The following is a 61,657-nucleotide window of genomic DNA, read 5'->3' on the forward strand; positions in this document are numbered from 1 at the left end:
TGGATAGAGTTCGGATACACGTTGTGATGTACGTCCCTGAGGACTGCTGAATATTTGATGGCAGGTCAAACTTCGCAATGGATCCCAACTCCAGTCCACAGGCAGCAATAGCAGTGCAGCTTTTTGCTTTAATCCAAATGTTTTCTTCCAGTGCAGCACTGATCCCAAGATAATAACTTGTGATTATAACATTTAAAAAAAAAAAGTATTTCAAATGTAGTATTTAATATATAAAATATGGAAACCCAAGACTAGAAGTGTGTGTGTGTGTGTGTGTGTGTGTGTGTGTGTGTGTGTGTGTGTGTGTGTGTGTGTGTGTGTGTGTGTGTGTGTGTGCATGTGTGTGTCAGCATCAGGTTATGAATGGAGGGGTCTGTTTTTGGAACCTGGCCATGCAATAGTTACATTAAAAGCTTGTGTTCAGTATAATGGCAGCACATCCTAACCATACAGAATTAAAATGCACTTCGTCTTTTTGGATCACGGCCGGTTTCTGAAAGTTTTCCAGCACGCTAAAGGTCAGATTATCATTATTTTAAAGCTAATTCCATTGGGCTTGCCTGGTAATTGCTCACCTTCACACTCCTGTCTTGCCCAAGGTCACCGTTTGTACAGCAGAAACATGAATCGTGACCATCTGGTCATTCTACCAGCCTGTCACAACAGTGCGAGCTTGCCAGGAACCAGCCTGGAGCTCACAAGTGCCCAGATTTATGATGCTACTGCTATCACGCCTCCATTAATGCACTTTCTCTCAGCCCAATAGCTGACTCCTTTAGTGGCTTGTATAAATCAATTTCATGGAGAGAATTTGCTGATAAGAAAGTAAGAGCACAATTAATGGCAGCTGAATTTCAGAACTGAAATAATAAAGTATTGTAAAACAATTAGCTACTGTTAAGAAGGAAGAGCTACTGGAGCCCTATACTCTAATGATAGGGGAATACCTCCCCATTACAGCATCTATATAAACTATATGGGGACTGACCTTTATAGGGCCACAGTCTTTAGCTTCATAACCAAAGGACACATATCAAATGGTAAATAAGAAACGCTTTGTACAACAACCCATACTGGACAAGCAAAATGAAATGCACACATAACTCTCTCTCTCTCTCTCTCTCTCTCTCTCTCTCTCTCTCTCTCTCTCTCTCTCTCTCTCTCTCTCTCTCTTTCCATATAAGCACACTAGCGCTCTCTTCTCAGCTGATTGTAAAACACTTTATGTTTTTTAATAAATGACTTTATTGTTCATTGACACATGTAGCATTCCTACTGCATAGCAGTATTACCCATTCCAGATTTTACCATAAGCTTGATAAGCCACAGTGTTTAGGAAACTTGCTCAGGTGTTTCTTATTATAGCTATCGTAAAACCAGGAATGGCTCAAACTGCTATGTAACGATAGTCTTCTATCCCTGGAAATAATCTGCTTTTGCTTACTGGAACAAACAGGTCTGTCTCACTGCAAGTAGATTTCCTGGAGGGGGTTGGGTTTATGTACCCTTGTCGAATGTAAACTGAGTGTATAGCCAACAAAGTCTGCCTTCCAATAATTCAATGCACAGAATGCAAGTGGCTTTCCATTTCCATGCATTTCTGATCGAGCTTCATTACTGAAGCTCTCCACGCCTTTAACAATTGTCTTTTCATGTGATGGAGTAATGACCTTGACGGCAATAAAAAACAACATCTTTATATTCCACTGCCACTAGTATTTTAAACCCAGAGCAATCAGATTTTTTTTTCTTGTGAGAAAAACATGCAACTTTACCAACATTATGGTAGGAATACATTTTAATTCTACACACACACACACACATATGCAACACAACGTACAATTCATCCCATGTATTATTAATTCTGTACATTTACTACAAGAAAGGATTTCCTGCTAATTAAACAAACCTTTTCACCTACAAAATTACTCAAAATAACTCCATATGTAAAGCCCTATTTATTTGCCATTGCGAGGCAATTAAATGTTTTGTAGTTAAAGCATACTGTTTACCCATGCAGAAACACAGGGAGTTACCCTCAGGTTACAGAAAGCACACTGACCAATCTAACCATTTGAGAGGTAGAGCCATCTGACTCCTGGGCAGACCTGCTATAGAGTAGTGATGCTGATACACAGATCACAGTAGTATGGTTTATATCTGTTTCACTGATGGTCCTAAACCACAAGCATGATTTATTTGCCCTCCCCACCAGCACGTGTTAGTTCCCTGTTCCCTGGCAGTGATGATGGGTCAGTTCCATTGTCCCATTACTGGTTCCCAGTCCCATTTAGTGGTATCAGACCAAAGCAATTTTTTACAAATTGTTTTCTCCATTCTCAGTTTGGTTGAATTGGTTATTTTGATCAATGCAATTATTATTAATCTAACTTTACTTAATTCAGCTCTAGGCTTCCAACTACAACTCGACTATGAAAAACGGTCTGCACTGGTACAATTTTCAATAACACATGCAATCCCAGTAATGAGTACTAGACAGAGGCTGATTCAAAATTTTATCACTTAAAACACTCAGTCAAGACTGTAATGACGTTGATTAAGGCTTTAGCCGAAATGCTGTCAACTTGACTTCTGTTTCAAAGACGTAGGACTGGGTTGCACAGTTAAGGATAAACTCCCACCATATACAAAAAAATGTAGCTACAAGCTACTTGAAAGTGTGTTTAGAAACCGTTACTCCATTTGATCTGCAATTGTCCCTCTCTGGCTCAATTAAAATGACATTCTGGGCATTTTCTGTCACAGCCCTGACTGCAGTTTATGGATTTTGGCAGATTTATGATCCCTACTTTTCAAGTGAGCGTGACATTGCTGAAAACGACTTTTTAAATGTCCCTGAACCATCTGCAACTTCATTCTGCCATTTTACACAAACACCTTCGACATTTCAATTAGAATTCATTAACAAGAGTGTGCCAGCAATCACTGCTTATGTACAGGTTTCTAGGAAGGAATACATGTTACAGTTAGCCTTAAAAAAAAAAAAAAAATAAATAATAATAATATTAAACTATAACTAATGATAATAATATTAAACTATAAAAAAGCAGATTCTTTAAAAGAGTCTGGGATATTCTGAAGACCCTCGACGCTTCGCATTTACTGTCTTTGCTGTGGGTCTCATTCTCTGATCTGACATCACCCGTCTCAGCCACCCAGCCACACACTTTTAATATGGAGTGCTTTTAGAATTCAAATCAGTCCACCAACACAGAATCCCATTAACTAGAGCTGGCAGTCATGCTGGTGTTTAAAAGCTTTAGCTAGAGTTAAGGTTATGGATCAGAAAAAAATGTAATACAAGACATGACATGCAAGCTTAAAAACTGCAAGAAGAAACAGCAGACTAGATAACAAAGGCGATATCTTCTACAGGATCCCATTACTGCACTTTCAGTGACAAATGAGGTCTTTATTGTTTTTGGCATCTCCTTCTTTCAAAGCTCTGGGACTGGGGCCTGAGAACTGCTGATCTTTTATGTTAGAAAACAAACAGTATAGGCAAAACTATTATTTACTTATTGCCTTATTAAGGCATTGCAGAACTCAGATGGACCTGACTGCAGTCCCAGTTGGAATGAGATTTACAGACTGGTTTCAAGGTGCAGATGGGTATTTGGCATCTGTCTTCTGATCATCAAAGTACCAGCACACAGCTTAGTACTCAGACTCTGCCCAGGACTGTGAACATCTAAACTCAGACAGCTCAGAATCCTCGCAGACTTTGTTAAAACTCTTGCCTTCTCCACTGATTGTTCATGGCAGCCCTTCCATGCTTCACGCAGCAAGAGTTGTATGTTTACAACTTAGCTGCTAAATATACAGTGACACACAATGAAGCCTGGAATCCCTTGATCTTCTGAAGGAGGTGATAAATGGTCTCTTTAGTTATTATTAACAAGAAACATCTTCCAAGTGCCTTTCAAGAAATCTTGTGCCATGAGTGTGTGCAAAATATCTCTTGAAAGGGCATGTTTTGACAGTATTTAAATAGCTGTTGTTTTTCTTTGTCAGCAAGTAAAAACAATGTATGTTTCATATTGTAATTTTACGACCATTCTCCTTTCACTGAAGTAGAAATATTACTTCTTAATATATTCTCCAGGCTAATTAAGCCGTTGCTATTTGAATCAAGAGGCTTGTGCGATTACAGGTTTTATATGAGTGCTCTGGGTCATCACTGCCTTCTGTTAGATCCGGACTTGCCTGATATAAAACAGTAGGGGATGAGCACTTACACAACTAAGCTCTGCTACTGTCATACAGCAGGGTCCTTCCGTCTATCATAGCTCTCTTCCCTGCCTGCTATTACAGTGCTACTGCTCAGCTTGCCAAAGAAACATCAATGATTTTCTAAATGACACTTACTTACTCAGCTCACGAGTCCTGCAATATAAGAATATTTCATTATTTGTTCCCTTTATTATCAAGATTATAATACTTTGTAATTGTGTGCTGTGAGTCACTGCAATCGTATACAAAATGAAATCGAAGTAGTGAAGGAAAATGCCAGAGGGGACGACTTGCAAATTTCTCTTGCTGGAAAAGACATACAGTGCCAGTGCCACAAACAGTAGAAGTGCAGGTTAAAAACTACTGTGCCCCTGGGGTACGCTCTGAGGAAGACATACAGTACCGTTTCATGGATGGGGCACACAGTGTGGGATTAGTCGTTCTTAAGGAGTTATGATTCACTGTCATGTAAGAGCCTAAAGGATGGTTAAGTGATGAAGGTGGTTGTCCTAAAGCGCTTGAGCATTGTAGTGCAAACAAGCGAGCTGATTACCAACTACAGCTGCGTTTTGAAGAGAAAAAGATACATAAACAAAGGGTGTGCACTTTCCTTTACAAGTGGAATCTGTGTGTCTGTTCTCTCTGCGGTTGATCGGAGGCATGCTGTCCTGCATGTATGTGGTGAGTTTGTTTTTTTTTTGTGTGTGTTTTTCTTTATGTAGGCACTTTGTGCTGCACTGTCGGTGCTCCAAAATTTATCTGTCATGTGATTCAGAGCTCACCCGTCTCCAAGACCTGTTCCATTAGCAGGATTTCACCTCGCTAAGTGCTTTCACTCTCCATTCCCTCCATACCCTCTGTTTCTCCCTTAGAAGCTATCTCATCTAAAAGCAACAAAGGCTTTTCATCCCCCCTTCCTTCCTCCTCGATTTCTCTTCTTTCCTGCCTTCATGCTCGCTGCTACTGTAATCTTACAACAAAGAGGAGCAGTAGCTGCACTTTGCAATGAGGATTCAATGCCACATAGGAGCTGTGCTGGACCAGTGACCTTGCCTGCCTCTGCCTCTTTGTTCTTCACTGTGAAAGTCTGATACAGCATTGGGAAGCCGTGGTAAACAGCACTACCACTGTGCAACATCACTTTTAATAGGACCTGGTACAATATTACTGCCCATTGCCCAGTGCCTACTAAAGGATTTTTAGTACAGTACAGTTTCAGATTGGTACTAATCTTCACCTGGTCCTGGTGCACAAGGAGGCTTGATCTGGAGATGTTTGTCATCCCTTTAGTTCTCTATTAGACTGGAATCAGACTGGCCAAAGTCACATGGCACACCAACCTGAATATTAAGGCCTTGATGTTCAGATATTGGTAGCTGACCTTGTCAATACAGTAGTAGACACTCAGTAATCCACAAATGATTATAATTTTATTCTAGTTGTAACCAGGTGTTGTAGGTAAATGAGTAGACATGAGATTTGTTTGTTTGTTCAGAGAAAGGCAATGTGATAAATATACATATATATATATTCTGAGCGTGATACTTTTAACTATGTTCCCAAGCCCCTGGCTGACTCACGCATCCTTCAGCCTACAGTTATAAAACTTTTCACATATCTCGTCAAAATCCCCTTCAGAAATGAATGTTCATGCTCCAGGAGACTGGCGATGGCCCTTCTTTGCTAAACTCAAAGCAATTACTTTGCCGCCACCAGGCTGGTGCTAGCCTGTGTGACAGATCCTGCAATTACATCCCCTGCAGATCAACGCAAACATTTCAAAAGATTTACTTCCTCAGTCACAGCCCCCCCTTCCCCAATACACCACCTCTTCAGTAATTGCATACTGTCTCACCACAGCAATAAAAGCTAATTATCAGCACACACTGCTTTAAAACCAACACAGAGCCTTGCATGACTACAACACCACCTGTATATGTAACAGGCTTCAGATTCGCCTCCGTATAGAAATCGAGGCAATGGTTCGAAAGTTTTTGCTTGAATAGCTGAGTTGCACAGTAAATAATGATCCAAACAATAGAGAGCTAACAGGATATTAAACAGCTAAGACATGAGACTATTGATGACATAACGGATACCTTCAAATAGGACTGTGCTGATACTTGTACTTGTACTTGTACTTGTAATTGCCTTTAAGAAATGCATTGTCCGTTTACAGCCTCAGTACAGCAGTACGACAGTAAAAATCATTCCAGGTGAGAAGAGCATCCGCTTCCAAATGGTTTTTAAAACACTCAATGCGGACGTTAACCACCATGGATTGATAGCCAAAGGAATCGTTTGAAATCGTTAATAAATGATTGGCAACAATGATAATATAGTCACATGAGATTCATTGCAGTGTCTGTTTTGGGGATAGGATTTGGTAATGAGATTGCCTGCTGGCATGCCACAGGGGAAAGGTAGAGGAAAAAACGGAAAACAGCGGCAGTACAAGAAGCAAGCTCCTGAGCCGTCCCGCGGCTTTTATTTTTGTACCCACCGCCGCAGGACAGTTTCGTTTAGGTACACTTCGGTTGACGGCTCTTGAAGTGGGGCTTAACTCGATGCAATATTTATATATCCGGATGCTGCCGTTCCAGGTCTTTTCTGGGTAACAGAGACGTCATTCTGTTGGGCACATGAGCAATTTTAGATTGTCAAGACAAATAAAAAAAGGCCAGCTGAAGCGTGCAAAAGCTTTTACAGCACAGCCAGCAATGCAGTTTCGTGCCAGTGAGCACTTAAATGTATTACTTGTAATTCACATTCAGACTACTGTCAGTGTTCCTTAATTAGCCATCACAACACTGAAGATAACTTGTAATTCACATTCAGACTACTGTCAGTGTTCCTTAATTAGCCATCACAACACTGAAGATAATAACTGTAGTGCCACAGGGCTGTTGATATTTAATTCTTGGATGCCTGTTGCTAAGCCTCCACACAGCCACACCTAAATAAATGATATTATTTATATTTATTTATTTATGATATTTTAATGGCCAGGACGCAGCAGTGATGCACAATAACAGCTCCCCCACAGCAGAAGCTAATGCCATTATATAAACAGGAACAACTTGTGAGTAAAGACATAAACAACTCAGGACTTCATCCCTCAGGGTTCATGTTTTGTATTTACCTCAAATTAGCAGATGTTAAAATAATAAAATTCAATAAATGTTCAAAACTAATAGCACTTCTTCAGTTCTGCTGGTTCATATTTAAAAGCAATATTAAAAGCCCTGGTTCAGTATTGCACTTTGATAGAAACAAGACCAAACCACTCAGAGGGGGAAAAGGTAGCATTGACTCTTAAGGGTGGTGAGATGGTCTAAATGAAAAAAGAAAGAAAGCAGACAGAGAACAGAAGAGTGTTTTTTTAGTGCCTTTTCCGAATGCTGTTTACAACATTCCCCTCTCCCCTGGCTATCAAGGAGACAACACCTTGCAAAGCACACTGAGCCTCATTAATATGCACAACAGGTGTGCCTGTGCCCGTTGCTGGGGGCTTATCTGCTCACGGTGCTGTCACCTGGTCCAGCGAGTGCACTCACAGACAATGCCAGGGCACCCAAGGGTTTGTGCTGTGATTACAGGAATTCCACTGGCTGCAACAGCTCCTAATAGAAATAAACCTTTACCTGTTATACTAACCTGATTGTGTCTGGTAATGTTCTATGTAAATTGTACGCTGTGTAGGACTCATAGCACTAAGGCTACAAAACATTGCATGAATAAAGTCCTTTATTACCACTTTGAAAACTGACATGGCACGCATATTCAGTGTTCATAACATGTTGTTATGAGATGTGTTACAAACCAGAAGTGCTGTATTTGAAATGTCAATGAAATTTCACATTGATTAAAAAGATTGCACTATAAACATAATAAGTGCAATTTTGTTGCAAACACAACAGTGATCCCACATAACTCCTGGAAGCCCCTCCCTACCTGATCAGTAACATTATTATATATAGATGGAGTGTGGACCATAGGGTTAGTTCAATATCACCTCTCTGGGAGCACTGATTGTGGCATGCAGCATTCTTTGTTTGCATGACAACGGCATGATATTTAGACAACTGCAGGATTAGTTCCGAAGACCTTTCAATCCACTGGGCTTAAATCCTAAGGACACTTACCCACCTTACCTTACACTGCTGGCATTTGGAAGAATTACAAACAAAAGACAGCAAAAGAAACGACCAAGTAATTCATTCCAGAAGCTCACTACCTCACTGGACGGCGAAGTCTGTGCTAGTTAGTTTCAGCACAGAGAGCATGCATGCAACGAACCTGCAATATGCGAAGAGGCTGACTGTTCTTCAATGCAATGTTCCTTGATTGCCATCTTGAAATACACTGAGATTTATTTCAAATCTCGGGGGTTTATTTCAGTCACGATGGCTTTAAGCAGTATTCATTTCAACAGGTCTTTGTTTTTTTCACTGCAGATGTGTTCCTGTTCTATTGGTTGAACACAATCAAAAGACAGCTCTGCCAAACCCCACAATACCTGGGGAAAGCCCATCACAAGCGAGGGGAGTAACTGCTTCTGGTGAGAATTCCCTTGAAAAAGACATGGCTGTTGAAACTGGTCAGAATTTTAATTACTACTCCTCTCTGAAACGCTGGAAGATTTAAATAGGGCTTTGTCAGCCAAAGTTATGAAAGCTCAGCATTTGAGAGTGTAGGTCTCTTTAGAGTATTTGTGTCTGTGGAAGGTCTTTGTTAAGGTACTCATTAGTGTCAGCTGTGATGCTGTATGTCAGGGTTGAAATTCTATTTAAAGGGTTGCCAGTCCTGTCGGCTCCAGCCCAGCTCTGCCCAGCCCAGCCCAGATCCCAGTGAGATACTCACTGTCCCTGCAGACAGTGTTAACAATCTGTTGACTGTATTCGAAGAGTTTACAAACACAGCCTCTGTCTCAATGACTTTCTTGCAAGTCATTGCTGAGGATCTGTGGCAAAGTGCCCTGTGCGTATTTTGTGTTGTATGTTGTGTGTTAATGTTGATGTGTAGTCATTGGTACATGGGATATAAACGGGTCTGTGTAACACGAGTGTTTAAAATGTATATGTGTATTTAGGCACGAGGATTGCACAGCACTTCACGTGCAGGTAATGTAATAATACGTGAGCACGTGGAATTGCACTTTATTAATTCACGTGCAGCTGTACCGCGACTCCAATTGAATGATTGATTAGCAATCGAGTCTCGGTACAGCTGCATAAAAGCAGCATGTTTTCACTCACTCGTGGTTGTGTGTTCGGTGAGTGGAGAACGGGATTGGAGACAGAGGTTAAAATAATAATAATAATAGTTAATAGTTTGACCTGTCTTGACTCACGGTGTTTGTTTGTCTATTAGTCCACTGTTTGTTTAGTGTTAGTCCGTTTTTTTTCATCTCTTTGTTTTGGCTCCAGTGCCGTGTCCTGTGTTTTGTTTGTCTTGTAACCTTTTATTTTCTGTCTATTGATTAAACTGTGCAACAGCGCAATTCACATTTCACCTGGCAGTACTGAGTGTTTCTTCCGGGTCTGATGTCACCACACACGCCATCCTGTTACAGGATCAAACAATTAACAGAAGCCCTTTGGTTTACTGAATCAAAATTACTCCATTTTCAACATGGTGAAGGAAACAGAACGGCAGCTACTGTATTTCCAGTGAAATAAACCAGGTATTTATATATATATATATATATATATATATAGAGAGAGAGAGAGAGAGAGAGAGAGAGAGAGAGAGAGAGAGAGAGAGAGAGAGAGAGAGAGAGAGAGAGAGAGAGAGAGAACATGTGTCTAGTTTCTCAACACCGGAGGGGAGTTAATTATTTTCAGTGATATATTCAGGGATAATCATCGGAGATGCTGCACCTTGTTTACCAAGTATACCCTCCAGAGGCAAGGCAAGGACTCAGAACAAGCACAATTACGTGAGGCAGCACATCACAACTAACAAAACACAAAACAGCAGAATCCTACGTGCTTGTTAAAAAGACAAAGATTCAAAACAGACATGTACCTGGCAATGCATTACCTCAGATTCACTCTGGGATCTTTAGCCTATAATTCCACCATGCATGTTCTTTCTCGACTTGTCTTAATAGTTTGTTTTGAAATCCCCCTGCCCTATGAAGGATAACGGTGCATGATAACTAGGCACTGACGGCTTGTCGATAAAAATAACACAGACTTTCAATGATCTTCAAGGGATAGATACGCTAAACCTGGCACTGCCCGGGATGTTGCTGTATTTGTCATGGGTCTCAGGACTATCTTGTAGGAGTTCACAGCAAAGTGGATTTGTTTCTTTAAAATGATCCTATATGACATATGTAACGTCTGGCCACCAGGTGGCAATGTGCGCTCTATGCAGCAGCCCTCCCTTAATGTTAATAGCATGTGGTGTAAATGTAAATACAGCTTTTCTTCTGAAGTCCCCATGTTCTAAGAGCCTCTGGATCCAGCAGGCAGGATGTGAAGCATTGTGGGTTTCACAGAAGCTGGGCAGCCCTGCCGTGGTTACCAGTTTGACTTCCAGCAGCAAGACTTGTGATCTAATGGCTTCAGACCATTTGTCGTGATTATCTGAATTGTACACCGTCCCAGTGCTGTATGGTCACTGGTTGGCAGTGCTGAATCTGGGATGCGTCAGGGATAGTGAGGGTATCTTGTTTGCCGGCTGCATATAACACAAGCAGGAATTGTGAAAGCAGCCATTGGAGAAAAAGATTAATTTAGTGAAATCCAGCAACAGGTCTACTTAAAAGCAGTGAATTACTGCCTTTAGCAATACCTTGGTAGGATAGGTGGCTTCATGTTTCATTATCCATGAAACCATTCAGTTATTTCATGACACTAAACTGGCAGCTGGTTGTGTAGAAATGCTTCCTGATGGCGCCGCTGTAACCCAACCTCCTAGACCACTGACTGCTGTCAATCTGTTGGACTCGCTCTGCATTTCTCTAGGGAAGAGCGTATCGGTTCACAGACTGTAGTCTTGTGAGGGGATATATATCCCTCTGTAATGAGTGACTGACCTCCAGATATAGGGCATGAGTGAGCGTTCCGGTTATACGATACCCCGATCCAAGCTAATGTGAAAACCGAAACCCAAAGAAGGGCCATGTGACCTGCTGGTAGTGTGTTAAGGACACACTGCTTGTGGATGCGCTAGTACTGAACTTGCGGCAATAATTAATCAATGCCTCCCTTTTCCAACACAAACGTCTGTTAGCTGCCAAGCAGCTCTCAGATGATGAGCTTTTCAATGTGTCCCATTACTGCAGGGCGTTGGCCTCAATACTGGCCCTCAAAAAAACAAGAGGCATTACTGGTGGAAGGTGCCGCATTTAAACTTCCCATCCCCAAGTTGCCATGGCGGCGGGGATTCGTCTGATCACAGCTTGTTAAGATGTGCACAGGCCTTGGAATTTAATTAGAACATGTTTGGGCAAAATTATACCCTGTGGCACGGACTTGTTCTACAATCTTTTTCCTTTTCCAATTATTGTTAATAAAACTGCAGCCAGGTCCAGGTAGACATAGCCTCTGGAGAACCTTCTTTATTAATTTCCTAAAGCACTTGGCTTGCACACATGAAGACTAATTGAAGGGCAGGTTTTCAACTTGTTTATTAAAAAAAAATAAAACAGATGCCCTGGAGCAAAAAATGGATCCTGAATCTTAAAATCTGCATCGTCTATTTCATGTGTTCTGCTTGTTCAAGGTGTTACAGCAGTAGCAAATCACGTTCTGTTTCCAATCGTAGAATGCTGCAAAAAAGCTACAGGTGCAGCAGGGAGAGCTCAAATGCATACAGAGAAAAAAAAAACAGATAGAAAAAAATAAACCTGCTTCCAGTTTTGACGCTCAGCCGTACCTGGGCTGCTCCAGCCGTACATGCCTGGGAAACAGACTGTGTGAGGCCTTCTCGGAAATAAATTAAGCAGCAGAGGGAAGGCTCAGATCTGCACTGAACGTGAATATTAGGCTTACAAGCAAGTCAGCTTGATAGATCAGTTGAACACTGAGGCTCCACGGATCATCAATTTCATCCTCAGCTGAAACATGCTAGGTACTGCTTGGTACTGCAACTGACAAGAAGAAAAGTGAAGCAGTTCCTTTAGGCTCCACTAAGGGAGTTGGCTTTTTTTTTGGCTCAAAAGCAGAACTGCTGGCTTCAGTGACTTCCCCCAAGTCTAAGATTTGATACCCAGCCTCCCATGAAACCAGTCAAGGAACACAAACAATTAGGGCTGGACAGGTCACTTGTCTGCTTGGGTTAGATTAGCTGTGACGTCAAAATATTTGATCAGGATAAATAATAAATCCTTGGCAATAAATCAGTTCCCTCTCTTTGAGTGGAAAAAAGAAATGTAGTCTCCACTGGGATGGAAACAGAACTGCTGGAGTCAGTTCCAGCTTACGTTTTTTTCTTTTCAAATCGTATACTGTATGGGATGAATGTCACTGTAGATCTTTACCTCACGAGAGATCAGCAGAGCTGGGAAGACCTCAGTGTTTTGCTCAGACAGTCTGGACTCTGTTTATATCAATCATCCCCCTACTTCTGCCACAGGTAATACACATTCTCTATCAATCATGCCGTTAACATTTTGGGACGGTTTGTTTCAACTTATTATTAGTGTCCATCTTATCATCGTCAATACGCATGGTTGCGAACCAGGCACGACTGAATAATCGATAACTCTGATCGATTGCTGTAGAACTACAGATCAGCGCCACAGAGATCAGCTCCACACAGAGCTGCGTGGGACTAACCTGTTGAAACTTGGATGCTTTTTTCCTCCGGCTGTCAGAGGAGTGCTAAGGAATCCTGCACCGAGGCACAGCTAACCTGGTACGCAACACATCTGCTGCGGCAGGACTCCAGGACCACAATGCTAAGCAATGCAATGGTGGCAGTTTGTGCCAGGGGAGCAACTCCGACGTCAGACAGGCTTACAGTCAGAGGTGTGCGTGGGGGGGGGGGGGGGGGGGGGGGGGGTAATAGACATGCCCTTGTTTCATAATTTAGATTAAAGATTTTATTTTCAGATTTAAACCATACAAATCTGCCTGTCAGCTGTGGCTGCCTTGTAGTCACAGCCAAGCATCTACTGGGAAGGAGGATCCCAGGCGCCCTCAAGGACATTTTACAATTAGACTTTTTCCATCACCTCTGTCTATCTCCAGATATGTTTTAAGAGGGTATTCTGTCATATATGATGATATGAGATATATGATATGAGATTCTTCGTACTCAGTAGTATATTACTTTCCTGGGTAATTACAGCTTGCAAATGCTTCTTCTCTTTATATCAAGTAGATAATTTGTAGAGCCTCTACTTAGACTGCAGGGTCAATCACAATGTTCATACACAGTATGCATGTATATACTATATACATTATTTACACTGTGCATACTATAAATATTCCACTACTGTTAACAGTGGAATATACATTCTAAATAATTATTGGATGCATGTTCATCTGATGAATGCCTTGCGCGTGAGACTTCTTCTCAGCTCTGTAAGCGCTCTGTTAAGTCTTATGTAACCACAGAATAACAAAGCCGATATTTATTTGCACAGAGTTCTTTGACTGTTTATTTGCAATGCTCACAGTTAGAGCAGGGATGTAATGAGATGCAGTGAGCAGGACCCGAGCCAGTCACAACGTGCACCGCTGTTCAGGGAGTCCTCAAGAGGGGAGGACAGAGAAAGCCCTGAGATTTACAGAATCTGAATTTATGTCACAGAATTCAAATATATAGATAGAACGCTGTTTCAACAACGGCCAGTAAAAACACTTCACAAACATATGTCCCCACTCCAGTGCAATATTGTAAACGCTGTACCCAGCTACCCATCTACTGTTTCTGTTTTTGCATGTGCAGGTCAATGCATTCTGAAACAGCACTGCTGAACAGATCCCAAACAGCCTATAGTTCATCTTGAGCACAGGGTATGACTCGCTCAGCTCTAATAAATGATACATGGCCTATTCCAGTAATTACTGCAGTATTTCTGTGAGCTATGTAGGAACTTTTGGCTGCAACACATCAATCATTGCATTGGCTCAGCCCCTGTACACAATACCTCTCACTGCTATTGCAGTGGAAAACAGATGCAGTGTCAGTGTAACCAGACCAACTAGCTTTGTAAGACACAGAGCACTTATAGGGGAACTGTTCTGTACCACAATATCAAAAATTGACATCAGAGTTGCAAATTTGTTTTGTATCCCCGAGATGCCTTTAATGAAACTTGCAAACATTTTGTGGGTTAAATGGAACGGTAAACATTTGCCGGTAAATTGTTGTTTCATTCTAAGCTCTTTTTAGCTTCAGCTGAATATTTTGCTATATTTTGCTATAATTCCAGACACTGCTTCTTACTCAAGAGTTTAACAAAGAGACAGTTCGGGAAGAGAATCGAATTCTCTCTCTCTCTCTTTCATTCGCCACACACGAGTGAGCACAGCAATCTCAACTATATTTCAGCTTTTCAAATATTCCTTGACTATTTCAAAACCACAGGCATCTGAAGAAGTCTAAGACACATCAAAACTCCACTCAAAGGGTATGACTGCTAGTGTAGTTTGGGAACCAGAGCTGGGTTCTATAAATATCCAGCAGTTTGCTTTGGCGGACAGTGCCAAGGGTTGAAAGCGGTTCTTATAAAAGCGAGGATTAAGCGCTCACCACGCCTGTGACTTTCTCCGGGGCAGGCTCTGCCGCAGCCACTTGGAGTGTGGGGTCAGGTGGTAGATCAGCTGCCTGCATATCTTATCCGAAGACTTCAAGGGGTCCAATTCCTGCAATAAAGCCCAAGAGATAAAGGAATTAGAAATCAACGCTGAGTTCTTATGAAACAGGATTATCCCTGGATGAAAGGATATCTTATCACCACATAACAATCCTCTTGTGCTATGGAATGGGACACCACCATGCTTACATTATCCTTACACCACTAATGCCTTTCCATGCAGCACTGCTGCAGACAACACAATGCAACCCTGTTGTAGAAAGCTGTGGGTGCTAGCCATTCCTAAAAAAACAATGTGTGTTTCATTTTGTGCTTCTTGATCGGTTTGTTATGGAAGCAGAATGCCTTGCAATCCCCTGCATCAGTGCTGCCTCTAATTCGTTATGAATTCTGGCACAGATGCAGAACATCCCAGCTCCAGGTTAGTGACCCCAGCCTGCCCTGTATTCTGTGCTTCACAGATCATTAGTCTGCGATAACGAGAAAGGGCTGACTGTACGAGGGGTGTTGAAGGAGTCAGAAGCCTGTAGGCAAACACACACAGTATAGAGGACAATTCCAGACCTCAATAGACAATACAATACAATACAAATGTATTTTTATACAGTGCCCTTCACACCATAGCACCCCAGAGAGCACTGTACATATGTACAATACACTCCAGCTACAAACAATTCTATAAAAGCACATTAATAAAAGCATGCTTTCAATTTAAGCTTGAAAGAACACAATGTGTCAACTGGAAATAGAGTTCCACAAACAAGGAGCACAACAGTAAGCTCTCTCTTAGTAAGCTCTCTCTATTATCACACCGGACCGTCATTGGCATTGACCCCCAAAATCCAATACTACAACCTGGGCCAGCCACCTTTTCATTTATATATATTTTATCACGTCACACAAATGCCTGGTGCCCTTATTAAAGCATATGCCTTATGAGAAAATTAACTTTCAGGAAACACTTATTATGAATAAATAACCCTGTAACTGAGACACACCTCACTCAATTGCATCCCGCAACTTCATTCCTGCAATATCTTCATATTTTTTCCGTGGTCTTGCTTAAGACATCAAAGTAATTAACTCGAGGGGAACCGCTCAAGTTATTCCCCTCGCAGCAAACCAGAAAAAATAGGATTTAATATCATCCAGCAGTGGATTTGTTTCCTCAGACCTTCGCTTTCTCAGTGAACACTGTCGCCCAGAGCCATTTCCACTGCAAAATACAATTTAGTCTTTCTCTATCCATCACGCGCTTAAATTAGATATTGAGTTACGAAGAACAAATGAAATCCGATTACCAACAGCACAGCAAAACAAAAGAGAGGACAACTCAACTACATCTATTTGCAAATCTTTTGCAAGTCTTTCTATCTTTCTTAATTGCAGTGTCTTACAAATTCAGAGGACAGTGTTGTAAAGGGGAGGCCACCTCAGTGCTTCCAGTGGAGATACACTTACTGCATGTAAAATAAACAGAGTGGAAATTCTAAAAAAGAAAAAAAAAGCTTCATTAAAAATATTTATTTAAGCGCTGTTAGTAATGTAATATTTGTGCATATAAGAAAATCCAGCATTTGTTTTAATAAACAAGTCTGAAAGCAATAAGACTAAAGTTAATAAAGGCTTAGCTTGCTTTAGACATTTCAAATATCTTGACAGCTGTTAATTTGCTAAATTGCCCTATTTACTTTCTTGCAGCAACTTTTAAAATGAAAAAAAAAAAGTCTGCAATGCCTTTATCGCCTCAGCAGCTTGATCATGACAGGAGAGGACGGCTGACATTACATTTGCGTTAGTCTCCCACTCACAGGCTTCCAAACACAACCGTCTACCCGCAACTGAGCTTCCATTCGTCATGAGGAAACTAATGAGATAAACAAGGCTTGGATCCCAGACTGCGAGGCCCCGAGCAAAAGAGACGCGATCAGCAAGCACTGCCGAGAGACGTCTGCTGACAGTGTGTAAGATTGCTACTCACATAACAGCACTCTATTGCTTTATGAGTACAGCTAATACTGCTTTGTCGTTGCAGTGCAGTCTGCAGAGCGAGATATTTCCTAAAAGCTAAGCGTTCAAAAATTAGGGTCTGGTTGAGGTTTAATAAAGGGTCAGCTTTGGTCACCTCTGCTTTAATATTTTCTTGCTAAGTTGTACAACAGAGATGGCACACAGTGTAAACAGATGCCCACTGAACACTCACCCAAGCATTTGGGCACTAGAGAGACAGAAAGAGCCCCCTAGCTGAGTGTACAAGGTCAGCAATGCAGAGACTCAGCTTGGACCAAGATTTATGATGGTAAAGTAGGTCATATATTATTTTTGCAGTAGGCGTAATATGAGTGGAAGTCAGTGTAACTGAGCCATAACTGGATTTCTGAGATGAGTTAGGCTTAAGCGTCATCAGCTGCATTTTTGACTAGCTGCCATCTGTCGATTATACCTTCCCTTGCTGGTGAAGGCTTAAACAGGGACTTACTTTACATACAGTTAGTAGAAAGGTTAATGGAGGCTACTGGTCTTTCATCGCTGGATCGCTGGGTTTAAATCAGTCAACTTTACTGGTTTAACAGCAAGACCGTTTGAAACAAAGTACCCCCTCAACTAGAGAGCTGTGAAGTTCATTTATGTTCTGTCATGAGTTAAAAATAAGTAAGCCGCCATCGAGAGTTTAGAACACTGGTGTGTATCAGCATTCTGGAAATGAACAGGTGTCTTTGCATAGATAGAAGCAGTGTGCCAGCGATCAGCAGTCTATCATGTGAGGGTTGGCATGGCAGAGATCCCATCTGCTTCTGTCTTGAAAAATATCGACACAGGAAAGAACTAGAAATACACAATTTTGTTAATAGGAGAGGTGGGTGCCATTTAGTCGACATTACTGGCTATTGAACATTTTCAAACAAATGTAGCCAATGAAGGTGCAATATAGACTCCCCTCCTAATGGATCTCTTCCTTGAGAATGATGAGTCAATAATACTGACATCGTGATAAAGCGTGTACTTACCTCTCGTTTAAAGCTGAATGGTAAGACGTCCGTCTTTGAACCAGGTCTAGCCTTTGCCTTTCTATTCAATTCAATTCAATGGGCTGACAACAAGTTCATTACACAACGTCTTCGATTTAAATTTAACCAAATGCTCTAAACACCCTGACGTCCAGAAGCAATTCATGTGAAAGCACATGTCTGCGTCTGAGGCAACGACAAACAGAAACCAAAAACCTCCTTCACAACAGCTGACCAGCGATGAGGCAACTCATGTGTAAACAAAAAAAACAACATAAGAGCAAGTTCAGCAGAAGAGTTTTTATTCCAGCAGCCTTCGGTTTTCAGATTCCTTTTAGAGAGAATGACTTGTCTGCAGGTGATGAGCCACGAGGGAAATTAAACATGACATGCTCAACAAAATAGGCCATGCTGTTTTTTAAAACTTAAAAGGATTTATAAATTTGAAAACGGATACTGGTAGTTGCCTCCTGCGGTCTTGTTGTTGTACTTTGATTCCAATCATTCCAGTCCAGGGTGATTTTCCTTGATTAATGATTTGAGTAGCCCAGAGCCTTGTACCAACCAGGTCTTTGTTTCTTTAAATGAACCCTGAAGATCAATTGAATAAGCATGGGACGTGGCTAGAACAAGGCATTGGATTGGAAAGGAGTGTAAGAGACTTGCCTTGCTTCCATCTGCCACCAGGCCCTGAATGAAAATGAAAGGTTTTGTTGCCTATATAGCTATACTTTATAGTGGATATGGTGCACCTGTCATTTGCATTTAATTTTGGTATAGAATTGACAACCATCAGCTGGGCTCAACTCAATCTGAACTAGATCTGTGGCCACAGTCAGACTGTTTCCATGAGAGGGTTTTTTTTTGTAATCGTGTCATGTCCCTTTCATTGGTACAGTAAGTTCTCTCAGCCCACATTAAAACAGGCGGCGTCCCAGTTCAAAATATGTTAACATTGCTCTGTGGTCAATGGAAACTAGAGGTAGAGGCAAATGGATACTTGGAAGCCTGGGGCATGGGACCAGATTCTCAATGCATTTTACTGCAGTGTGTCATTAGAGCAAATAAGAAACAGCTTAAGACTCCTTAATTATTTATATTTTGCTTTGCTTGCTTTGCTGGGTGTTTTTTTTCCTTTCTGAAAAAAACCCAATTGTGCTCCAATTGATGATTTGGAGTAAAAATCTTTGAGCATCTAACCCAGGGTCTACTGTCACTTACTTAGAAAAAAGGGCAGTGACTCACCTTCTTGGGGCACTGTAAGTCACGAGCCAGGCTAAGCAGCAGCTCGTGAGAGATGGGATCAACCAGATTAAGAAATGCTGCGTTCTTGTAGAGAATATCATTTAGGGAAGTGCCTTCCAAACCCAAATCCTGTAATAGAGAATAATGATATTAATAATTAATATAAAAAAAAATAAATACCACTTGTGGATGACACAGAATATAGAGTCACAATGCAATGCATACCATCACAATATACAGCACTGGTCACTATGTTATTATATGATGGTCCAGTTCCTTGCATGGTAACACAGCCCTTTGTATACAGCAGTTAACCCTTTAGGAGCTCATGACTATACTGTGTGTGCGAGTGGGTGTTATTTGAGCAAGTTGTTAGAGTTCACTCCAGGATACTGTTACAGTATGCTGGGTTAAATAAGATTTTTTTTTTTTAATCATAAACGAGTCTATTATCTTTTGTTACAACAAGACTTTAATGAGATATGGTGGAACATCTGTTCATTTATTCATCATTAAATAACCTCTTGGCCATGTGTTAGAAACGCAGTGCGGTTAAATCTGTCATTGTATGGCAATTACAGAACTTTCACATTGTGTAACACAGCATAATGATTCACTGGGGCATAGAACCTTATTCACCTTAATTGAAAGCCCAAAGCATGGGCATTTAAATTAAAGCCCATAGCTGGAAACACTGCCCATCCTAAGTGTAACAAATGTTCTTCACAAGTAAAAAGAATAATAATAATACAGCATTAGGGATCCGTGTTGCTTCTGGCCCCATACTGTAACAGTTTACTGTCAGCCCTCATTATCGTAAATGGACATTCCATGTTAGAGATCTCTGCATTTAAGGTTCTAATGCCAACAAGGCTAATGTAATCTCACTTGTTCTAAAAGTTCTGCCCTGGAGGCTCCAGCCCTGTATTGCTGTATTGGGTAAGGTCAGGCTTATGCCATACAGTAAGCAGAATTAAAAAAATGTTCAATATAGTGACAAGCCATGCTTCCACCAGGATGCAATATTGTAGCCTAATCACGCCAGTGGGTTTTTCTAGTGGGGGTAGAGGTCACTTCAGGGAAATATGAAGTGTGATGAGCACAACTAATCCAGATTCAGGGAAATATGGAGTGTGATGAGCACAACTAATCCAGATTCAGGGAAATATGGAGTGTGATGAGCACAACTAATCCAGATTCAGTGACGAGGCAGCATTCCGGAACCTCCTCAGGACTCTAGGAAAAGGATTCTCCCTGGTCTCTTCAGGAAATGTGCACGTTAAATGTTAAGTTTGTGTTAGATATGACTTTTAAATGGGACTTTATTTGCAGAGACCATTTATTGATCAGCCATGTGTGGAAAGTCTTTCATTGATCTCTTGTATGCCTCTGAATAAACCATTTAAAAGGCTCTGTTTAAAACAGATTAGGGTTTGTATTGCTAATCAAGGGGAGTCAATAATGTGATACTGGCTGTAAGTGTACATGTTTGTTTTGACTACATGTGCTTGTGGCTTGGCTACAGAAACTTGCTTGGTATTAATAGGACGCTATTTGGATTTGTCAGGCGGTGTTGTTCATATCAACATGATTCAGTCTGAAGTATGGAATTTTCCCACAGGATCAATACAACAGCATTGCTGCATACCCGTGTTTCAAGAACGATGCAACAGAACTTTTTTCCAAACATTCCAGATGCGGATTAGGTTAGCCAAGTGGCAGCTTTACTATTATTTTTTAAGACAGCGAACTGTAACCCTTGAATGTGTTTTTGCCAGCGTGGAAACAGAACCTCATGTGGCTACATAAGGCAGCAGATAGATCAGTCACAGACAAGACAGGCACCAGACTCGGATAATTTTAGCACAGTGCTTGGCGTGATGGCAAAGGTCAGGCTTTTATGTTTAAATTTAACAATTACAGGAGTAAAAATAGCACAGTCCAAGGGCAAGTTTTCATCATTAGAGACTGCGCTGGACAGAACAGGGTAATTTTGTAACAAACAATGTTGCGATCCATTCATTTGCATGGTGAAATCGTGATAAATTCATCTGAAGAGACCAAACCAGTTTAGCTGTAGGCTTAGCACTTACTATCTATTCAGGTATGTGGTTGTTTTTTTTTTCCTTTAAGCCCTAAAGGTAATTAACTCTCCAATTGCTTTATTGGACAAAATTGGACAAGACATGATTAACAGCAGACTGAATAAATGCAGCTCTGTCAAAGTAACGAGGGGGTAATTATAGGATACATGGCTCACAATATTGTTTACCTGAGCCTTCTGACACTGGCTCAGTAACGAACCTCTGAAAATAGCAACACGTCATTCGGGGCTGATTAATAAGCTCGAGAAAATAATTTGTCGACGTTCGCCATTAAAACCATCAAACCCATTTTAAGTGAAAAAGTAGACTTGCTTCTCCCCTATTCAGCAATTTTTTGTGCAGTTTTCAGTACCTCTAACCAATTTTGTCGCTTTATAACCTCCCTTTATTGCAATGCCTTAATTTCTTTCAATTGTGGAGAAAATGAGCAGCTCTGCTGAGGTTTACTACATCAGCAATGCAGAGAATAAGACATCTGGGCAATTACCACTGCCTTTTCAATCTGCCTGGCAATGACTGGGCAACTGCAACAACAAGTCTAGACAATAAACGTATCGTCCTCTTCCTCTTCCTCTTCTCTTTCTGCTTCAGCTCGCAAGGAGAGAGAGAGAGAGAGAGAGAGAGGGAGATTAGAGGCTGGCACAGTGCCAGCCTAGCTTGTTATTTTAGTGCACAGAAGAAGTCACGCTGGGTCTCGGGTCGCAAATGACAGCAATGCTGTTTGGGTTTTAATAAGGTGTCCCTGAGTAGAACGTGTGTTTCATTTCAGGTAGGGCAGCTTTTTTAATGAATTAATTAATTTCTCTGTTCACAAGCTGGCAGAAACCAATCATTAAAAAACACTGCCACTCTAAAAGCCTATAAAAAAAAACAGTTATAGGGTAGTTTTCAGTGTGCATATGAGGGGAGCAAAAGTGTGGATTCTAGAATTGTATCACGATAGATTTGGAAGATCACACAATAACTGAATTACACAGCATGTCAGTATGTGTAAAAAAAGAATAATTTTCAGTTTGAAGGGGTTTTTTTTCCACTATGCTTTTCTGTATTCTAATGAGCGGCTCGCTGTGCCACTGCTATAACACATTAAGGATGAAATCTCCTGGATAGCGGCATGGACCTGACAATGAAAGCCATGCTTCGATAAGTGCATTAAGCACAGTATAGAGCAGATGTGTCCGCTCTGTGGTTAAAACAAGTTATTCAACATGGGAATGAATGATGCTGTGCACTGCACAATCACCAAACTGCTTTCGCAATTAATACAGCTAACCAAAAACCTCTGTATTTTTGGTGTTGCATTAGCTTTGTGTGCAATAATAATAATAATAATAATAATAATAATAATAATAATAATAATAATAATAATAATAATAATAATAATAATCCTTAAAAATATCAATTTTTTTTTTTTTTTTTTTTTACTGGTAACTTTTTATAAATGTGTCAGTTTTTGAATGCATTTAAAGACATTTAATGAAAAATAATTGTTTAGGTACTGTATTATTTATGAGATTTTACAGATTTTTTTAACAGTGTGCAGGTTGAAATATACTAATGGCTGGTTTCACAGACCCTGATTAGCACTAATCTTGGACCTTACCTATAATAACATTACCTACCATTTCACAATGCCAACATGTAATGTGTCTATTGTCCAGCAGGTGGCTTGAGAATTTGGTCTATCATGCTGTATGCTGACGCCAAGTAATAACGCCTGTGCAGCATTCATAAAGTCTTTAAAAAGCAGTTGGCATCAAATCCCAACACTATGCAGGGTAAATTCTTCTCTGCAAATCACTTAAGCATTCATCTGTATATGTTATATAGTTTTGGCCATCTGCTGTAATCTTGTCAGATAGTAAGTATCAGAATGTATATATGTTCCAGGAATATTGTCTTTGGAAACAACAAACAGATAAAATACAACATGCATTCCGAAAAAAAAAAAATTTTGGCATTTTAAACTTCATCACTGTAAAAGGAATCAGACATAGGATTGCGTGTGGTCTACTGAGCAACTTTATTCTTGTTAAGCAAACGTGAAAAAAAAAATACAATACACTTAACAAGAACACTTTCAACCACATACGTGGCCTACGTGCCTTACAAAACGTGAAGCAGAGTAGCCAAAAGCACGCTATTTACCAAACCTACAGCCTTCCATAAAATATACTGTAAAAATCTGTTTTGCCGATCTTTATTATGTGTCAGCTGAGCAACAGTCTTTATTGTCAATGGTTATTTATTTATACAGCAGTGCGTTTTTCAATGTTGTATCAAGTTGACAAGCAAGTCTATTGTGACCAGGTCAATATGTTAAGAAAATATAATAAATACATACACGACACAGTGAGGTTCATATGAAAAATAACCTTTTTTTATATTACTGTCATAAAAATAGTGGTTAATAATAATAATAATAATAATAATAATAATAATAATAATAATAATAATAGTAGTAGTAGTAGTCAATGGTTTTTCAATTACTGCAACAGCTTAAAAACATAAGAAGCTTCCACACATTGAGTTTCTGGGCTGGTCTTTACCTTTCTTAGTAATTTGATAACGTCGACTGCCTGCTCCACTTTACATTCCCGTATAAGCGCCTGGATATCCCGGATCCATCCCACCCTTCGCGTGTAGGGAGCTGGGTTGTTTTTCTTGAGCATTCCCGGCAGCTTGTCGGACTTCAGGATCAGGGATGTAAAAAGGAATTCTCCGCCGCCGCTCGCCCCAGCATCCCTGGGGCTCTGCTGTCGTTTTTTCTTGGAAAATTCCGTTTCGTCTTGCAGACTGCTTTGTCTGCTCAACCTAGAACCCATTCTTTAAGAACTATGATTGTTTAAAAATAAAAAATAAAAAAAAAAAAAAAAACAAAAAAAACAATAAAGGAAAAAAAAACAAACAATTAACCCTCTTTTCAAAGAAGGCAAGAAATTAATTTAACTTATTTTGCAAGCAACATTCAAGAAAATGTATAATAATAATAATAATAATAAATAATAATAATAATAATAATAATAATAATAATAGACAGCAGTTCTTTTAAAAATCGTTCTTTTAAAATAAACGAGAAAAGAAGAGGGGTTGTAAAAGTCGGGAGCGGCGCGACCTCTTGTCAGTCTTCGACAGCGAGACAGTGTCTGTAGCTGTCTGCGAACATGCTTGGGTTTGTTTATATCATCTTATTCTCCTTGGAAGGTGTGTGACGGGGGTGCGCGTTTAAAAGGCAGCTGGTTGGTCAGTTGATGGTTTTAGGCTGAGTTTGTGTCCGATATCCCACAGCCCACCCAATCACTCCGCTCTGTCTGCGTGTGTGTTTATAACAGAATACCCCCGCCCTGTTCTGCTCAAGTAGTAATCTGATTATAATACTACGATGGAGCTGCTGTGTGCCTACAGTGTGACATTAAAAAAATAATAATAATAATAATAATAATAATAATAATAATAATAATAATAATAATAATAATAATAATAATAATAATAATCAAATGCTATTTGTTTGTGCCAGTGTTTCAAAAAAGAATGTAATATGCGCAAGCTTTATATTTGTATGCATGTAAATGTGTACCAGCAGCATATCGGCGTTTCTTCTATCTGTAACGTTTCCTTTGCAGCGCCGTCTGTGCAGGTTTCTTCTGCTTGAGTGTGTGGAGCTGAGTAGTGTGTGTTTGCTCATCTACGCACCCCGAATGGCTGATGTTGTGAAACCTCCTTCCGTTTCAGCACACAGATCATGTTTATTTAAAGTCGGAATAGCAGGCAAGATGCATATATATATATATATATATATATATATATATATATATATATATATATATATATATATAATATATATATATATATATATATATTCTTGGCTGTTGTCGAAGCAACATAATACGAGGTATGCTATACATACACTGATCCTGAAAGCGGCGCTCATTCCCACCCTACACGATGTATCGCTCAAAGGGAACGCGTGACATTGGGTCTGTACCTACACTTTATTGACCTGCATTGGTTTAATGCGTATGCCGGTGTGTGTAGGAGATGACTGTGAAAACACAGTGTTTAAAGGCCCAGTGCCCCGTTATTTGTTCACATGTGTGTTTGGATTCCCTGGGCTTCACCAGACTTTGCAGATATGCCACTGTGACCTCATATTAAAAATTCTTAAAGAGACATAGAAATCCCTTATGAAAAAAACAAAAAACAAACAAACAAAAAAAAACAATTGCTCTAAAATTGCTCTTTAGTTTACGAAAACTAAACCAGACGACTAAATACAAGCAAAGTCATTAAAGAAGGGTATTGTGAATAATATGAATCATAGATTCGTTTTTTTTTTTCTTTTTTTTGGCAAGAGATTATATTCAGGAGTAATTGGCTTGTGATTCCTACATAGTGTAGTCTAGCAGGTATGATTTGGCAGCAAAATATTACTGAGCCATCAAAAAAAAAAAAAAAAGCATGGCAATGTGTATTAATGCATTTTGATAGTGTGATAAACAATCAGGATAAATCACGGGTGGGGGTGGGGATGAAAACATGGTTAGATTGTAAAGCACATTAAATGCATAGCATAAGCTTGTTAAACTGCAACACTGCTGCACAGATTTACTATGGGAACCCTGTTGCATTCAAGGGTTTGACAAGCATTCACAATCCAATATTGTACGGGCTGTGGTTCAGGCTTGATGTGGTTATGCAAAGAAAGGAGTAGCTAGAACACCATTCATACATTAGCTGCAGCAGGTGTTCAGTACAATTCAATGTGTGTATTTATTTCATTATTCCAATCTTGTTTTCCAGCCTGTAAATGGACAACACCACACAAATGAATGAAGAGGAATATCTAGCTTTCGTTGTCAATGTAATGTTTTTTTTTCCCCCAATCTTTCTCTTTATTTGTTTTTTTATGAAGTTCGCAATCCAGCTGCTGCAATATTGATTTGCATTATATTGAGCGATCTCTACCTGGCTTTCACTGCTGCTGGTGGTTCTTGAATGAAGGAGCAAAGACTATAGCAACCTAGGTAGAAGCAAATAACTTACTATTGGAGCTGCAGACCCCAGAACCACTCAGAATGATGCAGAGATCCTAAAAAAAGGCAATGGAGATATGAAAATAACAGTGAAATCTTTTAAAAACAAAGAGAATAGAAAACTGTTTTCAATGCTAAGCTTGTGCGTTTATTTATGATGAACCCAAGCAGGATTTTCAAGGCAGTATTGTAATAAAAGCCTAAGTTATAAAGCGGCAGACAGGCTGAATATTAACAAGAGGCTGAAAGGATCTCTGGCTCCATCTCATTATCCTTTTGACAGCTGCAGAATCAGCAGGAAGACTGGAGTGTGGGTTTGGATTGAGGTGTGGAACAGGATCTCATATGAATTACTATGGGACATCTTGAGCTCTGTGTTAGAACTCACACACACACACACACAGACACACACACACAGACAGACAGACAGACACACACACACACACACACACACACACACACACACAGACAGACAGACACACACACACACACACACACAATTACATGTCATTATTTCTGTGATACATTTTAAGGGCATTGACTGGTAACCCTTTCATGATCAGCTTTTTTTCTTCTTTCTTTTTGTTGCATTTTTTAAACATTGCAATGCTACATAAAAAGCACCAGTAGACTTGCTTTTAATTGCTTACTTATTTTGTAAAATAAGTAACCCTTATATAAGTAAGCCTTATTTGCAAGTGCAGTTTTGCTGTGCTCATTAACCCACTCCAGAAAGATTCTAGATCCAATCTGGAACGTATCAAAACCAGAATCTACCAAAAAAAAGATATGTGAATTCCAGAACGATAAAACCTCAAATGTATTTTATTCAGAGAGCGTTGTTTATTTAATACTCGACAATTTCATGGCTTGAGTCAATTCAGTTCAAACTGAAGACAAATAGCAGTCTAACAGGGTCAGTTTTCTTTTCATTTTTACTTTTCCTTATCCAGCTTCATGCAAAGGTTTCAACATTAAAAAAAGGTTCTGCACAGTGCTTCTGTATTCCGTGAAATCAATGGCTTATTGATCAGTGACTAATTAGATGAAAAAGACTTTCGCATGAACAGCAGACAGGTTCAATTGATTTCTTTAGGTACAAATCATTTTAAGATTTGGATTTCAAAATAAGGACAATGTACTAAGTTCACTCTTATACAAAGGTACAAAGTGCAGATACATAACTGTATTGTACTGAAGCCAAGTACAGTACAGCTACAGTACAGTGTTGCTCAGAATATTGATATGGAATAGCATGCGATTGAAACACATGCACCAAAAGAACTTCCTGGGCCATGTGGATATTTATATCTATGCAGTATATTTATATATATACTCAGTATATCCTGATCTTGGTGTGATACAAACATCTGAAATGTCTTTGTGTCAGATGGAAAATAACATCACACCAAGATTAGCTCCACTGTTTAATTATTCTTGTTTAACTATATATTCAAAAAGGTATACAGTACAATGTCTCTCTCTCACACTCTCTCTCTCTCTACAGCATATACATGCCTATATATATATATATATTCATTTTCTTAATATCTTATATACCATTATTTAGAGCTGTTTGCACCTTTGAGCTCATTCTTTCAGTGTGCAGCTTTATATTTATTTTCAAAGCGTGTGAAGATCCCTGGTGATCAGGGGCTGATGCACAAAATAAAATGCTTTTCACCATTAGAATATTAACCAAACAACATACCTTAATTCACACTATAGCCAGGAACCTCTGCCCTGCAGCTGCTGCCTGATTGCCAGTTTCAGGGTGTGGGTAACATTGTCCTAACAGCCTACAATGTGTGTAACACAGCAATCCAACGGGAAATAATGCAAAATGACTGATTAAAAAACACAGGCTGGGAATTGATATCTACTGGCGATTCTGCAGAACAGTCAGTATAGATTTCTTTTGTGCCTTCTGTTGTAATACAACTATAAATAATGAGTGACTGGAAGCTTTTCTTCCCTCCTCACACAGTCGTTTTGCAGTACCACCATGGATCCCAGCTTTGATGCTGTGCATCGTTTACCACGCTGGTTTTTGCTCATTGTCCGTTAGGATTTACTATACTTGCTGTGTACCAGAGTACATTCTTGTGAGGGCTGATATTCAGCAGTTCTTGAATAAGAACCACAAGTGTATTGGTTATAAGATTACCTGAAATAGTTAAATATTCTTTCAAATGTCTGTGCTACTTTACAGTTTAAGACTTACGGTATGGGTAATGATTCATTGAAGTGAATGACTTCAGGGAGTCAGTGTAGAACTTGATGTACAAAGTTAGCTCTTCAGAGGAATTGGAAACCAATACCTTACCTATACTAATACCTCACTGACTTCCAAAAAAAAAATAGCCACAGTCAAACTGCAAAGCTTGACACTAAAGACTTGAAACAAACACATTGTCAAACAAAGGGTTCAGGCATGAAGCTTACAGCACTTGCTATGAAATAAACAAACAGCTGATAACAACGCTTTTGGGACCTGGCTCCGAGTTCTGCTTGGGGTACCTGTGTGAAATGAATACTGGTGGTCTTGGCTTACCTTTTTACCTGGGTTAGAGTAATAAGACTCAATGATGACTCAAGGATTAGGTTGTCCAATGTTGGTAGAGTGCTTTGGGATCATGTGAGTAATGTGTAACAACATAGACCGTGTGATCTGACCAACAGAGCAGCACAAAAACTCTGATTACTACTGCCTAGCAAGATCTGGGTATGAACTAGCATTGTTAGCACTTGTACACACTTATCAGAACTTCACTATTTTACTGCATCATGATTATAGACCCCTGTAATAATACTGTACACCCAGGTCAAGCCAGCAAAAAATAACACCAGTCATCTCTCAGACAATATATTTCCAGGTAATATATTATCAGCTTTGTAGTTGTCCTTAGACATTTATAAATAACATCATACTATCTCAAACCTTTGCACATTGTAAAAGAGCCTCAGTGCTTGTAAGTAGCACTTTGTGCATCAAGGTTATACTTTAATGATCTTGCAGAGTCAGTTGCAGTACTGTCAGTTATTAACGCATACGAACACATTAAAGGACTGCAATTATAAAAGGTGTCGAGTCCACCTAGCACAGTGACGCCGACAACTGAAGATCAGGGTTTCTTTCTAAGGCAAGACATTAAAGAGCAAACAGGTAAGGAATTTCTATTTGTATTTTCACTAAGATGTTTTCTGTCTTTGTTGAATTTTTTAACACTGAATTTTTTTTTCATCACAGTTTTCAAATTAAACTCTTGAAATAACTGTTTTATAGAGACATTAAACATTATTTCAGAATGTTTATATACCCTTCACGCTTGGGCAATGTTTTCAAGGAAACTCTTACTTAGGGGGAATTCAATTCTCTGTTACACAGGGAGTTACAGGTTACTTTAATGATTGTGAGTGGTTTAAAAAGCACTTTGTGCACCTGAGCAAAGAAAAACTAAGCAGAAAAACAAATGGTGGATAACTAATGCACACAGCTGTTTATTGGTAGGGTTAACCTTTTTGAGCGAAAGTTCAGATAAGTAATTCTGATTGTACTGTGTGTCGGTTTGTCACAGAGACGGCGTTGCGGTGACCCAAACCAGAAGAGAGGTACTGTTTTATTAACAAAAAAAAAAAAATAAAAAAAAAAAAATAAACACTTGCTCACAGAACAGAAATAGCACAATTAAACAGAATAAATCACAAACACAAAATAAATGCTAAGGCCAGGCTGAGCAACTGCCTTCACTGATCCTTAGTTTCTTTTTTTAAATCTCTCGCTCGCCGCTCGCCGCTCGCCGCTCGCCTCTCGCCTCTCGCCTCTCGCCTCTCGCCTCTCGCCTCTCGCCTCTCGCCCTCCCTCCCGTTCTCCACTTCTGAACACACCCTTTCAACGGAGAGAGCTGCAGGTATTTATACAGGTGACCATCTCCCTATTAGCAATAAATGAATCACTTAATTCGGGAGATGGCCACCTTCTGCACGGGTTTTAATAAGGTGGATGGGGCTTCCCATCCACACTGCAAAACAAAACGCACGGCGGTTCGCCGTCATTTATAAACAAATATATTTTTAAAACAATAACACAAAAATGCACGGCTGCATGCATGGTTTTAAAGCTTTTAACCTCATCTCATCTCTCCGGCATAGGACAGAATCCACAGCAGCAGTGTACCACACAACATTGTCCATTACACTACAATATTTCTCATTTGGCCACTTTTGTCTAAGATGTCCCATGTTGACTAGTAAAATGTTTTACAGTTTTGGCAGTCCACCCAGGAGTTATAATTGTACTGTGCTGCGCACTGGTACATAATTAAGACTACATTAAGGGCTCCTTTGTTTATAAATTAATAATCTGGCTACTTCCGAGCATCCTTCTATTTTTAAAGTAGATGTGCTTTTCAAACACTTCAGCCTACAGTTCAGTTGTTTCAAGCTAGACGATATCCCAGGCCTACCCAGATGTTTCCAGAAGACAGTTTTACGTTTATTTCTATTTCTTTCCATTATTATATCTATTTCATACTTTTACAATTTCAATGACAGGTCCTTCACAGGGTCTTTAACCTCTATGCAGCCTGAGACACTCAATATGAAAGAAACATGTAGGGCCTTGTTCAGAACGCAGGTTTCTATTTTATGGTCATGTCATTAAATTAAAAAAAAGAGAAAAACTGTGGTGGTTTTTATTCCATAATTATAAAGCTTTATATTTACATGCGTTACTGGCAGTGTTGTATGATTCACCACCATTACGGATTACCAGTTCTTGTCGGCTAGATGAGGTTAAAAGCTCTATAACAGCAAATGCAGATAAGCCTAGCTTTTTTGCATAGTGGTTAAGTTGCTCGCTCACGGCGTTCACCAATTCACGCCCTGTTACACATGTATCTGTTTTAAAATGATGTACAGGGCAATGATAAATGAATAGCATCGTGCCTTTGGGTACTGCAAGTATTGAAAGATGAAGGTAACAGGGTCTGTTCCAGCTGGGGCACAATTGTTCTGGATGTGTGGCAGGCATGTCTGCTTAGCTGTGACTTGTTTTGTGTGATTATTATATAACTAGCTTAAGCAGGGCTTGGCAGTGGCAGTCCCATATCTGTGGAGAACTGACGTCAGGTGGTTGACTGATCCACTTGATTTTGAGGCACATGCCTTTCCACACTTAGCAATGACTTAGTCAATACTGTTTAACTGCTGGGGGAAAGGGCGTCTTAGGTTCTCTGATCGATGGAGACAGGTGAAGGCGATTTTTTCTAAACATGTGCTTTGCTGTGTATTTCTTTTAGTATAGGCTAAACCCATACCAAATGGTTTAAAAAGAGACCAAGGCAGCTCACAAGGTGCAGCAACACACAAGATTAATAACAAAAGTAACAAAGGTAAATAAAGTCAGTACACCTGCATACACTACAAACCACACAGCTATATTAAATTAACAATAAAGGATAACTGTGGCGGTAAAGAGAAATACAGTGCATATTTGAGGTATCATAAATGCTACAAGAGGCTAGTGTGTACAATGAATTGCATTCAGGGGCGGTTCTGCTGTATAATCAACTCGTTCCTAACCTACTCCGTCACTGCGCACAGCTTTATTGTTCGTTACAATTACAGCCTCTGGTAATTTGTAACAATTTCCAATGTTCTTACTTGCAACCAACGAAAGAGCACTCCTAATGATGCTTCTGACGTGAAAACAATTTACGTTCAAATTCAGCGTTTGGGTGTGCGGAAAATAATGTCTTCGTGATGCAGCTAAATAAATGAACGCGACACAACGGTAAGAATTAATATAAATCACTGTACCTTTATGAGTTTCATTTTTTATCAGGTTCGCGTTCTGGCATTTTTTTTTTTAAATATATTAATTTACAGTTTGCTTAAATACGTAGCTAATTCGATTTATAACCCGTATATGTATCTGTGTAATGCATTGTACTTCAGTGAAACACCTATTTTACGTTGTCAGTGGTACCGGGCACATCGTGCAAAGCTGTTCAAGTAATATATTAAAGAGACAGCATGAAGGTAGCACTAGTAACAAAACCAATGTGTTTTGTTCTTCATGTAATTTTGGTTTAATAAGGTAATATAATTAAAGCAATGATGAGGTTGCTATGAGTTATCAGAATTTGTTAAGCCATAATGTTCTCCTTGGCTTCACTCCCCACAGGCTAAGCCCCCCTTAGGAATTATAGAGTTCTCTAAACCCCTCCTCCTGTAGTCTTATTTTTTCATATTTGGTCAGAGAAGCTTCCCAGGGAACTTTCAGCAGATCTCAGTTGATAAAACACATTTTTTGGTAGGGCTTTTAGTTATAATAGAAAGTAATGGAAAGTTATAATAGAAAGTTGCGCAAGGCTATGTCACAAACGGGGTGTTCGCTGCTGAAGTCTCATGACTTATGGTCAAATTTCTAAGCTGCATGGATACCTGTGCCACTGAATGACTGAGGACGTTCCTGCTCTCCTTTTCTCCAATCAGAACAATGAGCTGGAAGCTTATCATTGCTGGTTTGATTGCTCTGCTCCTCACGGCTCTCTGCGTCTTCCTGGGCATCTTCCTGGGGCTGGACTCAAGGGCGTCCTCATCCGTCTACTCCTACTCTAGAGCTGCGGTGGCAACAGACGCGGGAAAATGCTCGGAGATCGGGAGGTGAGACTTCAATCCCTTCTTCCCTGCTGGGTGAGTGGGAGGCTAATCCAGAACAGACTGCGTACCAGTGAGGATCAGTGTCAGCTTTCCGCTGCAGCAGGAATGCCAGCAGGAGCTGGAAAGTGCTTGACCACCTTGGCTGTGTCCTCAGCCAAATGAAAAGGACACTTAACAGACAAAAAGGGTTTTCAGATGAGCATTACAGCACACACTACACGACAGTGTGTTCATCTTCATGTGCACCTGTACATGCTGTACTGGGAATCATTCTGAAAACATTGATGTATTTAATTGATAGATCAAGACTAACAAAATAGGCAGTAATACATTCGTTTGAGACCTAGATGGTTGATTTAGAGAATTGGGAACAGTATTGTAAAATCTGCTTGATAAGAACAACAAGGTGCACAGATATGACTCCCTTATAAAAGTGTCTCACAGTAAGAGCGCAGCAAAGTGTAATAAAGTACAGTGAAATCATTGTAAAGCACAGAGAGGTGTGGTAGAGCAAATACAAAAGCATGGCAAACCAGGGTAAACTATAGTAAATGCATACTATAAACGTGGGAAAAGCATGGTACAGTAACGGACAAAAATACTGGGGAGAAATACCGTGGTAAACTTTTATAAGGGCTGTGGGAAGAGGACTATATTGCGACAGCAATAATCCAAGCATTTCTCCATGACCATAACAACCTATGTCTTCATTCAGAACAGTACAGAGCAGCAGCTCTCCGGAGCCATCTCATTGTCACTTGTAGTAACGGTCACTTGAGCGCAGCATTTGACATGGCTGCGAATAGAAGGAGCTGATTTTACATCTGGATTAGAGAAATCCTTTTTAAGATGAGTCTCTCTTCAGGGACATCCTCAAACAGAATGGCTCCGCTGTGGATGCTGCTATTGCTGCCATGCTGTGTGTGGGGCTGATGAACGCACACAGCGCAGGCATAGGAGGAGGGCTCTTCCTAACTATTTACGATGCCTCCACAGGTAAGGGCTGTGGAAACAAACTGGGTACATTGAAGGCAAAGGGATGGATTTCTTTCTCTGAGTACTGATTCCTGTTTTTTTTTTTATTATTTTGTTTTTTAAAGGCAAAACAGAAACTATTAATTCCAGAGAAACGGCACCAAGGAATGCAACACAGGACATGTTTGGGAACAACACAGAACTATCCGAGAAAGGTAAGAAGGGCTTGGCACATTGTTAGGTTGTTCTTACTCGCTTATATGAATGTAGGGTAAGACTTTCTCTAATTGCTGTGTATTTACATAGTAGTTACTTGGTAAATACATGTCTACTTAGTTACACATAATTACAATGTACTTCTTTGTGCACTATATATATATATATATATATATATATATATATATATATATATATATATATATATATATATATATTAGCCTGTGGGAGTGAAGCCATATATATACATTTAGAAGAAGCCATATATATACTTAAAAGTATGTTGTACCTATGCATAATAACATTGTAAGTATGTGTAAGTACACATGTATTTGCTAAGTAACTACTACGTAAATACACAGTAATTAAAGACACATCATGTGAAGTGTTACTATGTGACTACATGCGGAGAAGGCACTAGGACCCAGAAAGCTTGTCTCCACCCGTCAGCAGCAGATAACCTCGTTCATGGCCATAGCAACAGATCTCTGTGTTTGCATAGTGTGAATGAGAGGAATGCTAAATCATACTGACAGTAAATTGCATAAAATAAACTCTACAGTTTTCCTGAAGCAAACTTCAGTCAACCATTAATAACCCATAAAAATCACATAAAACATGCTGGCTTTAAAAATTAGGGGGGTCCTTCTTTTTTTTTCAGTGTTGATAGAATGTCCTCTGTGTACGTGCTCTGAACTAACATATGTCTACTGCAACCCACAGACCAATCTGTCTGAGGCACCACTTCCCTAACCTCTGACCTCTGTCTTTGCACCTGCTTGTTGGTGGCAGGGGGACTGTCTATAGCTATCCCAGGTGAGATACGGGGCTACCAGATGGCACACCAACGTCATGGCAGGTTACCGTGGAAACAGCTTTTCCAACCCAGTATTGAACTAGCGAAGAACGGGTTCCCAGTCAGCAAGATTCTAGCAGACGCCATCAAACAAACCAAGACGACAATCGAGAAAGACGTTTCTCTATGGTAAGAGTCCCAGTGGGATTCTAAGTAAAACCTTCAAACATAACTTTAAACACCCAATCAAAGAAAGAAACTAAAGCAGGGCTGTCCAATCACAGTGCTGGAGGGTCATTCCACTCCAGGTTTAACAGGTACCATTATATAATGAACTACTCCAGTGCTGGAACAAAGACCAGGAGTGGAAGGGCCAACTTTGGACACCCCTGAACTAAAGTACTAAAGTCTTACAGAATACTTATCTTTTATAATAAACTTATGCTGCCTGGTTCTGAGGGTCTAAGCCAGGGGTTCTCAAACTCGGTCCAGCTCCTACAAAGTTGCAAAGTTCAAGTTACTTCTAAAATGTTACAGTTAATCTGAAACCAGCAACTATTTAAGAGGATTAAACAAGTAAAAAGGTCTAATTAAGCAAATTATCGTTCATTTACGGGTCTTGTTAAGTAATTGAGAGCTCAGTGGGAATGAAAACCAGAAAACACAGGGGGTCCCCAGGACCGAGTTTGAGAAGCCTTGGTCTGGCAAAGTTCCTAATTTTCCTTTTTGTTTCAGTGAAGTGTTTTGTAACTCGGAGGGCAAAATCCTGAAGGTGAACGACACAATTACATTTCCGAAGCTAGCAGAAACCTACAGAATTATAGCCGAGGAAGGCCCTGACGCTTTTTACAATGGATCTCTGGCACAGCAGATGGTCAAGGACATTCAAGCGGCAGGTGAAGCAGGCAGATACATGCTATGTGTTATTTCTTTATTCAAGTCTTCAGCGAGTGCAAGATCATCCCTTTGCTTTATGCTGGAGGAAGCATGTTTTCTGCACAGTGTATTAAAGAGACTTCCGGTTGCATGAGGTGAACTGAGACTGTGGGTCCTGTTCACATGGCTAGAGTTTTTTTTAAAGTCTGTTTTTATGAATACAGTAGAGTTTGGTATCCACAAGTGGCAACGAATTATGCTTCCAGACAGCTTTTTAAAACACATGGAAGTTCGTTGCCATTGGTTGGTACTCAGGGAAGGGCAGCTTTTGTTTTTTGAAGTCAACACATTAGTGAATGGATTTATTTAATACCTGCTGATAAATATTTCTTATGGAAATGACTAGGACGAGTGCAAGTATCGACATACCCCTAATATTCATGAAGCCTTTCCAGAATGGTTGAACAGCCCAGAACACTCCCAGGATGCACCATTGGTTAAGAGACCAGAACGACTTCCTGTTTAGAAGGTGTGTATATACTGTAGTTTTGAAGGCTGAGACTTCCTGTGTTACAGGTGGGATTATAACTCTGGAGGACCTCCAAAGCTATCGTCCTGAACTGACAGAGAATCCTCCACAAATCAATATCGGAGAATATAAATTGTGCATCCCAGACGCCCCCTCCAGTGGTCCTGTACTTGGGCTCATCCTAAACATACTGGATGGTAAAGATCCCCTTTCCAGTTGTACTGTGCTTGCAATCCTTCCAGTTTCATTCATCTTTTTTGAATGGCGCTTGCTGGCTCTGCACATTCTCTCTCTCTCTTCCTTTCTCTCTGTGGAAATGATTAATTGAGCCCCTCCACTGCCACCTCCTCAACACTGTCTCAGATCAGACACAAACCTTAATTCTCCTAACTGACTGTTTACAACATCCTTAATGAAGCTTTGCAGACTGAATGGGTAAACGGAACACTAATTGGCCATAAAACCCCAGTCAGAAATGTACCTCCCAGAGTCCTTTTATGAATTCTCGATAAATCTGCCTGTGACATCGCAGTCCTTTCATCGCCAGCACACCATTTCTAAACAATGGACAGAATCCATCACCTTTAATAGCATTAGCAACATGATCATTGGTGACCTTTACGGTATATCGCAGGCTTGCTTTGAATGGCAGTTTTGCAACTTGGTTGTACTGAAGTTATTGATCAATATGCACGAGGAACAGTAGTGTTTAAGAAGACCTGCATGCATTTTTTGAAAACCACACCAGTGAAGTGTTTCAACCTCGTGTTTCTCATCCCAGGATATAACTTCTCCAAAGACAGCGTGTCGACCACAGAGAAGAAGACCCTCTCATACCATCGGATCCTAGAAGCCTTCCGGTTTGCATACGCCAAGCGAAGCATGCTGGGAGACCCGCACTACGTCAACATCACAGGTGTAAGCGGCCCGCTAGCCTTCTTTTTTTTTACATGCCGATTGTGTCCGTCTGTCTTTCACACTATACCGACCGATGCCTTTCCTTTCATGACTTCTAGTCCAAAAACTAATACCTGTATTTGGATTTGTCCATTTTAAACTGATTCAGTTTATTTCTCTTTTTGTTTTCGGCAGCTCTTACGCAATATGACCTCTGATTATTTTGCTGATGATATAAGGAGTAAAATCTCAGACGACACGACCCACCCTGTCCAGTATTACGGTCCAGATTTCTACGTTCCTGATGACCATGGGACCTCACACCTCTCCGTAGTAGCTGAAGATGGGAGTGCAGTGGCAGCTACGAGCACCATCAACCTATAGTAAGAGCCACGAGCAGCTGTTTTCATTTTTTTTCGCTGTAAGACATAGCATTATATATGGGGTGGGGTTAAGCTGTGTGTAAACAATATTTATGATCCTGCAGAAACATGAAATCTGAGTCAAGCTAAAGAAACTTTTTTTCTGTCCAAATCTTTTGAAATGTCTGACTAAAAAAGGTTTTTAGTTTTGTTTTTCTTTTTATCTTAAAAATTAGTAAAGTGAAGTGGCATGCAGGAAGACAAAAAAAACAAAAAAAAAACAAAAAGGAAAACAATGTTTTCTAAAATCTTATTTTTTTGTGTGCGTCTTTGGATTGTTTTTATATAGCTTTGGGTCGAAGGTCCGCTCCCAAACGTCTGGTATACTATTTAATGACGAGATGGATGATTTCAGTTCACCCTTCTTTGAAAACAGTTATGGCGTGCCTCCTTCACACAACAACTTCATCCAGCCAGGTGAGGTGATGTGCAGTATTATAATACCTTGTTTCCATGATTCTCCCACAGTGCTCCTGAACCCCCATTGATAGTCTCCCTGAGTTTAGTGATAAGACTCTGTTTCCCTGCAATACCAGTTTTTGATGGATGTTGGTGGTTCTTTCCCAGCAAGCTGTGCGGCTAAGGTCACATTCCTTTGTTTACAAAACCGAAAGGATGGACTGTTGGGATCTTTTTGTTACTACCGGTATGATAATATCAAAGCAAAAAGAAACCTGGAGGTGGATTCAGATTCAGTGTTTACGCACACTCGTCACGTGATTGGTCAATACTGTGATATGCTTCCACCTATCCTGCTTTGAAAATGGGCTAGAAAAAAATCAGGGGCAGCCAATGCGGGTTAGCTAAATGAACATGGAAACGAGATATAACCGTGCCAGTGTACAACGTTCTCTAACATCTGAGGAAAGAAAAGACAAGGTTGAAGGTACCCAGTTATGCTTTAATAATCTTCTTTATACATAAAAAATGTATAAAATAAGTCAAGTTGACAAAACTGTTTTAAATGTTCTTGTTAATTCTGAAAATGAATATCACAAATATTTATTTTTTTTAACTGTCAGGTAAAAGACCCCTGTCCTCCATGTGTCCGTCCATTGTGTTTGACAAAAACAACAACGTCAGGATGGTGGTGGGTGCTTCTGGGGGAACAAGAATCACCACGGGAACGGCACTGGTGAGTAAACAGCCTGAGCCAATCAGGGCTCTTAGATTCCTTTGCTGTTTCCTTATGTACTAGACTTGGCTTGCTTTTCCTTGACCTTTCATAGACTGAAATAATTCCTAAAATCATTCTGCTATGTAATTATTCAACTATTTCATTCTCTGAGCCAAGTACTCATGCTTCTGTTATTACTTGCAGCAGTAGGAGGTTATACGTTACATCTTTAAGTTGCTCAGTAGGACAGATGGAAATACAGAAATGAGTAAAGGAACTTGTATGCCAATTTTACAATACTGCAGTAGGACTTTAGCTTTATCTACCATAAGATTTGGAACATAACTTTTATAGAGTGTAACCTGCACTCTAGTACAGTTCATTTTCAAAGGTAACCATAGTAGTTAATTCATTTGCTTGTTGAATTGTCTATTGCAGCCAGCAGCTACTGTCTGGATAAATGAAGAGTTGATTTAAATCCTGGAATTTTAAACTAGCACCTTGTAAACAACGTGTAGCTTGTATATAAAAATACAAATGTACATAGCATTTCTAAATCGAAGATTAGACTTTGTTAAGCTTATTAAAGTTGCATTTGTGTTGTAGGTAATATTGAATGCACTGTTTTTTGACTACGACGTGAAAAAGGCTGTAACAGAACCCCGAATGCACAACCAGCTCCTGCCCAGCATCACAGAGGTGGAAGTGGACATGGACAAGGTGTGCTGCTTCTCTGTTACAAACCCTTTCTATTGTCCACTTCACTTGCACCAGCTGTGTTTGGAGCACAAAACACCATCTGCTAATTTACAAGTCGGAGAGCTTGCAGTCCGTCTGAGCAGTTCAAAGACAAGAGGCATTTCAATTGACAGTCTTACTTGCCTGAAACAAGCATCTCGCATGATTTTTTGTTTTTCTCCATGATCATGTTCTTGTACCCAGTTTTCTGCATTGTACCTCAACTACAGTAAAAGTTTTATATCGTAATCCTAAAGTGTTTTTGTATGGAGGTTATATTAATGTAACTGGACACCCTTTCTTTGTACCAAACACAAAAGGAAAGATCTCAACGGCAACACATTCTTTTAATGATCCAAACAGTGGCAGATCTGAACACTGACACCTGCAATGTGTTACTGACTGTTTTATTAGCCTCACTAAACACAATAAATAATACAGGGGAAAGAGGTGTGCACAATATCAGCTAGGGTTGTGGTATTAAGATCTGCCCTTGTTTAGCTGATTAGGGTCTTAACAGTTTAGTGGTGAGGAGCAAGTTGAATCCAAATCCTAATTTTATATGTGCAATTGTGTTCTCAGAGTATAAAAGAAGGGCTTGAGGGGAAGCACCACGAGATAAAGCAGTCTACCTCCAAATCGATAGTGCAAGCCATCGTGCGACGGGGCAATATGCTGCATGCAGAGTCGGACTACAGGAAGGGGGGCTACCCTGCAGGCTACTGAAGATCCTCTCGGCTCAGCTGCAGAACCTTGAGAAGCAGCTTCAATCACAGGACAAGGACCAGCAGCAGAGCACGCTCAGAACGGGGATTTCTTTACCATGGTCGGCTTGCAATGCCTATTGACTTGTGGGTTTGCATTATTCACGCCTTTGAAGATTTATTTTCCAGTGCACACCAGCATTCCTAAATACCTTATGAGAATCGGACATGATGCATTCTGTAGTGGTAAAGTACCACATTTTTTTTTAAAGAGATTATTATTATTTTTTTTTTTTTTTACAAATCTCAATTTAAAAGATGCATTTTTATTTTTTTTAAGAGCTGATGTTATACTTCACTAGATTTGCTGTCTGCATTTCAGTGTGGTGAAATACAAAGGGCAATGGTGCGTGTTTATGAAACATTATTGTTCAGATAAGTACATAATAGTATACCAAAATCAAAAATCACTGAACTTGTGAAGACTCAAAAAGCTAACCATAATCCAGATAAAGTATGTAGGTGTTATAGCCAAAGCATATTAAAATATTAACATCACATTAAGCTACATGCATATCACACACCCAGAACCAAGTATAATGTACGTCTCTCTGAGCTGCTATGTGGTGATATTGATAAAGAAGGTGGGTAGTTTGACATTTCTCTTGGTCTGCTGAATTGTCTGTGCCAAGCAATATGTTTTTAAGCAAATATATAATAATAGTTTATAAAGCGATAGATGGTGTTGGTGGATAAATATAGCATAACAATAGCGCTTTGCATTTGTAAAGTGTCCTTAACATGTTATTGCAATGCACTGTTAGATGTATAGATGCTTAATACATTGATTGTTAAACTAAAGAAGAACGATATCTCTATCATTGTAAAACTATGTTACTTCTCTAATGGAAGCCACAGTGTCTAGCAAGTCCCCAAACCTGTGTAGAGGCACTGAACTGTTCAATTAACTGAAAAGCAAGCCTCAGTGTGGATTCTGGACTGCAGGGAGGCAAAGCCACTGGTGCTGGACCATGCGAAATGCAAGTGCAGCAATTTATAAACTGCCTTTCAGTTATGATAAATGTATATAGTCTTTCTTTATTAAAGAAAAGAAAACACATGGGCTAATCCTCTAATGTGTACATATGCAGTTAATAAATCATTTTAACATGTACAAAAACAATGAGGTATAAAAATTACAATTTACATATTTAAATCAGTCCAAGACAAAATTTACTAAGAGGACGGGACAATGCAGCTCAGGGTCGCTCTGTACGTCTCACCCTGTCAAAGATCGGAAGTTCTTTTCAATGTAAAATGTTCTAGATACAGTAATGCTGCTAGAAGGCGGTTGCAGTTTGCTGTCTTTTATAGTTCAAGATGCACCGTTCACCTTTTATCTAGCACTATGTTTTACATGTGCATTCTGTACACTTAACCTCTATACTAATGGATATTATACTGCGTTCCTAGACACATTTATACGTTTAAACAAATAAATCATGTAAACTCTGCATGAAGCAATCCCTTCGTTTCACAAAGGTAATAAGGAATGGAAGTAGAGACAGTTACACATTAAAAAGACAAGCATATAAAAGCAAGCAGCATCAATCCCAGATCAAAGAGCTGGAAGGTAGAGAGGATGAGCGGCAATATGTAATGAACTGTATGAGATATGCATGCCAACAGACTTTGCCTGAGATCCTTCTGCCTCTTTAGCATGTGATACCCTGTGAATGAGCTGTCCCAATGCACTTGTCCCTTGGAAAGTGGGTCACGTCTGCTGGTGCAGTTATCTGTGGGCTTCAGAGACAACACCCCAAAGGAAAGGTCAATATTGAGTGGCACAGTATATTTCAGTCAATACCGTACTATTGTAGATACAGAACAGGATGCTCACAGAATCATCTGTACAGACACCTTTAACAAGCTGCATTGCAAGAAACCATACAGGCGACACAGATACAGCAACACAACAGGATACATTACACATCCACAGCACAGTACAGTGTGTACATGGGACTTTGTAGGTCTGTTACCAGATATTCCCCAGAATATAAGTCAAATTAAAGTGTCTCCGCATTTAAACTTTAGGATACACTGGGTCTTGATAACAGCCAGCCTGTACTGGTATATGGGCCAATGTACTGTACAGTATGTACAGATTTCACATTTTGGGTCTGATCCAAATGGATCCTATAATAGAACGTGTTGAATTCACATTGTTGGTGCTCATGAATGAGTCAGGGCTGTAAGGACAGCAGGAGCTGTGCTATTTCTTTGCCAGGTGCTAATTATGCCAGATTGGGTGATTTGTGATGTTGACTGTCTAATGAGCGCTCGCTCCAGGGTAAGAAGGCTAATCACCAAGCCAATGTGCCACCTAGACCCCCAACACCTGCAAACCCGAGATGCATTCAGTGTGGCCAGCCTGATATCACCCTGTTAATATCCAGCTGCAACGCCCATCTTTCTGGCGTCTGACACTGCAGCGATGCAGCCTCCTTGCTTTGATACAGCATTCACCACATTGAAAAAGTGAGCGCTTTCTGTCACCATGTGGCCCATCGCTCTCAGCTCCTCTTTCACACTCTGAAAACACAAAGATATTAATCTCAGAGCTACTTAATACAATTTGTCATCAGCACTTTTTTTTTTTTTTTTTCCAGGAATGTGAAACACACCCAATCTAGTAAATAAACTAGATTTTAGTTCAGGGACCTGGATCATTGAGCTGTTTCTTATTCCTTTTAGATGTACAATGGTGTTTTTTCATTCAGGAAAAAAATGTGCTAATTACATAACATGCATGTTAGATACAGCATCACATGTGGAAATACAAAAGACGCCAGCAACCTTCCACGTTCCTGCCAGCATTTCATTTTGTAATTGCTGTATTATAACAAAAATGTGTCTAATTACTGTGTTATTACAGTGTCTTATTCTGTAATTAAATAAGTCCACAAATGTCTAGACAAACAAGTATCAAACTGTACTGGTCTTCATAAACAACTACTGAAATGTGCATTTAAAATTCATTTTCTGTCAGCATTTGCTGTGTGGAATCTGCTTTTTGGGGACACACAAAAAAAGACACATTGCGACAGTACCGTGTTGAAGCTCCTCTCAAACTGCACTTCATTACTCGAGGTCACATGCAACACTGGAGCAGCTACTGCGTCTTTCAAATCATAGCCCAGCCACAGATAATTCATGATAACCTGGGATAAAGTTCAGAAGCAAAAAGATGGGTTTGATTATACGACACATTTCAGTTACTCAATAAGCAATAGTAGTTGGCAATTTAGAGTAGAGTACGATATGTGAACGAACGAACGAACGAACGAACACAAATCGCTCTGCGCTTTAGCTGACCTGAGCAATGCTGCTGGTTATCATACTCCCACCAGACCCACCGATCACCAGCATGGAGTTTCTGCTCTTGTTGACAAACACTAGGGGAGCTACTGATGAAGGAGGCTGTTCTCCTGAAAATAAATCATCAGAACACACACATTGAAACAAGAAGAGCCAAGAGCTAGTCAATAGCAGTGAACACCAACCGGGCAAACACACCTGGGCTCAATGGAATTGCTAGCCTCCCGCGGGACACTTTAAAATAAAAAATGTAATGATTGTCAGTAGCTCTGGTCAGTTTGATACTAGTTTATTGTACAGCAGGATAACTCTCTCAAATAAAAAGATTCAAAAGAAGGAGGAAAAAAAGTATACCTGGCAAAATGCTTATATTTTTCCCGCAGAAGTCAGCAAGCTCGTTATTGAAAATCACACCCGTCTTTGGAGAATACACCATTGAGCCAAAGCTAGAAAAAGAAGATGTGGCACTTTGAGTACACAGTGCATCACACTGGCTATATGGAGGAGTGTGTTTTACCAAGTTCCTTATTACATTTACACAAACATATTCAAGATTTCTAGGATAATAATACCAACTTCCACCATTGTGGAATTAACTATGGTTCCTCTGTTTAGAGTAGAGGCTGAACCAGCAGTGGTTGGAACCCCACTGGTGCCAGTGTAAGACACTGTTGTGTGATGCACTGCCATTACAGATTCTGCCCCCTGTTGGCGAGATGAGATGAGGTTAAAAGCTCTAAATACATGAATGCAGGAGAGCCTGGCTCTTTTGCATAGTGGTTGAGATGCTCGCTTCCATCCTATTACAACACAGTAACCTAATCTTGACTGGGGTCCCACAGAAAAGAAGGCTACAGCCCCCTCTACTGACAAGTCCAGACAGAGGCCCTTTCTCCTGTGTTCAATTTCATTGGCTGAAACTTGTGGTCACCCGGTGACCTACGTCACTCGTGATTAGTAAGAGGGTTGCAGTGCTGCTCATTCTGATGGGGCGTTCCAAACCAGGGGGAGGAGCTGAAACAATCCCAGAAAACCTCCTGATGCTTACATCTGGTTGATGGTGCTGGTGACAGAGACGGCACTCCCATCCTCCGCGAGGACAGACACGTGTGTGGTGCCCACAGAGTCCCTGCCAGGGAAGAGAGTGTAGTACTGGAGAGGGTGGGTGCGGTGGTCATCGATCAGCTTTCTAACATTATTGGCAAAACCTTCAGATACCAAGTTGTGGACCTTTACGAAACACAGAAATGGATATCAGTCAAAGAGCTCTTCGAACACTGCAGACCAGTACAGTGTGCAGGAAAGAGAAAACTGCAGATCACTTTCGCCATGCAGGGAAGATAATGCAGCGGACCAATGAAGTCATTAATACAAATCAGTTTAAGACACGGAAATGATGAAATGAGTTATTCTCGGTTTTCCTTAACAGTACAACACAAATAAAAACAATTCCCAAAGATGTGAAGCTTGCAGATATTTGACAGGTTACTGACCTCTTTGGCACTCCAGTTGGTTTTTCTCTTCTGGCCATTTCCAAATTTGAGCGCCTCGATGATGCGGTGGTAGGTAAGGGTTCTATTCTCTCCCTTCAGGGAGTTGGGAGTCAATCCAAACCCTGGAGGACAGGCAAGGAAACAAGTACAGCCCTTAAGCTGATGTTAGTATTATTAACTCAGCCGCTAGAAGGAGACTCACTACATCTTGTATTCCAATAGAAAAAAAACTGCATAAACATGCACACTTAAAATACAAGTACAGATGGTCTAACAGTTACTTAGAAAAAAAGAGGAACAAATACAGCACTGGAGTGAATGTAATGTTAAACTTGTGTTTAAAATCAGGTCCATTCTATTATTGATCTTCCCAAATACTTGTAGGTAATCATCTACAGTACCTTCCATGACTTTGAGTATGAAGCTGAGAACGGCCCCCCCTGCTGGCAGGGGTGGCACGTACATTAAATAACCACCCATCTCAACTTGCAGGGGATCTTGAATTTTGGCTTTGAAGTTTTCAAAGTCTTCAGGGGTCAGAATTCCGCCTGAAGTGCACAGAAACAAGGAAAAAAACCACGCTGCACATTACAAAGGGATGGCAGTTCTGCCTTGAAACAGCGGCAAAGAACGAACTGGATTTGCATTGTAAAATGTAATCCAATTAGTCGTCAAAACATTTTTATTGATGTTACTTTGGTAACGCTTCACATTAAGTGTCTGTAATAATCATTGTGCAAAATGAAATATCTCATCTCTGGATCTAACATGTTTGAGCCCAACATAGTTCATAACAATATTCATTTAAATATTCTAACATGCCTCATGCCACTGTAGTTAGTCATAAGGGATTTTTTCATAATTAGTCTTAAAGGTAAGCAAATGAGAATAATCCGACTATAGTCTGATCTTTAGCACCTGTGCCTGCTTCCACGTAATGGAAAACAACACGTCAGCCTCAGCAACGACTTTGGTTACCCCGTCACAATGCAACTGTCTGCAGATAAGCTTGCACAGGTGTACAGGGTGAGACTAATAATCGGGAGGGGCCTGTTTAGCTTTGTGAATAGGGCCTCCAGTGTTGTGCACTGCTTTGCTCATTGTCTGTACTGTACAGTCCTGAGTTACCTTGGCTCTTTGTGTCTTGGACCATTGCCTCTACTAGCGACCCCTTGTAGAACGCATCGGGCCCTTGCTCAGCAATGAGTTCCAGCGTGTCTGCCAGCTTGGGGTACCGAACCATCTGACCTGCCTTTAAGACTTCCCCTTTGTGATCACAGAACACCGCACTGCACAAAACCAAGTACCGGATTAGTAAGGATTTTTAACAAGAAATGTGCTACACAAAAGGCAACCAACATGCCCACTTCATTATAATAGTTTACCATGGTAATTGTGCAGTTTTACTAAGCTTCTCCCATGGCTATACTATGTATTTAGAATAGTTTACCCTGGTTTGCCATGTTTATTAATATGCTTTGCCATACCTCGCTTTTCTTTACAATGCTTTACCATGCTTTCACTGTGCTTTATTACACTTTGCTATACTTTCACTATGGAAAACATTTTAAGGGCCAACACAGAAAAGAGGGCGGGCACTGCAGCATGTGGTGTTGGTGGAGATCTCCTGTCCAGGTTCTCAGCTGGTATGGTTTTGGATTATACCTGGGTGCAGAACTCATTCACAATATAAAATAGGGCGCTGTGTCTCACGTGTTATCAGTCATTTAGCAGACACTTATCCTGTAAATTGGTACAGATACTGAACTGACCAGACTGTGTGAGCTAGGATCTGATGTGGCCTGTAGCTGCCTGAAACAATTATCAAGCATTTAATAAAGCGAAGGAGTACCTATACTCTGATTCATTAAACTTTCAGTAAACCGAGTGTGTGATTTTTCTTGATTACATTGTCTGGACATGCCAGTATCTTAGTCAGCGCAAAAACTATCCACTTACAGGAGTTCAAAACATCGGTGTCCTCCTAAAACGTCTGCCCTGGGTATAGGAGTGTGCTGCGCGTATAAACAACATGTGGAGTCTGACAATCCAAAGAGACTTACAGAGACTCGGGAGAGAACTATGCATTGCAACTGCTGCTGCAGAATCACTTGCAATATGACCTCGGTTTTACGTCTCATCCAAAGGATGGAGCAGAAGGAGGTCAAGGGACTTGCTCAGGGTCACACACAGTTGCTGACCCGGGATTTGAACTGGGAACCACTGGGTAACAAGCCCCTTTCGCTAACCACTGGACCACCAAGTCTCAGATGTTCTGATGCAAGAGGCTTGTATGGTCGGCATCCTCACCATAGCGATGAATTTGCAATACTACTTGAAAGATGTTTGAGGAACAAGCCCAGTGGTATAGGGATGGGGAAGCCCTGTCTCGCCAGTCGGATGGCAGGTTGAAACAGAATTCTCCAGGGTAACTTCCCGTACAGTCTGTGTGCCTCTGCGTAGCCTCGGATCTCTCCTGGCACACCCATCCACTGGGAGCCTGCCGTGGCACAAACAGAAAAGACATCAGCGACAGAGGATCAAAGGTGCTACAGTAGCAAAAACAGGGAGTCTTACTTTTTCTGTGTTAAGTCTGTGTTAACTGTGTTTAATGCTGTTGTAACTGCCGGTCATAGAGATGTGTTATATAGATTGGAGCGGCAGCGCCATCTAGTGTATAGCCATGTATTGTCACAAAAATATGGCTATACAAGATGCTTCTAATCAGATTTGACATTGTGAAGCTTGTGTTACTGTACCTGGCATCAACTGAAAGGTCTCTGGACATTCTACCAACAGGTCGGGTTTGACGTTTCTCGGGACAGTTTCTCGTGCATTTATTATTTTAACTGTACCTGAAATGCAGAACAGGGCACTGTAAAAGGCTCTGTATCTATTTCTTTTCAATATGTCATCTCTTACATGTTTAATATCCTGTTAGGATTCTCTCTTCTTGTGGTTGCTTACATCATCATTAGCCACGCTCATTAACTGTTAAACTGCCTAACTGACATGCCGATATATTATTTCCTATTATATACCAAGCTATTACTCACATCATCTATGAACAGTTAAGTTAACATTAAAAACACACACACACACACACACACACACTACTCATGCATTCTAAAACCACTGCAGTACAATCATTCAAATGCAAACCAAAAAGGTGGTCATTTATCTCTGGACAGGAGACTAGTCTCTCTGTTGCACAAGGTTGCAAGCCCTCCCTCTTTCTTTATTACTAAATAAAACACTGTAAATCAAGCACGTCTATTTACCATCTGCGTTGTAAACGGTGAAAATGACTCCTCCACCAATGCCCATGCTCTGTGGATTCATCAACGAGGTGCACAGGAGTGCTGCAATTGCGCCATCTACTGCCGAACCTCCAATATACAGCATGTCACTGCAGAAGAAAGCCGATTGCAGTTTACTCTTCACAGCACCAAAGAGCTTCTATATACACACAGATATGAGTTCTCCCAGAACTGCATTTTACGTAGTTTGACGTCGTTGCATTCTGCAAGCCCCAGTAGTTCTGAAGCAAGTATGTCTATTCGCCTTATTGTAGGAATAAATTCACCCACCTGTACAATGAACACAAATTGCTATGTGCCATTTATTAAAATAAACAGTGTTATAAACCAACAAAACGTTTCTGCCTAAGGTAAATAAGGAACGACACAAAATGTCTCTATCACTTTTACTGTACTTTCAAACCCTTACCACAGCCCCCGGTCTCAGTTCCACAAGCTTATCATTACTCACAAACTGGCTACAGCAGCAATGGTGGGATAGATAACTTGCAGCTCGTCATGCTGAGTACGATTACTGCTGACAAACTGTTCTATTTGGGAAAGAAATAAAAATGCGTGTGAAGCTACTTGGGCTGATTGTTTTGTGCACATAAAATATTGCTTTTTAAAAGAGGGTAGAAATAAGTAAAAAAAAAAAATAAGTTTGCCACTCAGCGGGCATATAAAGAAGAGATCCTACAGAACAACGACTCTGCCAATGGGCTCCGAGTGTAACTGCTTAATTGAACAATCGTGTCTTACAGCATTGATACAACGGGACGAGAAAAAACAGATCCAGCACATTCGTTCTTTCAGCGGTGAAATTCCCCGTGTCGTGCATGGACAGGTTTCAAAAGGGTTTAAAAACACCTAGCTCGTGAACAGGATATATTAACCTATCAGCACCCCTTTAATTAACCAAACCTATCCGCTATTATTATTATTTTATTTTATTTATTTATTTATTTATTTATTTATTTAGTTAACTGCAAGGGGGTGCAGTCTGGTTTTTCAGTGCAAATCAAGTTTTACTGGCAGCTATACAGCCGTCACCAGCATTCCTACACCGACCTGTAATAAGTCCCAGCTGGAAACATTGAATAGAGTTTCCAGCGGATTTGGGGTTATACTAATTGTGCTCATGTAGCATTTTTTATGCAGATGGAATCAAGTGGATTGCTTAATATACCAAACACGTTAACGATAGCAAAGAATTGGGGCTCTGTATTGCAGAGCTGTGCTCAGTATTTTATCATTTTATCATGGGCTGCAGAAGCACAGAAGCACTTTTAAATACGTCACTAAATCAACCGCTTACTCTGCTAGACTATACAGCATGCTGTTCAAATGCATACAATGCCTTTGATGGACTATACAGCATGCTGTTCAAATGCATACAATGCCTTTGACTCATGGTTTATTTAAAGAGTTTTTTTAAATGACATTAAAGTTTTGTGAATAGAGCCCAGTATTACTAACTTTATCAATTTTGTGGTAGGAAAACGCTACACACACACACACACACACCTTAGACTAGAAACAAGTACTCTACCGCAAGTTCAAAGATCTTCACTGGTGTTTTGTTTTTTAAATATATAAATTTGCACGTGTTCATTTACACAAGACCTACTGCATCTCTTAAGCGGCGCTCTACTTCAGAGAGGGCAGATTCCCGGTCCCCGCCCACCTCCGCTTGCGGGAACCAAGATCCATACAATACTGTATATTATAGTTTCCGATTTTCCAGTTTAAATTATATTTGCCGACACCTTTACTTTTGCACAGACTTACATGCAAGCTAGTAATTAGCTTAATCAAAAAAAAAAGTTCGTTCCAGTGTTTCAGGTGTGCTACTCTGCACTGTATACTGCATGAATACAGCAGCACACTGTCGTAGTTAATAACATCTTATAGGGCACATTATCCTTTACATACATACATACATACCTGCCGATTTCTGAACAGAGCTCGGAGTCGGCAGCCACGGCAGCATGCCTGAAGCAGCCCCAGCCTTCGGGTGAGCGCCTGGACTTCACAACCAAAGTGGCGATCAAAGCGACGATCACGGTCACAAACAATAGAGTCAAAAACACACCGCAGCAAGCTTTGGTCCGAGAGATCGCCATGTCGAGGACTGCACACAGTCGCGTATCTTCAGGCTTGCTTTGGTGTCTGTACTCTTGGCAGGAGCTTTTATTTTCCGAGTAAAGGGTAGGACACTCCCCACTTGGTTAACTATCCACCGAAAAAAAAAAAAAAAAAACAACAACAAAAAGCTTCATAAAGAGTGTTACTTAAAACCAGATTAAAACCGTAACCTTCATTAGGCGCCCTCAGCTAGAAATATCATAAACTCAATTGATTTATGTTAAGCCTTTCGTGTATCTCAATCACTACTGAGAGAGGTGTTAATAGTGAATTTACTTTAATTTATAGGGCTTTTCTATGCAACAACTATACGGGCTTTTAAATCGTAAATTTAAGCCGAAGCGAATTTATTAATGTAAATAGTCACGCGGAAAGACTGTAATAAAGTGTGTCCAGCGTAAAATACTTCATTTTTCGTTATAGCTTTAACAAAGATTCGTCGCTTATTAACAGCTGCGATCTCGTTTTACGTTCTAAAATAAAAACAAATTAAGGCTTGGCTAATTTAGTTGTTTCACAGAAGAAGAAGAAAGAAAAAAAATGTACTAACACGTTTCTCAGTGTGATTGAAAAGTAGTTTCAAAATATTTGTGCTTTTTTTATTTGGAATCACCAATTATTTATTCTCATTTTGAAAGCACAATTACTATTTTTATTTCAACCCACCTCATTGCTGCCACCTCCGCGGTGACTTGACCTAAACCCTCGGCCAATTGTGCGCAGCCCCCTGGGGGCACCTGTGCACGGTCTGCAGTGGACTAGCCTGGACTCGAGCTTGTGACCCCTAGGCTATGAGACGCATCCTGCGCTCTACGAGCAATGCCTTTACCGGGTGCGTCATTCGGGAGCCCCAGGTCTTAACATTTTTTAAACAATTGCATTTAATGTAAGATACAAAAAAAATGACCACAGACTCAAGCAAGGGCATCACATATAAGGCACTCTATCGGTGATGTTGACAAAGGGGTATGCTGTTGTAGTGTATCCATGCCCACTGGGTTCAAAGCCAGCTCTGGCCATCTCAATACAGAGGCAGCAGTCATTGTGTTAGCAATCCTGTTTTGGTAGGCATTGTGCAATCCTTTAGTTTTGCACCGTAAGAAAGAAAACAGTAATTGTACTGTTCAATTCAAAGGTATTTGGCAGAAAATGTGCACTTGATTACTGGTGAACTTTAAATTAAACAAACTATCTTGCACAGGATTTATATTTACCAAAGTAATGACTTAGTGCTGATTTCAAGTACTGTACTCAAGCCTGGAAGGAATGGCAATGAAGCATTACTTTGTAACATTATGACCCTGTTGAAAGAATATTAGAGCTATTTAAACGTTGTCAGGTGAAAGCTGAATGTACTTCAGTCAGGAAACTCATGCGATAGATTCCTTTAAAAAAACATTAGACAACTAGACAACACTATTACATGATATATATTTTACACTACATTCAACCCCTGCCCATAAATTAGCTGTATTTTTTTTTTTTATCGAAAAGGACAAATAAGATGCTAGCTACTCGATTGAAGATTTGATCTGGTTTTGGAAGCCCCTAAAATATGACTGATGTTTACATGATTCGATCTAAGGCTAAAATGAGTTGCCTGCCAGAACCTTCACTTTGCTTAATGGAGGGTAGTGACATTCCCTCATGTTTCCAAAGCTTGCCTCTACAGGAAAACCACCATCCCACCTTTATTCAGATTACTCTCTCTGTCAAGGGTCAGGTAAGACAACCCACTGCTGCCTCCAGTCAAGAACTGACATGAAAAAAAAAAACTATATATGCCAGCAATTGAAATCTAGATGTATAATACACCTGGTTAATCCATTTGCACAACATACCAGCACATTATCAAGATCATGTCTGGGAAAGCCTAAACAATCAAGTCAAATACAACCATATATTAATCATTAAATATATTACTCACTTCTATGAAAAAAAATCCAGTACAACCAGCTCTGTAATCAGCATCAGTAGTTTAACCCATTAAGGTACACAAAGAATTGCACGCTTGTTCAAACGGTTTCTTTTTAAAATACTTTTGAGAGAGGCTCAAGTATCACAAGGAAACAGACAGTTTGGATGACCAGAGTCAACGTGTATCAGTACATTTTAAACCCTGTTTTGTGCAACTCATTGTAAAAATAAGAAAGTTAGCATCATTTTAATTGTGGGACACATATCCCTTGTACCTTAAAGAGCTAAACTATCTTAACTACTGTACCAGTTCTGAGCAGGGCAAACCAAGTGCAGTTGCGTTAGGTCAATAATGAGAAATTTTCTAGTGATGGTTAACATAAGATATGTTGTAAATCGACTGTTTGTATTGGTCAGCAGCCAAAGTAAATGAGACCCGTTGAAGGGATTGCTGGCAGTAGACCACCATATGCTGTATACAGCTTTAGCACTAACAAACTGATTGCTCTTTAATCTTCTCTCCCAGGAAAATAAAATGTGTTGACTTGGCTTTGTGGTTCCACGGGGATGCAGATAATTAGTTATGGGGAAAAGCAGCTTTAGTTTATTCCTGTGAACAAACTAAATATCACTAAATATTCATCTGAGGAGTACATTGCTGACATTCACAAAGTGCTGTGAAGCAAGATGACGAATAGGGTTCAATACCCAGCTTCATTACATGCGTATTAAGCCAATAAAAGACAAGAAAAGCAGGTATTCACCTATAAACTTGTCATTTTTCAATACATTGAGTGATATCAACTTATTATTATTATTATTATTATTATTATTATTATTATTATTATTATTATTATTATTTTAATCTGTTAGACTGGACTTTCTGAGAACCTTGTCAGCAAAGCATTAGAGTTCTAGCAGCAGATCTGTTAGACTGGACTTTCTGAGACTGTATTGTTTTCTCTGTCACTCATCACATCCTGGTACTGATTAAGACAGAAGTGGGGCTGAATAGAGATCTCTAGAGAAACCATTGCCTTAAAGGACTGCTTTATGGACACCCCTGCTCTTAGTGTTTTCTTCTGAGATGTTTTTTTTATTCTTTCACAGTCTCCGTGCCTGGACCAGCTCGGTTTGTTTTAACCCACACATCCTAATAAAGCACTAAACCAGCAGAAGTGTCATAACAGCATTAGATGACGGCATGCATTAAACATCTTCCTTCTTTAATAATGATAAGCAAAATCATAAAGGACAGCTGGTGTACAAGGCAATAACAATCTTACTGGGAGTCACATTAATGCCCAGTTACCTTTCCTCCCCTGTATGGCTGTCACTATCAATATACTACAGAGAATAAAATATGAATTGAATATTGAGGTAGCTATCGGTGCACAAACTAATGGACAGATTGCTGGGGCAGGCTGTGTGCTGCAAGAAATCACATTCCTGCTACAAGGACATTGCATAAAAGGTTTGTACAAACAGATACATTAGCTTGTGTTGCTATTGCTGACACATTTAACATCTCCTTCCCACAAACATATCTTACTCTCCAGAGATTAGACAGACAGGCCTGTTTGAATTCTGGTCTGGAACACTGCCCATTTCTGTCTCTCTAGTTTTAGTATTACAAAGGCAGGATGTCGCAATGTTCTCCAAATCTTTTTTTTTCTTCTGTAACTGTTTATTGACTATTTACTGAAGTATTTTGACTGTTTAGTGTCACTCTTTTCAATGTTTGTCAGTTTTTCGTTATGTACGCGGGAAAACTACAAAGCGGTACATAATTCGACTTTATGAAGCAAAATTGTTGAGCTGTACATTCCAAAATAATATGTCCTGTTTTTTTTTTGCGAGTTCTTGAATGCTGGCAGCAGTTGGGCAGGTGCCACACAAAGCTGGGAAATGGCCTGGTCTCTTAGAAAGTCCTCTATTATTCAATGCACCAGGAAATGAGAGACTGCAGCTCTGGGATTGGATTAATTTGAGCCTGTAGAATTCTAGTTGATGGCTCCAGGCTCCAAAGAAACGGGGTGTAAAGGTAATTACCTGAGCTCAGGCCATGGTTGCTCTAAGGTCAGTGCTGGTACATTTGAGCTCAGCTTGAAAATTCAGAGCATGTTGCAAGCAAACTTTGTAACATCCAGAGAATAGCAGATGGTAAGTGTGAATGCTCTGTGTTATGAAAAGGGGGTTGATATTTAAGGTGAAAGGGGAAGCAGAATGCAGACAAAAAGGTAATTTTAGTACAGCATGCAAGTTAACTGAACATCGTGCTGAGGTATGCCTGAAGAGTCTTTTGATAGGAAGGTGATTTGGTTATCTAACAACTGTTTTGAACCAAGTGATTATTTTAACAGGTCTAGTGTTAATCTCTTCTTCTGCAGGTGTGCTTTAAGACTTGGAATCAATAAATATCATGCTGTTTAAGTTCAATCATGATTGGTTGTCGTCTTAATTAGACTTTATTAATTATAATTGATAATGACAAAGATAGAATCAATGTGGTATTTGTGCGAAATTAACCAAATAGCAAAAAACACAATTCAAAACATGTGTGGTTCAAACTCAATATAGAGACAAACTGTAGCTATGGTACCTTCACATACCAGTCACACCAGTGACTAATCAATGCAACCAACTTCCCCTAACACTGATCTTCCAACTTGATATGCAACTGTAACTAAACAACTATGTATGGAGTTATAAACTAAATATATATATATATGTATTGTCTTTGAAAGTCAACTAGTTCAGGGAAATTCCAAAAGAAAGCTTCAAATAGTCAATTCTGGATAACTAATAACTTTTTAACTAATAAAAAACTGAAGTTAAACTTGGCATGATAAGACTTGGATTAAAGCATATCTGGTAAGGAAAGTGATTATCTAATACTTCACCCAGAACTATAAGGTACCCCATGCTGATGCTGTGTATGTAATAATCTAAAGAAGAATCCCAAAGAATTCTGTGACAAACGACTAGAAGTCTTTCTCAGTGTAGAAATGCTTGGCATCAGTTTGTTCATTTTGGCCACCATGCTGTCTGGCTTTATAAAAGTGTTTTGTTTTGTTTGTTTAAACCATGTATTTATTATTCAATCTGTGCATCGGCGCATTTCACTCATCGTTCTACATCCTGCATTTCCTGGCTTGACGTCACCTGCAAGCCATCGTATCACACACGGTTACTATAGCAATGACATAGCAAGGTGTAATAGAGCATGGTAAAGCATAGGTAAGTATTGTCACGAATAGCAAGGTATGGTAAAGGATATTAATATTCATAGTAAACCAGGGTAAATGCATAGTATACGAAGGAGACACACGCATGGTAAAAGTACAATGAGTCAATTTTTAAGGCAAGCCATTGTCCTGTGAAAGGAAGGAACTCGTAAACAAATCCTCTTTGAAATCCACACTGTAGAATATATTGAGTTTAATGTCATGTGTCACTCGTCTCTTTAAGGAGCAAAGTTTCCCATGCCCCCCCCCCCCCCCCCCCCCACGAGCTGCTCTGATGAAAGGGGAACATAAAAGACAGGCATGCATCCCTAAACTATCGCCTCTCATAAAGAAAATGCGTCCTTTTGGTCAAACTTCTGAAAGAAGCCGAGGAATTTGGACCAACAACTTCGCTGTCAAGTTATAAACACATAAAGGTTTAGTGGAAGTACAACAGCTGCTGCAATCATTAAGGCAACAGTCATTCCCTCTGGAGTCATATCAGCATTGTCCCTTAGATAACAGCATGGGTGGCAACAGAATCCAGGAAGGGGAAACATACAATGGTTGAAGTGCAGAGATGTCAATAGTCATCTTAGATGTTGAATTCAAGAGTGCAGAAATGACCCTGAGCTCTCACAGACTAGTTCATATTCTTGGCCAAATCAGTCGTAAGGGAAACATTAATTGCAACATCACTCATTTCCTTCCAAAGGAAATGAGTCAAAAAACAATAACACACACAGTGAGCATGTATTGAGTGAATGATGGCAGTCTAGCTTGCTTCTGATTGAAGAAATTCAAGGTACAATCCTTATTAATACAATATGTATAATCCTTGCATCCCACCTGATCTAATCTGAAACCAGTTTCAGTTTCTGAGAAAAAAGCCCTAAAGTTTTCTTTTAAAAGCTTGTTCCTTTTGAAAACACTTTTTAAAACTAGAGATCTGCTAATTCATTTATGTTACAACTTGCAAAGTTTATTCTTTACAGGCTGATGAAAATAAATGCTAAACAGTTTTTTTTTATCTATGAGAAAACCTGTTGTGCTCATTCTGTTGAAACCATGCTACCATTAGCAATCATCATAATCCAATGAACATGTGCCTCCAATGTCATTTGAACCACGATCAACTAAGCACCGCTCTCTCTGGATTAATCTTTCATTTCAGTTCATTGATTTATCATGCTCTTAAACTGGAATGAAATACACTCTGCTCTGAAAAAATTCAAAGCTTTCACTCAATCAAACAGTTTGAGTGACAAGCACCAAGAACGGTTCATCAAAATGTTCAATTGAAATCATTGTAAATAAAAAAAGGATCAAATCAATTACAATACAAACGTATATAAATAACAGCAACAGTTGAGCAAAACAGAAATATCATTTTAAAAACTGCAGTAAAATTCTAACTAGTACTAAGAGCAGTGGCTGGGCATGGTCTGGGGGCCACCCAGCGTATCAAACTGCAAGTGCTATTAGAATGTGGAACTCTACATTCACACTCATGTTGTTACAACATACTGACTTCTACTGGCAGAGTCAAAGCAGTACAGGCTAGATTCGGCAAACCAGACAAACAGAACCCTCATTCCAGATTAAAGAAGATACTTCCACATTCTAAAACGGGAATGATACGAATCCATCGCATTTAAATGGGGTAACAACAAAAAGACAGCTGTGTTTCCACTCTTAAAAGGTCGATGTACACAATGGGAGTCTAGAAACCGGATTGTCAACTTTTGGCTGGCGACAAAGGTTCCTGCCAGCTGCTGCTTCCTTGTTACGTTAAGGTGTGGGTCAGTGATCCAGAAATCAAATTGCTCACAGCCCCATTCGCCTGCTAGCCATGTTATTATCTTTTTAAGATAATAATAATATACAATATACACGCTCCTTGTGGCCACACATCATTAAAACTAGCCCTTTTTCTTCTCTCTCTCTCTCTCTCTCTCTCTCTCTCTCTCTCTCTCTCTCTCTCTCTCTCTCATATATACATATATATACACACACATACATTTTTACAAATAATCACTATCTCCACCATTCTTTATAAAGGAGCAGAATACCCATACCTTTTTAGAATTGTAGCCACACCGATGCCAATTTGAAACCCGTTTCACATCAGTTGCATTACCGCTCTTTACCAGGGGATGGTAAAAAATAACCATAGTCCAGTCATTATTTTTTTTTTTTTTGTAAAAACATAGCAGCATAACCTCAACACACCTACTAACTATGCGCACAATTAACAAGAGAATCGCCGTGCGTTGCACTAGCCAAGCCAATCTAGATTGACTTTCTATTAGGTGGATAAACCCGTAGCGGCTCAGCTCCTGTGTCGTTCAGATGCAAAGTTGTGTACAAACAAGATCAAGCCACGCGTATCAAGCAACAAGAAAGCGTCAGGAATACTTGCAGTAAATCAATAGGCGCTCTTATTTAGCCCACAGATAATGGAGAAACCCTTCTTGGCAACAGGTTTCAGTGCTAAGAATTTCACTTTGTTCCTAAATGAGTCTTATCTTTCACTAGAGCAAACAATAGAACAGAAAGAAGTGAGAGCGAGGTCCGGTTCCTCGTAGTAAACGTGTTCTGATGTCGACTGCAGCACTCCCAACACAAATCGAGGCAACTCAAGTGAAAATAACAAGAATTGATTTTCTTCTGCTGCGGATAATGTCCGTTTCTATTAAAATATTCAGGAGGCCAGTGGGATTAGCGCGGCTCTCCTGGAAAGAAAGCAGTGGCACTGGAACCATTTTGAAAGTGGAGGTGCTGAATTTTGGTAATCCTGCACTGTGACGGTGTGAGTTTATGTGGACAGGCAGCTAGAGGTGGAAGGGTTAACGCACTGTTGCATCCCGACATTCTTCTCTTTCGATTGCAAAGCCAGCTCTGCCAGCTGCCATCTGCGGAATGAAGGTCAGAAGAGTGCGTAAAACTGTCAATGACCTTTGACAGTAGACATGCTCCAGATTACCTCCCTGGAAAAAAATAATACCCACATCTGGGGAGGCTGATTACCTCTGAGTCCCCCGGGGCAGCGCTTAAAACTAGACATAATGAACGGTCATTATTAGCATGTGGGAGAACACATTTAAAACGAGCAGTGATCTGGAAGGAATAGCAGCGTTATAAAGACCGTCCAAAAACGTTTTATTCTGCATAACATTCTCAGTCATCACATACTTCTGCTGCATTCTGTGTTCTGCACACTGCTCCTTTCGGAAGAAAAAAACAACAACACACACAATCATTAATTGCAGCAAAAGAGAGGTGATCTTCTACCAGCACTTCGTTTCCACAGGGAATGATTTTATTACAAGATGTGTTCTTAGGATTTGCTTGTTTGCATTTGGGTGACTGTTTTGTGTAAGGCTCAATTGTGATAAAGGCCAATGACATTATAATTGCACTGGTGTGTGTGTGTGTGTGTGTGTGTGTGTGTGTGTGTGTGTGTGTGTGTATCTTTATGCTTACATGAAAGGACTTAGTTCCATTGGGGTGTAATAAAGGAAGGGCTATTATCCCTCTGATTGGCTGAAACTAACTTGGGTGCTAAATAACGTACAGTAAGTGCATGTGTTCAGATTTGCAACAGTTAAAGTTGACAGACTGTGATTAATACATGTTTGTGCTGTAATATATAAATAGCTGTATTTTTAACATTAATCCTAGTCTGCCAGCTGTACCTGTTACAAGTCCCCACCACAGGTTAATAAGCATGCACTGTGTTATATCACTCTGAAATTTCCACTAAAGTTAATCATAGTTTCTTAGGAGACCCTAAAACTGCAAAGCTTAGCACTGTATATAACAGCTGTGGCAATTTCCAAGGGGGGCTGGAATTACTTAACCCAGTGTACCGCACCTGCTGTCAACCCTTTCCCTACAGAAGCACAAACACAAGACTCTGTCTCTGCAGCAGTGAGGTGACCTATAAGTGAAGCCCTAGAGAGAGTAACATTACTCAGAGTGTTTGAAGCACGCTTTGAAGCGACAGCACCAGCAGGGCCCTCTAGTGTGGGTGTCCTCGGTGTATAGGCTGAGTGTTTACACCTAGCAAATCGCTGCATGTTACACAACTGCATTCAGTACACCTACAGCATGGGGAGTGGGGCTGCCAACAACCCTTCAGGAGCTTGTGCTGCCTCACTCACCCATGCCCGCTCACACCCATGCTTCTGTTGCACAAGAATTGTGGTTCATTGCAAGTTCATTAGAAGTTATAACAGACTGTACTTCTTAAATAAGGACTTGCATAAGTTTTATTTTCAAGGTACTGGTTTTGTACAGCCAAGGCCTGTAAACTGCTTTTTCAAAGCAAACCTGATTAGAAAAGCACTCTGTTCTCCCAAAGTAATATTACTAGAAATGTATTACTAGAAGACAGTTTCCACCAAAGAAAGAAATTGCGAATGGCACAGCTCCTCTTCTATTGTGATGAAGAAACATTCAAAGAGGAAAGATGTTTGTAGACCAGCAGCTGAGAGAATTTAACACGGCAGCCAGCAGGCTGTGCTTGTGTGGGGTGGGGGGGGAGTTGTAAAGTATTGAGCACCTGAGAGGGTAGGGTGGGGAGCGATAATTGCAAGTCAGGGTTTTGGGAGCTCCATACGTTCACCTCCTAATTACCATGTCTCCAGATGTTATTGCAGTAGGAAGTTATATGACATGCTCAAGTCATGCGCTGGGTTTATGCATGCTTTTAGTTTTTTAATGGTCATGTATAATGCGCACACGAGGGAATGTTTACATACCTCTAGTCCTGCTTGAAATCACACGTGGCTAACCGATACACATAGATCTTATTTAACACATCTGTTTAACGTCAAGAATATGGTGTTTCTGAGTTATTTGAAAAGTAGTTGAAATGTTATTGAGCTAAGTAGGACGTGCTAAACTCAGATCCCACACTTTGTGAATGCCACTCACAGTGCTTTCTTTAAACACGTTAGCAGCCCAACTTATCTGTTTTTTAAATCTATTTTCTTTCTAGTGGCGGGCTTTCCCATTACAAAGGACAAGTGGGTGCTTGCAGCAAGTCTCAGTATGATGTGTTAAAGGGCACACAAGGATCTTTTTATTTTATTGTGTTACATGTTCCCATGTGTTGCTACAACTGTTTACATATGGTATGTGTGTTGTTTTAAATATTATTTTTTTCTTTTACATTTTGACCATTTTTTAAAAACTTTTAAATTGCATTCCCTGCCTCAAGATGGCTTCCTATGTACCTGCATGGACCTCTCAGAACTACATTCCCCATCATCCTCCTTGCACACATATGTAACAGATGGATTTACCAGTGAGCAGGGTGGTGATGGGAAATGTAGTTCCGAGAGGTCCATGCAGGTACATGGGAAGCCATCTTGAGGTATGCAATAAAATAAAAAAGGTCCTTATGTACCCTTTAAGCCTTCACTTTAAATTGTTACTGGTTCTAAATGTACAACACAATGTGACGTCAAGTCCTCAGATCCTGGTGAAAGAGGTTGTGATCTCTAGTGCCTTGAGAACTTTTGCTCTGATTAAGTATCAAGAGATCCAATTTAAAAAAAATGCAAGGATTGAAAGTTGTCATTAGTTTCACAAAAAGTAATTAGCTTTGTAATAGTAGTGCATTGTACAAAAAAAATCCCAAAACATACTTTGTAATTAGGTGTGTTTTAGTGCTTTATATGGTTTGCATCATGTTTTACAAACCCTTGCTTTATCATTACCTTGATTTCACTGTGCTGAAGAACTCTTTGATATCGTTTTACCAGAACAAATACCACTAAACAGTTTGTTCAGACTCGCACTATAGTTTGCTGCCTTTTTGTCCA

At 40.0% G+C, this 61,657-nt stretch overlaps 3 protein-coding genes across 4 annotated transcripts in view; 1 reads left to right on the forward strand and 2 right to left on the reverse strand.

The window, feature by feature from the left end:
* lrrc75ba (leucine rich repeat containing 75Ba) overlaps nucleotides 1-24,276 on the reverse strand; it is a 28,713-nt gene extending 4,437 nt beyond the window's left edge. Inside the window, exons 1-3 of the mRNA XM_041227809.1 lie at nucleotides 23,942-24,276; nucleotides 19,288-19,416; nucleotides 14,971-15,083 (exon numbers count right to left, since the gene is read on the reverse strand). Of these exons, the coding sequence (XP_041083743.1) occupies nucleotides 14,971-15,083; nucleotides 19,288-19,416; nucleotides 23,942-24,217 (518 nt within the window). The 5' untranslated portion in view covers nucleotides 24,218-24,276. The remainder of the gene's footprint in view (nucleotides 1-14,970; nucleotides 15,084-19,287; nucleotides 19,417-23,941) is intronic.
* Nucleotides 24,277-31,902: 7,626 nt separating this feature from the next.
* On the forward strand, nucleotides 31,903-42,101 carry ggt1a (gamma-glutamyltransferase 1a). The gene is made up of 13 exons (XM_041227803.1): nucleotides 31,903-32,219; nucleotides 32,924-33,094; nucleotides 33,957-34,087; nucleotides 34,192-34,281; nucleotides 35,075-35,267; nucleotides 35,814-35,974; nucleotides 36,531-36,680; nucleotides 37,265-37,401; nucleotides 37,576-37,763; nucleotides 38,092-38,219; nucleotides 38,825-38,937; nucleotides 39,526-39,639; nucleotides 40,240-42,101. The coding sequence occupies exons 1-13, from the start codon at nucleotides 32,203-32,205 to the stop codon at nucleotides 40,381-40,383; spliced, it is 1,737 nt and encodes a 578-aa protein (XP_041083737.1). The 5' UTR covers nucleotides 31,903-32,202; the 3' UTR covers nucleotides 40,384-42,101.
* A 91-nt stretch (nucleotides 42,102-42,192) lies between these two features.
* LOC121299768 (glutathione hydrolase 5 proenzyme-like) lies at nucleotides 42,193-58,259 on the reverse strand. Of its 2 annotated transcripts, none has more exons than XM_041227804.1 (13): nucleotides 57,902-58,259; nucleotides 50,479-50,766; nucleotides 48,514-48,641; nucleotides 47,992-48,087; nucleotides 47,543-47,732; nucleotides 46,361-46,521; nucleotides 45,634-45,780; nucleotides 45,233-45,354; nucleotides 44,788-44,969; nucleotides 44,094-44,185; nucleotides 43,737-43,849; nucleotides 43,472-43,582; nucleotides 42,193-42,953 (listed from the first exon to the last, which is right to left on the reverse strand). In XM_041227804.1, exons 2-13 carry the CDS (start codon nucleotides 50,655-50,657, stop codon nucleotides 42,807-42,809), a joined length of 1,668 nt encoding a protein of 555 aa, XP_041083738.1. In that variant the 5' UTR covers nucleotides 50,658-50,766; nucleotides 57,902-58,259; the 3' UTR covers nucleotides 42,193-42,806. The 2 variants fall into 2 exon arrangements, with proteins under 2 accessions (XP_041083738.1, XP_041083739.1); XM_041227805.1 differs by lacking the exon at nucleotides 57,902-58,259 and adding an exon at nucleotides 51,346-51,449.
* Between the last annotated feature and the right edge of the window lie 3,398 nt (nucleotides 58,260-61,657).

Source organism: Polyodon spathula, chromosome 25 (genome assembly GCF_017654505.1).
Source record: "Polyodon spathula isolate WHYD16114869_AA chromosome 25, ASM1765450v1, whole genome shotgun sequence".
Taxonomy (NCBI): Eukaryota; Metazoa; Chordata; class Actinopteri; order Acipenseriformes; family Polyodontidae; genus Polyodon; species Polyodon spathula.

Excerpts from the sequence above, each read along its gene's own strand:
- ggt1a (XM_041227803.1), top strand. Across the intron at positions 38,220-38,824 it reads CAACAACTTCATCCAGCCAG|GTAAAAGACCCCTGTCCTCC; the intron begins GTGAGGTGATGT and ends TTTAACTGTCAG. Across the intron at positions 39,640-40,239 it reads TGGAAGTGGACATGGACAAG|AGTATAAAAGAAGGGCTTGA; the intron begins GTGTGCTGCTTC and ends TTGTGTTCTCAG.
- LOC121299768 (XM_041227804.1), bottom strand. The coding sequence starts at position 50,657 with ATGGCGATCTCTCGGACCAAAGCTTGCTGCGGTGTGTTTTTGACTCTA. Across the intron at positions 45,355-45,633 it reads CATACTCAAAGTCATGGAAG|GGTTTGGATTGACTCCCAAC; the intron begins GTACTGTAGATG and ends CCTGTCCTCCAG. Across the intron at positions 43,583-43,736 it reads TAACCAGCAGCATTGCTCAG|GTTATCATGAATTATCTGTG; the intron begins GTCAGCTAAAGC and ends ACTTTATCCCAG.